The 72,089-nt window shown below is 38.6% G+C and overlaps 1 protein-coding gene across 2 annotated transcripts; it reads left to right on the plus strand.

Moving 5' to 3' along the window:
• The first annotated feature begins 11,713 nt into the window (after positions 1 to 11,713).
• Positions 11,714 to 53,134, plus strand: LOC148867012 (phytochrome E-like). 2 transcript variants are annotated; one of them, XM_088977050.1, is made up of 5 exons: positions 11,714 to 13,996; positions 14,447 to 15,248; positions 16,643 to 16,936; positions 52,425 to 52,647; positions 52,856 to 53,134. In XM_088977050.1, the coding sequence occupies exons 1-4, from the start codon at positions 11,962 to 11,964 to the stop codon at positions 52,630 to 52,632; spliced, it is 3,339 nt and encodes a 1,112-aa protein (XP_088833176.1). In that variant the 5' UTR covers positions 11,714 to 11,961; the 3' UTR covers positions 52,633 to 52,647; positions 52,856 to 53,134. The 2 variants fall into 2 exon arrangements, with proteins under 2 accessions (XP_088833176.1, XP_088833175.1); XM_088977049.1 differs by having other exon boundaries at positions 52,425 to 53,134.
• The last annotated feature ends 18,955 nt before the right edge of the window (positions 53,135 to 72,089 follow it).

Consider the following 72,089-nt stretch of genomic DNA (forward strand, 5'->3'; position numbering starts at 1 on the left):
TCTTAACTACCGTACACATGATAACATATAGTCCTTCTTAACTACCGTACACATGATAACATATAGTCCCAATGGCCAAATGCCCTTATAAGACATGTGCCTAATTAACAAACATGTCTAGGGCCCATGGAATGAAATTTTTGTATTTTCATTTTTCTGTAATTTATGGTTTTCTTTGTTTTTTTGTAATTTCTATTATTTTTCATCAATTTTTATGATTTTCTACATTTTTTGTAAGTTTTCTACCTATTTCTTTGTTTTTTGTAATTTATATTATTTCCTTCATTTTCTCTATTTTTTTCATAATGATTTTGCAATTTTTATTTTTTCTTTAATTTATGTTATTTTTTACATTTTCTATATATCTTTATTTTTATATTATGTATTTTTTATAGTTATATTTTCTAGAATTTATGTATTATGTGAAAAATTAATGGGTTGGGTAGGTTGGGTTCGGTTATGATGGGTTTGGGTTGAACCCGAAATGAGTCATTAGCGGGTTGATGGGTTAAGTGGGTTGGATTGAAACTCAACCCAAACCTAAGTACCTAACCCACCCAATGGCTGTTTAGAAAAGACAACAGATATATATATATATTTGCCAACAACTATCATGCACCCTCAAATAGAATTGGGATGTCAGAATAACCAAAAAACTAAGGGGTAGAATTAGTATGAAAAAATCAAGGTCTTTCGACCATACTAACTGAATCATTCTCATTTTTATATATGGTAGTAGATAATAAATTTTTATTTTATGGGAAAATTCTCAATCGGTACCTTGTACTTTGACTTGAGTGACAATTTGGTCCCCGAACTTTAAAATGTGACAATCCAATACCCAAACTTTCGAAACACGGCAATCTAGTACCTATCATTAACCAGTTGTTAAGCAGCATGTGAAAAGACACAAATACCCTTTAAGTGTCATAATTTTTTTTATCAACCATCTGCTAAAATCAAAACCAATTGTCAAAATTTTCATCCATTTTAATTTTTTCCTCTAAGAGATAATCAACCAAATAGCAAATTGAAAATTTCACACATCCATTTGGGTTTTGCAGAACAATAACATTATTTCTGGAGAAATTCTGATGGAGCTCAAAAACCTTCCCAAGCTTTAGACATTGGATCTATCCAATAATCGGTTTTCTGGCAACCCAGTAGTTTGCTATACCTGTGAGCTTTTTGAATAAACACAGAGAGCTATTCATCTCTTTCTTTGTTGAATTCATGCTTCTTTCTCATTAGTCCTCCGCATCTAATCTCTTCTTATTTTTTCTTTGTTTCCTTGTATCTAATCATGTAGGAGGTTGAACAATAACAACTTATCTGGAGCATTCCCAGTGTTCTTTACCAAAATCCCTCGACTTACTTTCTTGTGAGAATTATTTCTCTTTATTCAAACCTACACAATTTTTTATTGCATTCTATACAAGAAAATTGCTTCTTGTGGTTCTGACCCAGGAGCTTAACAACAACATTCAAGAGGGTGGTTGATCTCCATGCTAATATTTCGAGCTCCTTTACCAAATCAGTTGAAGCTTCATCCGATGAGGATTCAGGTGAGACATTGAAATTGGACAGGAAGCCAAGACACAAAAAAGAGTTAGGCCTGGATAGGAATTGGAACCTTGGGCACGCCGCATCTATACCAGGGATTTACTTGACATAGTTGTGAGCATTAGGAAATGGCTCACTTGAGTTGGAAATGGAGTCTCCACCCATCAAATTAGGAAGTGGAGTTGATGAGACCTCCGGGAATGGCATAAAAACTCATTTTTCAATAGTCTCCAAACGGCCCAAGGCATTGACAAAACCAGTCTGAGTAAGACTCGGATGGGAGAGGGAAGGGGTTCAGCACCCCTCTCCCAGGTCCAATAGGTGGGGTCCACATGGGAATATCAACCTTCAATATGAAATAGAAATAGCTAGCAATCTAACTTAAATAAATGATAACTAACTAATAATGGAAGGGTTGTTAAATGACAAAAGAGGATTCATCTAACCAAGTAGAAATGCATCACATGACAAGCATATGTGAATTTCCTCGTCTTAATTTTTTTTCTTTCTTTTTTTAGTCAAAGGCAAGCACTAATCAGTAGTAAGAAGACTATAAAAATAAAATAAATGAAACTAAAAGAAAAGGCAAGGAGAAGAAAAAGATTCTACTACTGATCATTCCACGGCTTAATCTTCAAAGAAAGAATACAAGGAAAGCAACCTGAAGTAGCTTACATCCATACAGAAACCAACAAATTAACCTCTAGAACAAGTAGATTAAAAATGAAAACCAGCAAATTAACCTCTAGAACAACCTAAACGGGGGTAGGTTGCTAATAGGATTAGCCAAATCAAGCAATCTTGAGTTCAAATTTCATGGGTATGTGTTTTGAGAGGTCCTGTATCTGATGGTTGTGTTTGATCTAATGGTTTAGGTGTAAGTAAGGGTCGATTGAGGCCATCAGATAGGTATTGGGTATGTTTAACGGTGGATTTGGGGGCTTTTGGGCTGAAAGCTGTGATTTTTTGGTGTTTTGGAAGGATTAGAAGGGTCTAATCGGGAATTTCGGGTAAAATGGCGTTTAGGTGGTGGACCGACCAAAAAATCGGGTGTTGACAGTTGCCCCTCTTTGTAGTGAGGTAAGAAATTATGAAAGAACAAAGACCAAAAGAAGCATACAGAGATGTTTACAAAGGGTAGGCTTGGAAAAGGGGCGAGATGAGGAAGGAGGAAGAAGGAGGGTTACGGAGAGGGAAGGGCGATAAAGAAGAATTCTCATGTAGCATTGAAATCAGTGTACATTGGCAAAGTGACCCTTCCTAGGTATCAAGAACCTTCGGAATCAATATACATTTGCTGTAAAGAAAAACCTAAAGCAACTCATAAGCTTACCTTGTAGAGTTAGTGAAAACTGGACACTTTTTGAAAAACAACCCCTCCTAGGTGAAAACCTTGTGGAGTCAGGGTAAATTTGTGAAAACTGAATACTTTTGAAAAGCATTCCCTCCTAGGTGAAACCCTTGCATAGTGAGGGTAAATTTGTGAAAACTGGATACTTTTGAAAAGTGACCCCTTATAGGTGAAAACCTTGCAGAATCAAGGTAAATTTGTGAAAACTGGATACTTTTGAAAAACGACCCCTCCTAGGTGAAAACCTTGCGAAGTCAAGGTAAATTTGCACAAGAAAAAATAAGTGACATAAAATGGATCAGTCATCAAGACTAGCAGGACAAAAGGATCAAATTTCTTACAAATAAACAATCACAAAACACCAACAAATATTCTTTAGTTTTCTTTTTGTTGTTTTTTTTTTCTTTTTTTTTTTTGAGAACATTTTGAAAGATTTTAATAACTTATTTCAAGTTTTAATAGAGGTCTTGAAGTTGATATACCATAAATATTTTTTGACATAACACAATGTAAAATAATTGTTACAGAGTTTCACACATTATTTCTCCCTCATTTCATTATTTTTTTTCTTTTTTTTTTCTTTTCTATTTTGTTTTTCTTTTCTTTCTCTTTTCTCTAATTTTTCTATTATTATTTATATCATCTCTATTTACTCAATTAAAATACTAGTGTCGATCAAAGAAATGAGACTTGGAAACGGGATTTCTAATGCAATTTAAAGCATAGAGGTTGATATGACCAATAGGATATTCTGACACGGGTCAAAGAAAAGAGGCAAACATGACCAATAGAATTTCTAACGTGGGTCAAAGCATAGAGGATAACATGACCAACGGAATTTTTTGACGTTGGTTAAAGCATAAAAGCTGACATGACCAATGGGTTTTCTGGCGTGGGTCAAAGCATAGGGGCTGACATGATCGACGGAATTTCTAACGTGGATCAAAGCATTGAGGTTGACATGGCCAACAGGATTTCTGATGTGGGTCAAAGCTTAGAGGTTGACAAGACCAACGAAATTTCTGACATGGGTCAAAGCATAAAGGTTGGCATGACCAACAGAATTTCTAACGTAGGTCAAAGCATAGAGGATGACATGATTAGCAGAAGACGGACACGAGTCAAGGCATAAAGGTTGATAAGACCAACGAGATTTCAGACGTGGAACAAAGCATAAATGCTAACATGACTGACAAAATTTCTCGTGTGGATTAAAACATAGAGGCTGACATGACCAATAAAATTTTTTGACATGGGTCAAAGCATAGAGTCTAACAAGAGACCAATGGAATTTTTTCACTTGAGTTAAAGTGTAGAGGCTAACATGACCAACAATTTCTTTGACCTAAGTCAAAGCATAGAAGCTGGCATGACCAACGGATTTTCTAGCGTGGGTCAAAGCATAGAGGTTGACACGACCAACAGAATTTCTCACATTGGTCAAAGCATAGAGGCTGACATGACCAACGGAATACATAAGTAAGCAAAAGGATATGATGTGATGCTAAAGCCAAGATAGAAGTTGGGTATGCATTGAAAAGGTCAAAACATCTCCTAAACTATGGTATATAAGTATTCAAATATTCGAGCAATGCACAAGGACATAAAATATGAGAATGGTAAGAAGGAAAAGCTTCAAATCTCAAGGGCAAAAATGCTTTCAATCTCAACTCTAAGAAAGTAATTATGTCCTAATGGGCTATATCTAGTTCGCATCAAATGAGATTGTGTATCCTCTCTTCAGGATCATCGTTTAAAACACATTGACTTCAAAAGCATCCGTAATAGATTTGTAAGGTGTTGAACAAAGAATTCACCATAGGAAATGCCTTTATTGCAGGGGGGTCTGCCCTAGCTTTACTTTTTTGTTTTCTTTCTCTTTTTTTTTGTTAACAAAAATGGTGGGCTACAAAGCTAATACTTTAATGGAGCGAATGACAACTATGATCCTTTGTCACCGGCCAAATAGGTCTGTCTAGTGCTGATTTGCCAATTTTTTTAAAGATCGAGGAGGTCTTGTTCATTAGGACAAAATGTGATATGGGATGGAGGTTATAAGGCTCAAATAACAATTAATATAAGTATCGGATGCTCGAATCGCCACCTTGGAAAATTTGATTTAGGTTTTGCTATCATCATCACGTTTTCATCCTTTTTTTCTTCTCTTTTTTATTTTATTTTTATCAAGGCTCTCTCTATAGCCAAATGGATGGAAATTGCTCTTCATATTATTCATCAATATGAATTGTGCCTTCTTATTGATCAAGGAGGACTTTATTTTGGACGAAATGTAAATGGGTAGGGAAAATCAAAATTAGCATGTAGGTGTTTTTGAGCATTGATTTTCTGATTGTTTCTTGATTCTTAATTTGCCAATTCACTTTTGCATTGATCTTCCTTGATAACTACCCCACTTTACTTAAGTATTTCATTCCTAGCAAATCTACCAAAAGTTCACCCCTTTTTGTTTTTTTTTTTGTCTTTGTTTTTGTTTTGTTTTTTAGCTCTTGCTTAATTGCTCTAATCACATTCTTCTTGTTTTGACACCCACTCATTGGAAAGTGTTTATTATGAAGAAAATGTTGACAAGAATGCTCAAAGGGCCAAATAGGGGATTTTACTACATATTATTAGGATTGAATGCACAAGGTCAAACAAGTGGCCAAGGATGGCCTCTCTTCATTTCATTATTGACTACATGTCATATATTGAAGAAGCATACGTTGAACAAAGCCCCCTTGGGCATTCTCCTTTTTCTTTTTCTCTCCCTTTTTTGTTATCCTTTTTCTTCTTTCTCTTTTTTTTTTTAGCCCCTCGATGACCCCTGAAGTGCATCCTATGGGTTTGGATAGTTTGCTGAAAAAAGGTCTAATGCATAAGCTCTTTGATTAATCGACAAAGCACTGGGTTAGGATGGTGCCTTTGTTCTATGATAGCTCAGGCAATATTCAAGGGGAATGTGCTATGCTTTGGCAGCTGCAATTCTACCCCAGTTTGGACAAAGATGATGGTTTTGTTACGGGTTAAGAGGTCAATAGGAAGTTCAACTATAGACCTCTTGATCAACAACTAACTTTCCTCAAGCATGCTTTTGGGATTCTGAGAGGAGGCAAACTCTACCTTCTTCTATGGGTAGACAACCCTGAATGGACTATTCACTCTCTTATAAGTAAGCATCTCAGTCAAGAGAAAGAGAAAATGGTGGGGGGGGGGGGAAATAATATTTTATTAATGGAAGTGACTAGACCCATGAGATGGGCTGCTCTACATACTCCTTTAAAAGTGATCAGGCCAAACATAGTTCAAAATTGGAACTAAAATCGATACCCTTGGCTCTATTAAGGAGGAAACAGTCAATTTTGCTAGCTGAGAAGTGATTGCAAGATTTTGGAAAGGATTTTGTGCCATGATTCGGTAACTGATCTGGTCACTATCTGATGAGGAATTGGTTGAAAACTCTTGATGGTGCTTTCTTGTCAAAATAACCCAATTAACAACTTCTTCTTTCTTTATTTTTCTCTCACTCTCTTTCTCTCTCTTCGAATTTTTTATTTTTTTGAAAATTTTGATTTTTTTTGAATTTTAATTTTAATTTTAATTTTTATACCTTGATATTTCCCTTCTTTTCTTCCTTTTTTTATTTTTTCTCTTTTCTTTCCTTTTTATTTGCCTTTTTTTTATTTTTAATTCCCCTTTTAATGTTTATATGTTTCACTTTTCTTCTTCTTGTTGTTGCTCTTTCTTTTCCTTCATTATTTTTTATTATTTTATTATTTTGGATTTTTTTTATTATTTAATTATTAATGATTTATTATCTCTTTTTTTATTTTTAATTCTCGATTGACTTAATATGATTTTTTTTATTTTTATTGGCTTTTGGATTTATGATTTTTTTTTTGATCTTTGATCAATTTGGTTGATTTCTTTTTTATTTTTTATATTTCTTGTTATAATTAGCTTTTCTTGTCTTTTAATTAATTAACCAAAAGAGATATAGTTAATCTTTCCCATTCAAATGATTTGGTTTCTTTTTCTTCAATTTTCTTCATTTTAATTTTTTAGATCTTTATTATTATACTTAATATATATTTTTATTTTTTATTAATTTGCACTATAGCTTTTTTGGATATTTGATTTTTACTTCTTTTATTTTTTAGGGTAAATTACAAAGACCCCCCTATACTATGGGGTTTGTGACAAAGACCCCCTTGTACTATCACCGTGAGACAAAGACCCCCCTTGACCATTAAGTCAGATGACGAAATGCTTTAAATTATCAAAATACCCACTAAATTTTTTCTATTTTCTTTTTTTCCCTTTTTCTCTTAAAACCTATTTAGCCTATTCACTGACTGATTTGATTCAGGCGACAAAGCCTATATACAGATTTTATATATATTGTTATTTCTGATTATAATCATTTCTCTCTATCCTATTTTGAGGAGTGTATCCCTGCTCTTTCTTTGATCCCATTTAGTATGCCTCTTCTGCATTGTAGTCTTGAAATGGTTAGTTTGATTTAGAAATAGAAGAAACCAGAATAGAACTTGAAAAGTTTGAATTTCTTTTATGTTATTTCTCTCTCTCTCTCTCTCTCTCTTTTATTCATCGTCATCATATTTGGGATCTCGCCCACACTCTATTCTAACAATTCCTTTTTTTTTGTTGGTATCAAAGTGGAGCAATGGAAATTTTCCACAAAACCAAGGTTGTTCATCTCCGGAGCCACCATGAGAAGTACCTCTTCGCCGAGGAAGACGAGGAATCAGTGTCCTAAGATCACAACGGTTCGTCTTGGAATGCCAAGTGGGGTGTTGAGTTCGTTGAAGGGGGGAACTATGTTCATCTCAAGAGCTGATATGGTAGATATCTCACTACCTCTAATGAGGTCTTCCTTCTTGGATGACCGGGAAGAAGGTTCTTCAGACTACACCCAAAAAGTTGGATTCCTCTGTCGAGGGTATCATTATCACTCCGATTTGGTTGAAACAAATAAGATTAGTAGTGATTCTTTGGTAATTCAAACAGATGGATTCGGGGGTATTAAATTGATAGAGGGAGAGAGGAAAGTAGAGAAAGAGATGGGAAAGTCGGGCAAACCGCTACTGCCGAGAGTTGTAGTGGTGATCTGGAAAAAGAAATAGACAAGGGAAGGAAATGATGAACATTAAAATGGGTTTGGAAGGTATTTGATCTGGAAAGAAGAAGAAGAAGAAGAAGAAGAAGAAGAAGAAGAAGAAGAAAAAAAGAAGAAGGGAGAGAGGGAGAGAACATGCGATGCAATTGGCATTGCCCGAAGTTGCAGTGGCGAGGAGTAACAGGGGAGGGTGAAACTAGAAAAGAAGAAGGAAAGAAGAAGAAGAAAGGGAGGAAGAGAGAAGATCGCGTTTGTGATAGAGAGCTTGGGCTCTATTTCATCTTCTTGAGGAAGAAGATGGTGAATAGTGTGTTTTAGTTCCAAGGGTAATTTTGGCATTTTCAAAATTTTTAAATCGCACATGATGTCGCGTGATATACATAAACGGTCCATTAACAGTAAGTACTAGATTGTCGCATTTTGAAAGTTCGTGTACTAGATTGCCACATTTTAAAGTTTAGGGACCAAATTGTCACTCGAGCCAATGTACAGGGTATTGATCGGGAACTTTCCCTTATTTTATTTTACAATTTTTGTTTATTTTTCTATAATTTATGGTTTTTCTTTTTTATGTTGTAATTTATGTTGATTTCTTCAATTTTTATGATTTTCTATATTTTTTTTGTAAATTTTCTCTATGTTTCTTTGTTTTTTGTAATTTATATTATGTTTTTCGTTTTATGTGTTTTTTCACAATTATTTTGCAATGACAATATATACAATGGGAAAAAAATAGAAACTTGAAGGTAAAGTTGGAAAGTATAATCGGGGCCTTTCGACCAAACCAACTACAACATTCTCCTTTTTTAGATGGTATAGATTGGTAATTTGTGTTATTTTCTTTAATTTTTATGATTTTCTATATTTTTTTGTAAAATTTCTATGTATTTCTTTGTTTTTTGTAATTTATATTATTTTCTTCATTTTATGTGTTTTTTTCATAATTATTTTGCAAGGCATATATACAATGGGAAAAAGTAGAAAGTTGAGGGTAAAGTTGGAAAGTAAATTTAGGGTGTTTTGACCAAACCAATTGCAACATTCTCATTTTTTAGTATGGTATATAAAATTTCTATGATTTTCTATATTTTTTTTTGTAAATTTTTTATGTATTTCTTTGTTTTTTTGTAATTTATATTATTTTCCTCATTTTATGTTTTTCATAATTATTTTGCAATGACAATATATACAATGGGATAAAAATAGAAAATTGAGGGTAAAGTTGGAAAGTAAAATCAAGGTGTTTTGACCAAACCAATTGCAACATTCTCATTTTTTTAGTAGTATGGCATAGAAATTTTTATGATTTCCTATATTTTTTTGTAAACTTTTTTGTGTATTTCTTTTTTTTTTTTTTGTAATTTATATTGTTTTCTTCATTTCGAGGATAAAGGTGTGTAGGATAAGAGAGACATCATTTCTACTTTGAATTAGGGGGAATGGATAAGATATACACTATATAGATAGGGGTTTAAAGGAGAGAACTGGGATTTTAGAATTTATGTCTCCACTTCATGTGTGAACGATGACATTTGGCCTTTTGCCTCTTGTCATTTTGGTCGTCAATGGTGGGGCCGTTATTTGTATATCTAATGGCTAATGGTTGGATATTGGTTGATCCTGATTTGTTTATATTTGGATTTGAATTGAACATCCATCCGATTTATATAGAAGAGTTCAGATCTCCTACCAACAAAATATATTCCAAACCCCTATGGCCTTACCAAGTATCAAACCCCTACAATATTACGTTGGTAGGGTGTCAGGCCTGGGCTCATGCTTTGAGCTTTATATAAGAGTCGAGCTTGGAATCAAGACCTAGGCCTAATGGTCTAACTAGGCTTTGGCTTAGGCCTGAATGTACTCTATTAATACAGAGACAAAGCTCGACATGAACCTCGACCTGACCCAACCCTTGAACAAGTCTAATTCCCCATTTGTATTGTTGGAAGAGAGCATGGACTACCATTGATGTATCATTGCAAATCAGTATCCAAAGCAAAAATACCATTCATCAGATCCCTAACCCCAAAACCACCCTTTTGTCCCCAACTGTACATAAGCATATTCTTGATCCCCAATGGTTGAAAGACTTTTTTGAGACAATACGACAAACTAATAATCTATTGAAGTTAATATCCACCAAATGGTCTTTTAGTTGACCTTAAACCTTGATATCCCCTGTTCTTTTGCCATCTCCATAGCGTGGCATATAGTTGGCCCCATATCACTCTCTCTTGCTACACCCTCCAAAACAAAACAAAGCGAGAAACAATAGAAATCAAATGGAGTAGGCCACACTATGAGCTTTCACAACACTAATTGATTGCTTATATATATATATTAGTTGAACCTTAAATTCAAATATCTAAAGCGTAAGAGCATTTCGATATTAACACAAAATTGAGGGGAGGTTTTGGTAAGTATTTGCAACCTCGAGGGGGTTTAAGTATTTATTCCTAAATACAAATGATATTACTAATTGTGGGCATTGGATTAGAAGAAGCAAATATTGAATTAAATGTGTCATACATGAACCAAGCCATGTCCAAGCCTGGCATAGGGGGTGGCAATTTTCCCCATCATTGCTAGGTACCATATATATATTCTTATATTGAATATATTTAAAATATTATTTATATTTTAAAACTTTCCTTTATTTTAAGTGAATTTATTTTTCAAAAATACTATTAAATAAAAAGTTTCAGGCTTCAGGTCCCTACAAGGAATCGTCTTTATTGAGAATCAAGAATGGAAGACAACTTTTATCCTTGGTGGGATTTAATTCAAATTTGGGGTCAGGGATGAGGAATATGATCCCTGCCATGTTGCTATTCCTAGCTTAGCACATAGATCGAGAGTTGAGTGTGACTATGTGAACTCGCCTTCTCCAAGTCAACTAGGGTAAGCCTAACTAGAGTTCTGGGAGGAATTTTGGGTAACAGGCATGCAAGGTGGGCCCTATAAATTATGTTTAGTGAAAATCCAAAAAATCCACGTCAATGTTCAGAGTTTTAGCTGAATAGGAATGACAAGGGGGTGGGGTGGGATGGGATCCGTCCCCATAGCTTAGAGATTTTATGATACCAATCATTTTATTTTTATTTTTATTTTTTATTTACATGCATACACATATAAATACACGTATATAAACTTGAATCCCCACAGGACAGAGATCAAAACTTCCCCGTAGGATGGAGAATACTCTCCTTATTCACGCCAATGGCGATGAAAACTTCCCCGTCCCCATGGGAAAAAATCAACCCATCCCTGCCCCATTTGGGGCGGGTTCCTCTAGAAAAGGGTAAATGGTGAAAATTGCCATTTCTATGAGCTGAGCGAATAAAACATTTACTTCTTCGGAACATGGATGATCAACAATCAACATTATCGGCCTTTACGTAACAGCTCAACCCAAACGTAGAACCCTCCCAAATGGGGCCTTATTTTATTTAGATTTAAAGGGACCAAATTGTTAACAAATAATAATTTAGCACTTTGAGTTCAAGTGATTCTATAGGGGGAATTTACAATGGAACTTTGTCGTCATGGGTAGGAGCGTAAATAGAGGAATCAAATGGGAAATTCTGTAATTCAGAACGGTAGAACGTTGGACAGTGGAGCCTGGAGCTACAAAAGCACACCTGAAACGAGAGATTAGAGGAGAAAAATACAAAATTAACTGTTAATAATTCAACGGATCAGAAACAAGCAAATTGGGAAGAGTGGCGGAGAGGGTAGAAACAGTAACCGATTGATTAACCCATCTGCGAATGAGAGAAAGAGAGAGGTGATGAGAAAGCTACGAAGCACACCACTTCATAAAGCGAGTACGGCAGAGTTAGAGCCCCTCCGATAAAACCCAGATGAGTTTGTAAGAAGAATCTTCCGGGGGACAAAGAGAAAAAGTATGGGAATGGGAAGCAGGGAAGGAACAAACCACACTACCCATTCGTCATCTGCTGCAAGCAACATGAGACCCAACAATTCTAGCAGCAACAAGAATAAAGCCATAGCTCAGTACAATGCAGATGCAAGCCTCCTGGCTGAGTTCGAGCAGTCTGGGGAGTCAGGTAAGTACTTTGACTACACCAAGTCAGTTAAATCTACACCTGATTCTATTCCTGAAGAACAGATTACTGCGTATCTCTCGAAAATCCAAAGGGGTGGACTCACCCAGCTCTTCGGTTGCATGCTCGCCATTGAAGAACCCAGTTTCAGGATCATAGCTTATAGTGAAAACACTATCGACATGTTGGGTCTTAGCGGCCTACTAGATTCAAAACAATTAAAGAGTCTGCTTGGCGTCGATGCTCGAAGCCTTTTCACCCCTGCTTCCGGGGCGTCTCTGGCTAAAGCTGCTGCCACCAGAGAAATTTCATTGTTGAATCCAATATGGGTCCATTCGAGAAGTAACCAGAAACCATTTTACGCCATACTCCACAGAATTGATGTGGGTATGGTCATTGACTTGGAGCCAGCTCGGCCGGGCGACGCTGCGTTATCTGTTGCAGGTGCAGTTCAATCGCAGAAACTCGCTGTTCGGGCAATTTCCCGGCTGCAGTCACTTCCTGGGGGTGATATCGGAATCTTATGCGATACAGTTGTGGAAGACGTTCAGGAGCTTACTGGATATGACAGAGTCATGGTTTATAAGTTCCATGAGGATGAGCATGGTGAAGTTGTTTCGGAGATCAGAAGGTCTGATTTGGTGCCTTATTTGGGTTTACATTATCCAGCAATAGATATACCCCAAGCTGCGCGTTTCCTGTTCAAGCAGAACCGAGTAAGGATGATCTGCGACTGTAGTGCTGCTCCCGTCAGGGTCATCCAGAGCGGAACTTTGACGCAGCCACTATGCTTGGTCAATTCAACCCTTCGAGCGCCTCATGGTTGTCACGCACAGTATATGACCAACATGGGATCCATTGCTTCGTTGGTGATGGCAATTATTATCAATAATAACGAATCCAAAAAGCTGTGGGGGTTGGTAGTCTGCCACCACACATCACCCCGTTATGTTCCATTTCCTCTTCGCTATGCCTGTGAATTCCTCATGCAGGCTTTTGGACTTCAGTTGAACATGGAGCTTCAATTGGCAACGCAGCTGGCAGACAAGAAGATGCTTAGGACACAGACCTTGTTGTGTGACATGCTCCTCAGGGACGCTCCATTTGGCATAGTGACTCAGTCCCCTAATATCATGGATCTTGTAAAGAGCAACGGGGCCGCAATGTTCTATGGTGGGATGTGTTGGTTGTTGGGTGTAACACCAACCGAGGCACAGATAAAGGATATAGCAGAGTGGCTTCTTACAACTCATGGGGATTCTACAGGGATGAGTACAGATAGTTTGGCTGATGCTGGCTATCCAGGTGCAGCTTTACTTGGAGATGCAGTCTGTGGTATGGCTGCTGCAAGGATTACTTCAAAGGACTTCCTTTTCTGGTTTAGGTCTCACACTGCAAAGGAAATCAAATGGGGAGGAGCTAAGCACCACCCTGAGGACAAAGATGATGGTGGAAAGATGCACCCAAGATCATCCTTTAAGGCTTTCCTTGAAGTAGTAAAAAGTAAGAGTTTGCCCTGGGAAGTTTCTGACTTGAATGCTATTCATTCACTACAGCTTATTATGCGAGGTGCATTTCAGGATATTGGTGACAGTAGTGCTAAGACAATGATCCGTGCACAACAGAATAATATGGAGATTGGGGGGATGGAGGAACTCGGTTCGGTGGCCTGTGAGATGGTCAGATTGATCGAGACAGCAACTGCCCCAATATTTGCTGTTGATTCGGCTGGGCTAATCAATGGATGGAATGCCAAGACTGCTGAATTGACAGGATTACCAGCTAGTGAAGCTAAGGGGAAGTCCCTTGTTAATGACCTTCTCCATGAGGAATCTCGTGAAGTTGTTGAATACCATCTATCTCGAGCTTTGAGAGGTATCGACTTTCTTATGTAACAATCACATGGCATATTCTTGGAGAGAACATCCGATTTGCTCCTATTGTCTAATATAGATATTCTTCTGTTCTATTTCTACATTTTTCTTTGTCATTTCTGTATATTAGTGGTTTACATTCTACTCTTAGCTATCTATACAATGATGCGATGTGCTGCCAAAATGATATTGTGGAAATTAAAGATTATAGGTTTTTGCTCTACAATTTTTGAGGTAAATGAAAAGCATTCTTAAAGAGATTGCAAAGAAATCATATTTGTCCATAGAAAGCCCTATAACTTTTCCTTTTCTCTTTCGGTGTTCTATCATTTTGAGTGTTTTCAGAGTCTGCATGCAAAAAATATAGGAGCTAAGCTTAAAACCCAGTGTACATTTTCTAACTTTTGTTTTTTGCAGACAATATAACTTTTAAATGATTTGTGTTCTCCAGGTGAGGAGGACAAAAACATTGAGTTAAAATTGAAGACTTTTGGGCTAGAGCAACAAAACCCAGCTGTGTTTATCATGGCCAATGCCTGCTCCAGTAGGGATTACACAAATACTGTTGTTGGCGTGTGCTTTGTGGGTCAAGATGTCACAGGAGAGAAACTGATAATGGACAAATTTATCCGCTTGCAAGGGGATTACAAGGCTATTATTCAGAATGTCAATCCATTGATCCCACCTATATTTGCATCAGATGAGAACGCTTGCTGCTCTGAGTGGAATGCAGCAATGGAAAATCTATCTGGTTGGAAAAAGGAGGAGGTTTTTGGAAAAATGCTTATTGGGGAAATCTTCGGGGGTTTGTGTCGACTGAAAGGTCAAGATCCACTTACTAAATTTATGATTCTCTTGCACCGAGCACTTGGTGGCCAGGATACTGAGAAGTTCCAATTTGGTTTCTTTGATAGGAAAGGAAAATATGTGGATGTTCTGTTAACAGCAAACAAGCGGGCTACCATGAATGGGGATAGAATTGGCTGTTTCTGCTTCCTGCAGAAGGTTGTTCCTGAACTGACACAGGCCTTAGAAGTGCAAAATCAACAGAAGAAGTGCTTTACAAGACTCAAGGAATTGGCCTACATTCAGCAAGAGGTGAAAAATCCTTTGAATGGTATACGGTTTACCCACCAACTCTTGGAGGCAACTGCTTCTGATGATCAGAAGCGGTTTCTTGAGACAAGTGATGCATGTGAAAGACAGATGATGACAATCATAGAGGACATGGATCTAGGAAGATTAGAGGAGGGGTAAGTCTTTTTCAGTTTCAGTTAATGACTCTACAAGCTTGCATATTTTCTCAGCCTATGGGATTTTATATCACATGCTTTAGCTTTATTAACATTATTGTATATACTCACAAAAATGTCTGTTGTAATTCATGTTCTTTATTTCTTTCCTCCAAGATCCTCTAATTTTTATTGGCAACAATCACAATTTTGTCGTTTTATGCTGATGGAATTAGTTATTATGCCAACCCTCTTTTTTTTTATATAATAAAAGAAAATATTTCATTAATGATTCATTGAAAAGCTCTACCACTCGCTGTTTGGCCTCTTGCAATGAGAAAAAGATTGCATAGACGTTCAACCCGAGCCACCCACTCTTCAACCTTCAAGGTATTGAAAGAACTAGAGTAAAAGCTCCTGACCAGACATTTGTGAAGAAAAGCCTCCCTCAATGAAACTCCTTCCACCTTCATTCTGTTAAAAGTCTCAACCACCAATGCAGAAGCCCATTCTCCATGGTTCCCAAAGTTACAGTGTCCATCTTTTCATCCCTGCCATCCATTCGTGGTTCTAGCAAGACCTATTGGCGGTTTGAGGTTGTTGTTGCTCCACATTGATATGGATTCAACTGCTCCTTAGAATCTCTGACATCGAGCGATGTATTTGCTTCTTTGAGCTTTTTCTTTTTAAAGTGACAAGAAAACCCTTGGAATCGTTGAAGGAGAATCTGGAAATCATTTCATTTATCCAAGCTATTTGTTCAGGTAGATTCTCCTTGCATATAATGTTATTTTATGGATGAGTTATGGATTTATAGGCATAATGAGTTGTTTGGTATTCTACATGATATTATCTTAACTCATTCTCATATTTACTCACATTTGCGTTCAAAAGAAAATTTTAGCATACAAGAGGTAGGTAAAAGAGAGATTGAGAATCCAAGGAAAGAGTATTGGAAGAGCTTACAGGTGTAGATCCTCCTGATAACTAAAACTTACATAGCATTCAGCTGATAACTAAACCCCAAAATCCAGCAATCCCTCCTCATTAAAGGAAGAGTATTACACCTTTATGATAACAAAAGAAACCAGCCAAGAACATTTCATCCATGTCAATTGAAGAACAGACATGAAACATTCAAAAATACATGACTTATAGAAATACCCTTTCCCTTGGATTCTTTACTTCATATATATATATATATATGTGTTATTTAGTTGTCAGTGCAGCTCATATTTGCCAACAAGAGTAGTTACCGGTGGTCAAATTGTTTAAAATTTCAAAGGCTGGTGCCAAATCATCATAATGATATGAGTTCCACTGATACATTATTGATATAGAATATATCTTTGCATCAGCAAAACTCGTTACCTTTACCCCTGGTCATCTGATTGTGAGGTACCTTGTTCTAACAGATGTATGGAGCTAAACATGACAGAGTTTCTATTGGGAAGTCTTGTAGATGCTGTTGTTAGTCAAGTAATGATTTTGTTAAAAGACAAGAATTTACAGCTGTTTCATGAGATACCAGAGGAAATGAAAACTCTATCCCTTTATGGTGATAAAATTAGACTACAGCAAGTCCTGTCAGATTTTTTGCTGAATATAGTGCATCATACACCATCTCCAGATGGTTGGGTAGAAATCAAGGTTACACCCTGTTTAAAGCTGGTACAAGATGGGGTTGAACTTTTACATTTGCAGTTCAGGTATTGTTAAGTTCATTAATATGCTTTATTCATCATTTAGAAGAAAGAAAAGAGGAATATGTTCTTTATCTTTATATACCACTTTTAAGCTGTATAATAACATACATCTAGTATATTTCAACACTTGTTGCTATTTCTTCTTTAATTGCATATTAAAAGTATCTGAACTACTTCTTGCATTATTATTATTATTATTGTTATTATTATTATTTATCCATTCCTTTTTATTTATTGATTGACTCATCCTTGGTGTTCGTATGAATGAGGAGGGTTGTCATCAGCACTTTTAGAGAACACTATTTAATGTACGTGTGTTGCACCTAACAATTTCAGATGATGATGATGATGATCATAATAATAGTTTGATTGGGAAGAGAAGAAAAGAGAAAACAGAGAAAAGACGAAGGTTTGAGAAGGTTCTAAGTGGTGTGGTGGCGCCCACCTAGCTATTATATAGTAGGGTATCATAAAGATGGATAAGAAGACAAGTATACCCTTGGGTACACTTAAGTTACATAATACAGCATTAGACACAAATTTACAACACTCCCTCTCAAGTTGGGTCATACATATGATTCTTTCCCAACTTTTTTCAAAGATCAGTGAGCTGAATGCTTGTTACACCCTTAGTAAATGCGTCGTCTATTTGAGCCTACATAATGACTACAAATCTCTCTCCTTTCCAATCTCTCTTGATAAAGTGTTTATTAACCTCAAGCTTCATGCTCTCATGTAACACTAAATTGTGAGTTATGCTTCCTACTCCTCCAGGTCACTGGATTTTCTCCAACAAAGGTATAGTAACCTGTAATGGATCTTCTATCATCAATTTCCCCAGACCAGTTTGCATTTGTGTATCTCTCCTCTTAATTATCCATGCTTAGAGAAAAGAATACCCCTCCCAAGATGTTTTCTCAATTATCTAAGAACTCATTTTTCTACAACAAGATGCATATACCACTACAACAAGATGAGTGGAGTTATTGAGTCTTCTTTGAATTGAAGTAGGATATGACAGCTTAGTTTGAGTCCTACTAAGATTATTGAGTCTAGCAGTTTGACTCCTAAGATTATGTTGAGTCTAACAGTTTGACTCCTAGGACTATTATGAGTTTAGAGTCTATAAGTATGTATGGACGTTTTACACAAAGGCAATGAAATATATTGAGTTTACTTCAGTTTATGCTAACTATGGTGAGTGATTCCCATGCCCTAGAGTGATTCTAGGCACCTTGTGAGTGATTCCAGGTATTTTTTCTCTTCTTTGTATCTCTATTTTCTCTCTTATTTCTTCAAGAAGTCATTACAGCCATCAACAGCCATAAAATTCTGATCAAGAAAACCATTCAACATTCTCTAAGGACTAGAACTGAGCTGGTCCTACATCAGTTTGGTATCAGAACTAATGGTTTATTCACTATGTTCTCACAAAGTGACCAATTCTATAGGCTTAGGGTATCTTTTAAACAAATCTTATAGGTCTAGAATCAATGATGATTGGGTTTCTGAACCATATGAAGGGTCTTTGGTTGACTTATTTGAGAAGATGGTGGAAGAAAACAGATCTAATAATGTTGACTACGGGAGTAAGGTTTTCAAACATGTTAGAGGAGAAAGGGAAATACCAGATTTCAAAGGAGATGATGATCCACAAGCAATTTTTTTGATTGGGCTGCTGAATTAGAAGAACATTTTGATTGACATGATATGTTTGACAAACAAAGGATTAGATTTGCACACATGAAATTGATGGCTCATGATAAAGTATGGTGGAGAACTCTTGAGCTACGATTAGAAAATAGAGGTGATGATCCTATTAGTACATAGGCAAAGATGAAGAGGTGTTTGCAAGAAAAGTACAGCCCATTGGACTTCCATTATGATCTATATATGGAGTTGACTAATTTCAAGTAAGAGAAGAAGCATCAGGTTACAACATAGAACTTGAAGTCAATGAGAATAAGGTACAGAGTTGAAAAGAAAGTAGATGATTCATTGCATGTTGATGCCTATCCTGGAGCTGAAGTTGAGGTGAAGCTAAAGTAGAAGAATTTCAAGCTGTAGAAGTTGTAGATATTAAAATTCAAGAAGGTGTAGGACAAGAAAAAATAGAAATTGCTGGAATTTCCAACACCCACGATCAGCTTGAGGTTAATGATCAAGAAGAAATAGGAGTGGAGCAAGTTAAAGAAATTCAGGTGCAAGATACAAATATGCTGAGTGTAGTAGGTCCTAGTAAGGAAGTATGTGACTTTACCTTACAAGTTCAATTGTTCAATTAGAACTAATTCAAGAATTACGACCTAACATGGCACAAGTTCCACCGACATCAACAATGGAAGAAGTCGTAGAGTTTACTGAAAAACCAAGGGTAGCAAAACACATAGAGATGGTGATTCCTAAGCTAGAGATTGAAGGAAAAGTTCAAATGTTGTAGTTGAGATTTTGGATAAACGAGGGGAAGATTCATCACAATGGAAGGTTGATGATTTAAGTGTTCAAGAAGCCAATGTTATTGATAATTTAACAAAGATGGTTATGGAACGTAGTGTTTCAGAAATGCATTTCTTTCAAGATCCTTTTCTAGTTCTGTGTGTGGCCACTACTCTACAGTCCAAGCACGTAGCTGTGGGAAGTCCTACTTTTGTCATTGGGGCATACCAACTTTTCATCCTCAAGTTCTTCAAAACTCGAGGATGAGTTTTTTTGAACCAGGGGAGTATGACACAGGAGTTGAAGAGTCAAAATTGGAATTTTATGTATTTCTGTATTTTTGGACAATAGGGGTATTTTTGTCATTATGAAATTTTCTGTGGGGTCCAATGATAGGGTTTAATTTGTCTAGTTATAGTTTGTTTATGCCTAAAAGTTCAGAGTCATTGCATAAGTAGGATTAGAGTTATTGAGTCTTCTTTGAATTGAAGTAGGATATGACAGCTTAGTTTGACTCTGAGACCATGTTGAGTCTAACAGTTTGACTCCTAGGATTATTATGAGTTTAGAGTCTATAAGTATGTAGGAACGTTTTACACAAAGGCAGTGAAATATATTGAGTTTTCTACAGCTTATGCTAACTATGGTGAGTGATTCCCATGCCCTAGAGTGATTCTAGGCACCCTGTGAGTGATTCCAGGTATTTTCTCTCTTCTTTCTATCCCTATTTTCTCTCTTATTCCTTCAAGAAGCCATTACAGCCATCAACAACCATAAAATTCTGATCAAGAAAACTATGCAACATTCTGTAAGGACTAGAACTGAGCTGGTCCTACATCAATAGGCAATGTCTGTTCTAGTCATAGGCTTGCCAATAAGTCTCTAGAACTACTTAGCATCAGGAAGAATTTCATCCTCATTCTCCCCAGGTATGTGATTAGCCTTGATTGAGGTGTCAGCTAGTTTGGTCTCCAGCTTTCCAAAGACCTAGGATGTACTTCCTTTGGGAGATAAAGATGCCTTTATCTAAACTAGCAATTTCAATCCCAAGAAAATATTAAGTGGACCTAGATCCTTTGAATTATGATCCCAAAAACTCTTTTAGGTTCTAAATTTTAAATTCCTAGTTGTTGGTGAGGACACTATTATCAACATAAACAATTAAGATATCTATCATATTTTTGTCTCTCTTAACAAAAAGAGTGTGATGAAACTAGCATCGCTTAAACCCCACTTGTTGTACCACACCATTAAACTGATCAAACCAAGCCCTAGATGATTACTTTAACTCATACAAGGGCTTCTTGAGACCTTCTCCTTATTTTCTTTAGTGTGGAATATTGGAGGCTGGATCATATACACCTCTTCTTCTAAGTCCCCATTTAGAAAGAAAAAGCATTCTTTATGTCCAATTGATGTAGGTGTCAACCACAATTAGCAACAAGAGAGAAGATTCATTTGAGTCTTTCTTATTTGGTGATAGATTATAAAAAATAATTGATATTTTTTAAATTTGTTTTGTAGTTTGGTGGTGTCTTAGCATAGGGTTGTCTTTAAGGGTCATAGTAGCACAAAAGGCATGGTAGAAATATTTTAGAATTTTGAAAGCTTGAAGATGCAATCACATCATTTTTGTTTAGCCTATTTTTTTTAGGGTCAAAACTTGTCTATTTTGTTTGATCTTGATGTCATGAGATAGGTTATTGAGTTGTCTATCCAATGGGACAAATGCTTGTAAATCCAGTATGTTTAGAGTGAGTCATGGCTATTTTACCAATAAGGTGTTAGTTTGTTACAGGATTTGGGTCTAGTTTTTTAGTTTACTCATTGGTTTGTTTTGGTTCATTTAATTTTAGTAGAATTAGTAATAAGTTATTATGGTTGTTTTCATAGTTCAAAGTATTGATATGATACACCCCATATCATTCTGGAGGGTCACCAAAACGCCTACTTTTAGGCTTTTGGAAGTTTTGATGTTTTTAATTTTTAAAGATAGGTATTATAAGCCCCCTGTAAAAATATGAAACTAAAAAATAAAAAAAAAAGTGTATTAGTCACCCGAAATGCCCCAGATACATGTTTGAACATATTTTGGCTGTATCAATACTTTGAACCATGATTTTTTTAGGGGTTAGAGTCCATATTTTAGTGTATTTATGGGTTACCTATGAGCTTGTCTTGGTCCTAAAGCAATTAAGGGTTTTTTTTTCACAGAAAAAATGATTAGGAGTTGCTGTTTTGAAGTCACCTGCAAGTAAGAATGTAATCTTCTTCTTCTTTTTTGAGGGAAGGTAAAGTATTATATTAAACTGATCAAAAACATGTACAAAGCCCTGCACAATAAGATACTGAGCAGGGGCCAATATCCTCTCTGTACAGCAACTATTCTGTGTGCATAGATACAAAAAGATTAATAAGATAAAAAAAAGAAATGTAAGATGTACTCTTGAAATATGTATGTACTGCTACCCAAGAGTATATTTTTCCCCACAATCCTTTCATTACTGTATCCTCTGCATTATATTTATTATCAAGAATCTCCTATTTCTCTGTGTCTATATTGACCAAATAACTGCTGTTGACACCACTCCCCGTATGATCTTCCCTTTTTTGGACAAACCTTTCTGCTGCCAACCCCATAACAACACCTTCTAACCCTTTGGAAAGCATAGCTGTACCTCAAAAAGCCCCAATGATTTTACGCATAGCTTCTTTGCAAACTTGCAATGGATAAATAAATGATCTGCCTCTTCAGTGGCCTCTCCACACCTTAACATCTGCTTGGTTCCACCATCATACCTCTGCTAGCAAGGGTATCTGCTGTTAGACACTTTCCCAATGTGGCTGTCCATACTAATAAAGCTACTTTAAGGGGAGCAAAAGTTTTCCATGCTCTGCACCAGTTAGAAGAAGTGATTTATTACAAGTGAAAGGGGCTGGAAGGGCAATGGGTACAACAAAAAGGACACGGATAAAAGTAGTAATAACTGATTTAAGCACTAATAATAACAGTGGATATGGAATTAAATAGAACAGATTGGAGTTTTGCTCCAACAGATTGGAATTAAGTAGAACATCTAAAGTCGTTTGACTTCAACAGGGCAGTGGGTTTCGCTCCTTTTGAGGAGTTGGTTTCAGCGTGGTCTAAGCTAGGATCGTTGACCATATATGGAAAACAGGTATCTGTAGAGAGACTGGGCCGAATGGGCCCTAGCCCATTAGTGTCTTTCTTATTAGTTCTTTCATGTTATGTTTTCTTATCGGGCCTTTTCTTTATGGGCCTTTAGTTATTGTTTATGTTTTCTAAGTATATTGCTGATGTGGACGCATACTTAAGGGCAGTCTTGTAAATTATGTAACTTAAGCAAGTTTAATAAAAGATTAGTGGGGGAAAAGAGGAGATTATCGAACTCCTCCTTTCTTTCTCCTTTCTTCTCCATTCTTCCTCCTTCTTGCTGTCTTTTAAGTGCTTAACTGACCCTAGTTAGGTCTATAAAGGTTGAAAACATTGTTTTTTGATTTTCGTTTGATTGATGGAGCAATCTAGAAGTGAAATGAAGCAGATCCCAATGTCGGGGGTTAGTCCCGTAGATTCTATTCTGATAGGAGTGACTACAATTAAACTTGACGGAACAAATTACCTTGTTTGGGCACAATCTATTAAGATCCATGTCTGTAGTTGAGGTAAAGTAGGGTTTCTCATGGGTAGTAAGATGATACTAGAAGAGATTGATCCTGCATATGAGAAATGGATGCAGAATAACTACACAGTCATTGGGTGGTTGGTAAATTCTATGCAGCCCCACATAAGTCAACACTATCTTTGGATGACTTTAGCTAAGGAGATTTGGGATAGTGTTACAAAAACATACTCTCAGAAATTAAATGTTACAAGGGCCTACAAATTGAAGAATGATGTGAAAATTTTAAAACAGGGGGAGAAGAGTGTGGTTGTCTACTATTTGATGTTGAAGTTACTATGGCAGGAGATAGATGTTATGGAAGTAGTTGTATGGGAAAGCACCAAGGATGCAGAAACTTTTAGGAAATTTGTGAAAAGGAATATAGTGTTTGAATTCCTTATAGGACTCAATCCTAAATTTGATATTACAAGGCAGAATATTCTGGTCAAGGATGAAGTATCACTTTCTCGGGCATACTCTACGGTGAGCAGTGAAGAGAGCAGGTGACAGGTACAACTATGGACTCCACCTCCCCCAGAACATTTTGCACATATTGAAATAAAACCAAAAGGGGTAAATGAAAAAAAAGGGAGGTGATATGTGAATATTGCAAAAAGGAGAAACATACGAAGGATTCTTGTTGGAAACTTCATCCAGATCTCCTCCTAGAGAGGTTTCGGAACAACTTTAAGAAGGGTGCTTAGTCTGGAAAGCCCAAGAATGCAAATGTTGCTACAGTATTTGAAGGTGAAGAAAAATCTGTTGTGGAATAGATGGCAGTAGTGAAGGCAAAGTTTGAGAGATATGGGAAGTTGATAAATCAACTTCTCTACATCCGCTTTTGCCCATTCAGGTATTTGTGCTTCTACAAATCATGCTACAACCTCAGGTAATCGTAGAATTCCTTGAATCATAGAGGTCTCCTGTCGATGGTCTCTTGCTCCCATCTCTGGCAAGGGGGGATATTAGAGCCTCTAACTCACTTTTATTGTCCTTTGTCCTTCATGTTCCTAAACTTAGCACTAACCTTTTAACTGTTAGTAGTTTAACAAAATCAATGAACTGCAACATAACCTTCTTTCCTATTTATTGTGTTTTTCAGGACCTGAAATCTCAGAGGACGATTGGGAGTGGCCATGAGGCGAATGGGATATATTTGCTGGATGTCTCTGATCAAAGTCCTAGATTACCTAGTAGAGTAGCTTTGGAGTCTGTTTCATCAGAGTTAGTTGATAGAGTCATGATGTGTCATTTGTCTTTTTCAGCTTTGAGTCATTTGTTTCTAGAAATGTTTAAGGGAATATCCCTATCGAGTCTTCATTGTGAGTCATGTGAACATGCAAAACATTGTAGACGATCTATTTTAGTGAGTAATAAAAGATTTGCTTCTCCTTTCCATATTGTGCACTTTGATGTGTGGGGGCCATATCATTTACTTGTTATGGGGGTGTTACCAATATTTCATCCTTTTCATTAATGATTTCTCTCGTTATACCTGGATTTACCTTATGAAATCCCGGGATGAAGTACCAAATATTGTACAAAAATTTCAAAACTTATACTTACCCAGTTTAACACTCGAATCAAAATATTCCGATCTGATAATGCAAAGGAGTATTTTGAGAAGAGCCTTTCTTCCTACTTTGATAACTTTGGAGTTATTCATTAGAGTTCTTGTTCCTATACTCCTCAACAAAATGGAGTGGCAAAAAGGAAGAACAGACATGTGGTTGAGGTTGCGAGGAGCCTCCTTTTTGCTTCCCATGTTCTTGTTAAATTTTGGAGGGATGCTGTCCTTACAGCTACATACTTGATAAACTGCATGCCTTCCCGGGTTCTGGGTTTTAAAACTTCCTTTAGCATGCTTTTTCCAAATGATGATCTTTTCTCTCTTCCTCTCAGAGTGTTTGGGTGCATTTTCTATGTTCATGTTCGCAGTCTTCAAAGACATAAGTTTGATCCTAAAGTACACAAGTGTGAATTTTTGGGATATGCCTCCACACAAAAGGGATATTGCTGTTTTGATCCAGTTTGTGGCACTCGTTTTGTTTCCAGAGATGTCACATTTGTAGAATCTGTTCCTTTCTTTGGTTCTTTTCCTGAGGGGGAACATTCAGAGGAGTTGTTTCAGTTGTCACCATCTATTCCTCTTCCAATTCCCATTGAATCTTCTATTGAGTCTCCTCCAACCGAGTCCTCTATTGGCTCCTTCTCATGTTCCTGCTCCCCGTCCTCATCCTCCCACATTTCCTTCCCATCCTATTATCCAAAGGTGGTACTGGAGACAAAAACTCAAAGACATGCAAGTTGTTTCCACACCTTTAGTTGAGCCACTTGCTCCTCCCATCACTACTGAGGTAACAGGTCAGCCTTCTTCTACCAGTTCGGATACCTTCCTTGACCTTGATCTCCCTATTGCCCTTGGCAAAGGCAAACGGAAATGTACAGCTCATTGCATTTCCAAACACCTGTCCTACAACCTTCTTTTCCTTTCCTACTATTCCTTCCTTGCCTTTGTTTCTACACATGTGACTCCAAGATTTGTCCTAGAAGCCTTGTCCAAGCTAGAATGGAGGGATGCTATTATGACTGAACTAGATGCTTTGCATAAGAAAAATACCTAGAAAATTTTGGATTTGCTTGAGGGAAAGGAACCGATTAGCTGTAAGTGGGTGTTCACTATTAAGTATCATTCAGATGGTACTATTGAGAAATATAAGACCCGTTTGGTTGCTAAAGGATACACTCAGATGTATGGTATTGATTATCTGGAAACTTTTGCTCCAGTAACCAAGATGACTTCAGTTCAAGTTTTAGTATCTTTAGCTACTTCTTTTGATTGGCCTCTTCATCAGTTTGATGTAAAGAATGCTTTATTGAATGGGGACCTATATGAAGAGGTCTATATGTCTTTACCTCCAGGGGTGTATGGGACGGAGATGCAAGGAAATGTCTGTAAATTGAAGAAGTCGCTTTATGGCTGTAATCATTCACGGAGAGAGAGAGAGAGACGAGAGAGAGAAAGAGAAGAAGAGGAAGATATGATTGAGAGACAAAAAAACCAACTACTTCTGGTTGCCGCTAGTTTAGTTATTTATATTAACAATGTAAAAGGAATGGGAGATTACAAGTATACCCCTGGTGGCACTCCCTAGAAACAATCTAATAAGAAAGAAAGAAACTAACTGACTGACAGCATCTTAAGCTGACAACCCACAACAACTATAAAATAACAATTAAATAATCCTCACAACACTCCCCCTCAAGTTGGGTTGAATATGTCTATCATGCCCAGCTTGTCATATAACTCATTGTGCCGCGAGTATGGAAGCCCTTTTGTGAAGACATCAGCGAGTTGTTCCTTGGAGTTGACATAAGGGATGCAAATTTCCCTTTTTTCCAATTTTTCCCTTATGAAGTGTTTGTCCACCTCAATGTGCTTGGTCCTCTCATGTAGGACAGGGTTGCTGGTGATGTTTATGGCTGCCTTGTTGTCACAGTAAAGAGACATAGGATTATGAACAACAACTCCAAGCTCCCCTAGAAGATTGTTTAGCCAAAGGACCTTAGCTACCCCATGTGCCATAGCTCTATTTTAGCTTCAGCACTTGACCTTGCTACCACACTTTGTTTCTTGCTTTTCCAGGTCACTAGGTTTCCTCCCACAAATGTGCAATACCCACTCGTGAACTTTCTATCATCCACAACACCTACCTAATCAACATCTGTAAAGACTTCCACCTTTAGGTGATTATGTTTACTGAATAGTAGATCTGTTCTAGGATACTTTTTTAAGTATCTAAGAACTCTCTCTGCTGCTTCCATGTGTGATTTCTTAGGCATGAATTGGCTTAGAACCCCAATTGAATAGGCAATGTTTGGACGGGTCATGGCCAAATAAATCAGCTTTCCCACTAACCTTTGGAACTGTTTCACATCTTTCAGAGGTTCACCATCACAGTCACCCAACTTGTGATCAACATCCATGGGAGTATCTGTTGGCTTTGCACCTAATTTGCCTGTGTCTTGTAATAGGTCAAGGGTGTATTTCCTTTGAGAAATGAAGATACCCCTTTCTGAGCAGGCGACTTCAATTCCAAGGAAATACTTCAGGGGACCTAAATCTTTCACTTCAAATTTAGATGCAAGGAATTGTTTCAATTTTTGTATTTCTGAACTCCATTTTCCTGTAATGATGATATCATCCACATACACTATCAATACAACAACCTATTCCTGACATCTCTTCACAAAGAGTGTATGACCAGTCTAACATTATTTGAAGCCTACCTGCTGAGCTGCCATGTGAAACTTTCTGAACCAAGCTTTGGGAGATTCTTTTAAACCGTAAAGAGACTTTCTCAACTTGCACACCTTATTTTCACTTCCCTTGGCACAAAATCCAGGGGGTTGAACCATGTATACTTCCTCCTCTAGGTCCATTTAAAAAATCATTCTTTATGTCCAGTTGATGCAATTCCCAGTCAAGGTTAGCAGTTAATGACAGGAGAACCCTAATTGAGTTCATCTTAGCTACTGGAGCAAAAGTCTCATCATAGTCAATCCCGTACACTTGAGTGTACCCTTTGGCTACTAATCTTGCTTTGTACCTTTCAACAGTCCTGTCTGCCTTGTGTTTAACTGTAAACACCGACTTACACCTCACGGGGTCTTTCCCCCTTGGAAGATTCACCAATTCCTAAGTTTGATTTTTATGAAGAGCATTAATCTCCTCCTTCATGGCATCTGTCCATTCGGGGCATTTTAAGGCTTCTGCAACATTTCTGGGAATAGGGATGCAATCAACTACGGATAGAAAGGCTTGGTATGAGGGGGAAGTGTGATCGTAGAAGACATATTGGGTAATGGGGTGTTTGGTAGTGCATGACCCGACTCCCCCGACTCCCTTTCTTTGAGCAATAGGAATGTCAAGGTCATCCATAGTAGGAGTAGGGGTATTAGTAGGTGCAACAGGGATTGGACTTACCTCCTAGGAGTTTAACAATGTCAGTTGCTCAATGTTTGGCTGCTCCACATCTCTATCACATTGCTGATCTCTACGGCGTGTACGTTGGAAGACACGAAAGGGAGCAAGGTCTGGAATAGAAGGAAGAGAGACTTGGCGGACCTGAACTTGCTTCTCCTCTTCCACATTACTACTCTCCCCCTGAGGAGAAGCAGGGAAGAATGGTTCAGACTCAAAGAAGGACACATCCATAGACACAAAAAACTTATGACTAATGGGATCAAAACATCGATACCCTTTTTGAGAGGAGGGATACCCCAGAAAGATACAAGGAATGAACCGAGGGTCTAACTTACCTCGAGGCAGAGACAAATCATGGACAAAGGCATGACAACCAAAAACTCTCATGGGAATGGAAAATAAAGGGGACTGAGGGAACAACAATTGATGAGGGGCCATGTAGTTCAACACTCTGGAGGGCATGCGATTGATGACATAAACAACTGCAAGTATAGCATCCATCCAAAACCTTTTTGGAACATTCGTGTGTAACATCATCCCGCAAGCTACCTCAAGGAGGTGTCTGTTTTTTCTTTCTGCAACACCATTTTATTGTGGTGTTCTTGCGCATGAGCTCACCATGGAAATATTCTTTTGCATTGTCAGATTGGAAGATTTGTATTTCAACATGGAATTGCATAAATACCATCCTCTGGAAGTCTTTCACAATCTTTGGAACTTCGTCTCTACTACGCATAGGGAATACCCATGTATGGCGAGAGTAGTCATCGATCAATGTGATAAAGTACTTATATCCGCCCTCAGAGATTATAGTGGTAGGCCCCCATACATCAGAATACACAACATGAAAATGAACACTTGATCTTTTATTATTTGAGTGAAAAGTTGTTCTACATTGTTTGCACAACTAACACGTTTGACACTGGAACTCTAACATTGAACATGACTTAAATAAAACCGGAAACAAAGACTTTACTATTTCAAAAGAAACATGACCTAACCGACTATGCCACAAAAAAATTGACTCTTATTTGATTGACTATGTAACTCTGAGGATGACACCGAGAGACCAGCTTTATTGTCGAGAATGTAGAGACCATCCACTAGGCTCCCTCTACCAATCATCCTCCCAGAAGTTAGATCCTGAAAAACACATGAACCAGGAAGAAAGGTTACACTATAGTTTAAAGAGCTTGTGATACTACTAATTGAAAGCAAGTTTATAGGAAGTTGAGGGACATGCAATACACAATTCAAGTTAAGGCCATGGGGAAGAGATATTGATCCTTGGCCTGCAATGGAGGAGAATGATCCATCTGCAAGCCTCACTTTATCCCTTCCTGACAAAAGGCTATAAGTCTAAAACAAGTTCGGCTTACCGGTCATGTGGTTAGAGGCCCTTGAGTCAATGATCCAAGGGGAACCAATGGTAGTGACATGGAATGCAGAGGCCGCATTATCTGATGTAGATGCAAATGAAGTGGAAGGAGTACCAGTGACTGAACTGTCCATCTGTCACAAAGCCCTACCATATGACTCCAAGTGGTCTCTGAAGGACTTCATTATATCTTCCTTGGGGTCAGAATTAGTAAGATGGTCCCGGGTATTACCGGCAACCTGAGTATCTTGGGTTGCCACATGTGCTACATTATGTGATGTGTTCATCTTCTTCTGACCTTGCCCTTTACCCTGTTCTTGGTTCTTCACTGCCCACTTGGGTTTCTTGTGAATGTCCCAACATGTGTCACGTGTATGCCGTGAGCGCCGACAGTGGGTACAAAACAACTTGTCTTTATCATCAGCCTTCTTGGTGTCACTTTTCTTCCCAAAGAGTTGTTATTACTCATTGCGGCCAAAGCAACTTGTTGCTCCCCCTCGGTTGTAACCATCACACTCCGCCTACTTTCTTCCGATTGAACAAGGGCATATACCTCGTGAACCAACGAAAACTCATTGCTTCCTAAGATCTGAACTCTCAAGAGTTCATAGGCAGGGTTCAGTCCCAACAAGAAGGCAAACACACGCTACTAAGAAACCAGCTTCCTGTAGGCCTTAGCATCGTCATCATGTTTCCACTCTATAGCCACCTGATAATGATCCAATTCTTTCCATACGGAAGTAAGGGTTGAATAATAGGAAGACAAATTACGATTTCCCTGTTTACAGGTTGAGGATTCAGCTTGCAACTGGTAAACCTTGGCATAATGCCTTTGCTCAGAATAGGTAGTTTTGGCCTGTTCCCAAATCTCACTAGCGGTGTCTGCCCACATAAAGTTCTTCTTCACATCAGGTTCCATGGCTGCAAGGAGCCAAGACATCACCATACTGTTTTCTTGGTCCCACCTATCATGTTCAGATGTCTCACTCTTGGGTTCTTTCACCCTTCCATTTATGTAACCATCTTTTTCCCTTGTCGTTACATAAAGTTTTACACTTTTAACCCACTCCAGGTAGTTTAGACCATTTAAAGGGGTAATGGGCATGTGAAGCATCATGTTTTCACTTCCCATACCAGTTGTGTTGCGGGTCGATGTAACTCCCGATGAAGTTGAATCATAGTTTGCCATAGAGTACTGCTGAATCAGACCAAATCCCACACAACTACACAACAACCACAATCAGAATACCAACCCTCAAGGAATTTACTTCTGGAATGTGGAAAAGCAACAACAAAAAAAAAAAAAAAAAAAAAAAAAGAAACTGCTGAAATCAACTCAGTAATGGTTCAGTCATTAAAACAGCCCAATAATCAGTCCAACACTAGCTGTTAGAATAGTATACTAGCAGTCCGACTACTGACCATGCAATCTAACAATCCAGCATCCAAACGAAGGTATAAAACCAAGAAATAAGGCCTTCACACCATTGGCCATAAAAATAAAAAAACAAGAACACATACCCTGTCCAGCACCTGTACGAAGATGCCAACCAGAAACTAACTTCATAACATTGAACAGATAAGAAAGGGAGTCTTTTTCTACATCGCCCTTCTTCTACTAGGGTCTCCTTGATATTACGACCAAGGAAGAACCCAAAGGAAGAGCCGCAAGTAGTCTGCTAGGGTTTCTCTGTCTTCCACGTCCAAGAAATCAAAGAAGAAAAGAGGACGAAGCAGGTTCAAATGGGAGAAACCGATTTTTTTTATTATTTTTTTATTTTTTATAGCTCAGAACCTTGCTCTGATACCATGTAATCATTCATGGAGAGAGAGAGACGATAGAGAAGAGAAGAAGAGGAAGATATGATTGAGAGACAAAAAAACAAACTACTTCTGGATGCCGCCAGTTTAGTTATTTATATTAATTTAATATAAAAGGAATGGGAGATTACAAGTATGCCCCTGGTGGCACTCCCTAGAAACAAACTAATAAGAAAGAAAGAAACTAACTGACTGACAACATCTTAAGCTGACAACCCACTAACAGCAACTATAAAATAACAATTAAATAATCCTCACAACAATGGCCTTAAGCAATCTCCTAGAGCCTGGTTTGATAGATTTCGGGCTACACACAGACCCAGTTGGATCATACCTTGTTGTTAAGAGGAGAGATTCTTTAGTGACTCTTTTGATTGTCTATGTTGATGATATTGTGGTTACTGGTAATGATACTCGAGAAATTGTTCATCTCAAAAGTTTTCTTAACACAGAGTTTGAAATTAAAGACTTGGGAGGACTTAGATATTTCTTGGGAATTGAAGTTACCAGATCTAAGGATGGTATCTTCATTTTTCAATGGAAGTATGTTCTTGATCTCCTTGTAGAGACTGGCAAATTGGGTGCTCGACCTGCCTCTACTCCTATAGACCTAAATAATAAGTTGTCAGCTATTGATGGTGAACTATTGACTGATAAGGGAGTGTTCCAGAGACTGGTTGGGAAGTTATTATTACCTTTGCATGAATCGACCAGATATTTCTTATGTAATTAGTGTAATTAGCCAGTTCATGCATTATCCCAAAGATACACATTTAGTAGTTGCTAAGTGGGTTTTGTGCTATCTAAAAGAGACTCCAGGAAAGTGTATTTTGTTTGCTAAGCATTGACACATGAAGCTGGAAGCATACACTGAAGCAGAGTACAGGGCAATGGTAGCAGGGAACATTATATCATGGAGGAGTAAGAAACAGTCCGTAGTGGCTAGATCCTCAGCTGAAGCAAAGTACAGGGCAATGGCACATGGAGTTTTTGAACTTTTGTGGTTGAGATTACTTTTAGAAGAATTGGGTATAGACTGTGAGAAGCCAATGATGTTACATTGTGACAACTAGGCTGCTATCAACATTGCACATAATCCTGTTCAACATGACATAACTAAACACATTGAAGTTGACATGCATTTTATACGAGAGAGAGAGTTGCCTCAGGAGAAATCTGTCTACCATTTGTTGCCTTTGAAGAACAGTTGGCGGATGTTTTGGCAAAAGGTGTTCCTAAAGGAAAGCTGGTTCACTATATAAGCAAGGTGGGCATGATTGATATCTATGCTCAACTTGAGGGGGAGTGTAGAGAGACTGGGTCGAATGGGCCCTAGCCCATTAGTGTCTTTTTTATTAGTTCTTTCTTGTTATGTTTTCTTATTGGGCCTTTTCTTTATGGGCCTTTAGCTCTTGTTTATGTTTCTGCTGATGTGGACGCCTATTTAAGGGCAGTCTTGTAAATTATGTAACTTAAGCAAGTTTAATAAAAGATTAGTGGGGGAAAAGAGGAGATTATCGAACTCCTCCTTTCTTTCTCCATTCTTCTTCCTTTTTCTTGTTGTCTTCCTTTTCTTCTCTACTTTTTTTGCTTTTTAATCTTAATTTTTTCTGCTAATTTTATTGGTCTGAATCACATCTGTATTAATCATGCGATGGTGGCCAACAGCGAACGCAGTCCCAGACAACCTAAACTTCAACAACTAGGTGACGGTTCATGGTCTCCCTTTCCACCTTTGGACTGAAGAAATCTTTTCTTTGGTAGGTAATCTTTGCAGAGGCCTTGTGGAAGTAGACCCAAACATGAAGCTTCTCTAGGAGTTGCGATTCACTAGAATTAAAGTAAAAAGTAAAAGAATCCACTCCATCCCTCGTTCAATACCAATTTTAGACAGAAATGCCTGGTTCTTTGTGGCAGTCAAAGTGGAGAAGAAGACCGAGTCTTCCGAGTCAAAACTGCTAGCTGCAGAGCATGCTCCTTTGCGTGAGAAGCAAGTCTCAAAAGAGGAGGCACACGAAATTTCCTCTTTAAGGCCTATTCACCTAAACTCAAACTCTCTCCCGAAACCAGTAGAGAGAGCTGAAGGCACAACCACCCCTTGGAACCGACTAGGTGAACTTGCCTCTCATTGCTTCACATACCCAGTCAAAGATCTTGGGCCGACTGAAGATTAAAGCCCATATTACCCAATTGCATGCAGAGGTCGACACTCATAGCCCTTCTGCAACTCCTTGGTTTGAAGACAACAACTTTCCTGATACCCCTCTTAGCATGGAAGTTGCTCCTAAAGAGGTGAATCACCCCCCCTACCCCTTCATCCTCATCAACTTCTGATTCATTCTCTAGCGAAGAAGAGGAAGTTTCTTCACAGGCCTCAAGCCTTTATGTCTTCGAGAAGGAATCCGCTTTCCAAGAAGAAGCCTTCAGAAGATCCAGGCTTTGTTCGACGGCAAAGAATTTTGGGGAAGTGTTTGCTGGTTTGGCTGTCTTAATATGTTTATTTATCTCTATTGGGTCTTTAGTCTTTTGTTATTGGGCCTTAGTTATTGGGCCTAATCTTAGTGTTTTTTTTATTTGTCTAGGTGTCCCATCACTAATCAGGGGCATTCTAGTATATTTGTGTAACATTATGTAATACACTTATTAATAATAGAATAGGGCCGACTAAGAGATTATAGCTGCCATTCTCAACTCTCCTTCTTCTTCTTCTTCTCTTCTCCTTCGGCAGCTTCATTCCTGCAAACATGGTATCAGAGCTCTAATCTTTCACCTGGTTACAGTTGCCGCTTCATCTTCTACTCATATCCAACTCTCTTTCTTCCTCTTTTCTATCTTGGTTGCTGCAAAGAAACCCTAGGGTTGGTCGTAGAACACAACAGGACCTACATCTAGGGTTTCCCTTGGTTGTAGGGCCCAAGGGGAGTTAGTCCCAGAAGCTGATGCCCTAATAGACTCAGTACAGCAGATTGTAGCCATTCGGCTAAGAGAGATCTATGTGGAACAGATCTAGGTGGGAGGATTGATCTCGGCAGTCCTAGAACTGGTCGTAGTAGAGATTACAGGCTGCGGAAGCAGTGATTAGAGCATAGCATAAGTTTGGACTGATTACAGTCTGCGATAGTAGTAATTAGAGCACAGTGCAGCAGTGTGGTGCTCGTGGTTTCAGCTCTGTTACGGGTTCTCTGGACAGAGTTTGCAGTGCAGCAAGCTCTGTAAGTCTGAAACATTTCTTTGTATATTGTGTTTACAGTTTTGATCTTTGCAAGTAGGAGAAGATGTTTTCTATATTGAAAGGGATGGTAGAATCCATCGTATGGACGCCAAAACAGATGCGGAATGGGTGGGCGAATTTCAAAATTTTTCTACCTACCTTTCAACTGGGAATCACATACCCTAATTTTAGAATCAAGATTCAATGATCCTACTTGAACTAGAACCGAACCAGATCTGAACCAAAAGGAAAAGGGAGTAATTATACCTGATCCAGAGAAATAATATCTTCCAAAGTTGGTGTTCACGCCCAAAGAAGGCACCAAGATCTGCTCCTGCTGAAGATGACACAGCAACTGTGGAACAGAACCAACAGGGTGCGTCCTACACATTGAATCCTTCACAAGAATTCTTTGGATGACAATGAGCACCAAAATCGAATCGGCCTTTCAACAAAGACTGATATCAAGAACTTTTCTTGATCTTTCTCTGACAGAGAAAAACGAACTGTGACAGATGGATGGCGACTGCAACTGGAGGGAGCTAGAGAAATAGATGGCGAACTGCTTTTCTTTTCTCTAGGGTTTCTGAGATCCTATCTCACAAAACTGCAGGGTGTGTTCTTTGCAAATCCCCTAGGGTTCGAATTCTTGTAATTCGATTAAGGTTTCCTCCAGTTGCTTAATGATTAAGAAAGGATTTCCTAATCATATTAGGAGTTGCCCTTATCCAAATCTGTATTTGGATTAGGACTCTTCTTAATCCTATCTGCAGATAAAAAGATCAAGCAATTCCGTTCAGACAATGCAACCGAATACTTTGAAAGATCTCTGAACTCATTCATGGAAGATGCAGGCATGTTACATCAATCATCATGTGCTTACACCCCTCAGTAAAATGGGGTTGTTGAGCACAAGAACAGGCACCTATTGGAAACAGCTCGAGCCCTTCTTTTCTAGCACAATGTGCCCACCCAAGCAATATTGGTCTCAAGTTGTTCTCACTGCATCATACCTGATAAATCGGATGCTATCTAAGGTACTGGGTATGAAGACCCCTTTCTCTGTTTTGTGTCCCATTCTTCTAGAATTTCCTCTTCCCCCACGGGTTTTTGGCTGTACATGCTTCATACATGTGAAGGATCCAAAGAAAACCAAGCTGGATCCTAAGGCTACAAAGGGAATATTTTTTGGGTACTCGCAAAAGGGGTATAAGTGTTATGATCCTGTCTCCAAGAAAAAATATGTCACCAGAGATGTAGTCTTTTTTGAGTCTTAACCGTATTTCCAGTCTTCTTAGACTCCTCTTCAGGGGGAGAGTAGTGGGTTGGAAGAGGATTCTCATTCTCCCTTCTTTTTTGTTCCCATTTCATCACCTTCCACTACTACTAGTTGTAACATTCCGGGTCAACCTAGTGAGACTCCCACTGTGCCAGTTACTTCTCCAGATTCGGCTGATGCTTCTGAAGCTTCTAGTAAACAAGAGAAAGAGATACTTACATACAGTAGAAGGAAGAAGGGCCCTCAACCTCATGATTGCAACCAGTTGAACTCAGATCAATCTGTCTCTGCAATCCAAGGTAATTCTGACTCACTCAATTCAGATTTGGATCTTCCTATTGCTCTCCGTAAGCCTATTCGTTCTTGTACCACTCGGCATCCCATAGCTGATTATGTTTCTTACTCACACTTGTCCCCTGCCTATCATTCCTTTGTGTCTGCTCTTTCCTCTATATGTGTCCCTTCTAGGTATTCAGAGGCGACATCTGATCCAAGGTGGAAAGAAGCCATGAATGAGGAGATGAAAGCCCTAATGAAAGCAAGAACGTGGGAATTGGTGAACCTGCTAGAGGGGAAAGGCACTGTTGGGTGCAAGTGGGTATTCACAGTAAAGCACAGGGAAGATGGGTCAATTGAGAGGTACAAGGCCAAACTTGTGGCAAAGGGATTTACACAAAAGGAAGGAGTTGATTACAAGGAAACCTTTGCCCCAGTATCAAAGCTTAACACAATCAGAGTTCTACTGTCACTAGTAGCAAAGTTCTCTTGGGAACTTCATCAGTTGGATGTGAAGAATGCCTTCCTAAATGGTTATCTTCATGAAGAGGTATTCATGGAACCCCCACCTGGATATGATGTGGGAAAGAAGGTATGTAAACTACGGAAAGCATTATATGGTTTGAAGCAATCTCCCCGGGCATTGTTTGAGAGACTTTGTTTGGCCATGAAGAAAGTAGGGTACACTCAGAGCAGTGCAGATCGTACATTGTTTACAAGGAGACAGGATGACAAACTTACAACACTCATTGTGTATGTGGATGATATGGTGATTACTGAAAATGATGTGAAAGAGATGAAGAGGCCGAAGGAGTTCTTAGCTTCAGAATTTGAGATCAAAGACCTGGGAAATCTGAGATACTTTCTTGGGATTGAAGTTGCTAGATCAAGAGAAGGAATTTACATATGTCAAAGAAAGTATGTGCTAGATCTCCTAGAGGAAACAGGCATGATGGGGTGCAGGCCAGCAGACACTCCAATAGAACCAAGCCATGGATTACAAGAATCAATGGGTGAGGAATACTATGATAAGGAAAGGTACCAAAAATTGGTAGGAAAACTGATATACTTATCCCTTACTCGGCCAGACATTACCTATGTAGTGCATGTTGTCAGTCAATTCATGCACTCACCAAAGACCCCTCATATGAGAGCAGTGAAAAGAATTCTCAAATATTTGAAGACTTGCCCAGGGAAAGGAATTCTATTCAGGAAAAACAGCAGACTTGAAATTGAAGCCTACACTGATGCTGATTGGGCTGGGTTTGTTGGAGACAGAAAATCAACCTCAGGTTACTATACATTCTTGGGAGGAAACCTAGTCACATGGCGTAGTAAGAAGCAAAATGTTGTGGCTAGATCAAGTGCAGAAGCAGAATACTGGGCTATGGCACACGGGGTTGCTGAACTCTTATGGCTCAAAACTCTCCTTAATGAGCTTGGTATCAAGACTGAGGGTCCTCTCAAGCTGTATTGTGATAATAAAGCTGCTATCAACATTGCCAACAATCCCGTGCAGCATGACAGGACGAAACATATTGAAATTGATCGACACTTTGTTAGAGAGAGAATTATTTCAGGAGAGCTTTGTGTGTCTTATACTCCATCAGAGATGCAGATTGCAGATGTATTAACAAAAGGGCTGGCAACAACAAAGTTCAGGGACATACTTGGCAAGCTAAACATGATTGATATCCATGCTTAGCTTGAGGGGGAGTGTTAGAATGTTAGAGTGATGTTCGGCTGATAAGAGTTCTTATTAGCCCATTCTTATGTTTAACTTATCTTGTAACTGGGCCTGTGTTAATGAGCCTAATCCTGTTTAATGATTTAAGTCATCTGGGTGTCCCATCACTAATCAGGGGCATCCCAGTAATTTCTTGTACCTTGTACTACATTCATCTATAAATAAAAGACTGGTCGATTGGCTAGTACAGTTCGACATTCTCTTCAGTTCTGTGGTTCTCTTCTCTTCTTTGCTACTTCGAGTATAGCTCCTCAGATTACAGTGCTCTAATACCAACTTGAATAAATTAGAACTGCTGCTGTGTAATCTGAGAAGAGACACACAGGTTCGAAGAAAAAGAGAGAGAGAAGAAGAATGGAAGGAAGAGAAGAGAGGAAGAAAGAAGGGGTTCGGTTGTTGTTGTCTTCTGCCCCATACACTTTATTATTTATAGCCTTTAGTTCCTTACAAGAATAGGAGAGAAAAACATAAAGTCCTAGCCCTAGTAAAACAAAACATAATAAGGCCAGCCGGCCCAATCTTAAAAGAAAATAAAAAATAACTAGGAAATAAAAAAGGTGTGGGTATGGAACCACACATACTAGAGCCTGAGTGTAGGTATGGAACCCCACACTCGTGACTTAGTAACTATTTCTTCATTCTTCAAAGACTGGTAGTTTGAGCCATTCAGCCAGATATGCAGATGGTACCTTCACGTTGAAGCCACTGATGGGATCATATGTAGGTTCTCATTTCCTAGGTTTTTCCATTTAAGTTTTTTTTATTAGTTTGGTACCATTTCAGAACATTTGTTAACGCCGGCTAGGGTAAAAGGCCTTCATTTGGAGGCAGACCTTTCTTTATGAGCAATAAAAACATGAATCTTATTCAATTAAGGGAAGGTGGAGCAGTACAAAGACTGATAAGGCCTTTCTCTTGATCCTTAACATAAGGGACCATTACCCAATGATAGTACCAGCTATCCGGGGCCTTGGAGGGGTGAACTAGATATGAACTTGATCTTTGGCTCTTTTGCACAAAGTGACCCTCCTCAGACTGGACCCTGCATTTTGAGTTCAGGGATTCCATATATTAAAAAATATATATATATATATATATATAGGAAGCAAAAGGGAGGTGAAAATAAAAAAGGACTAGAGAGAGGGAGAGAAAACTTCCAATGCATTTGGTTTGACTAAAAATGTATGAAACAATAAATATCCAGTTCAATTGACATTTGAAACATGCTAAATAATTGAATGCTATGGTTGTCTGGCTGTCACTGGCTGAATGAACTGTTTCTGTTTTTGTTTTTTTTTTTTCCTTATTAGTAACTGTGGGAATTTTATTAATTAGGTAAAAGAATGAATATGTACAGAATGCCAAACATTCCCAAGAAGCAAAGTGACAAGCACTTTATTGAAACATTTTCCCCACCTTACAGTTAGTTTCTTACAACAAATTGCCCTGGGACATTTGTACCCTGTTCACCCCTTGCCTAGCCATTGCTTTGGCTAGCACATTTTCTGATTTGTAAGGTCAAGTGTTTCTGATTAATATAGAGTTCCAAGATTATCCTGAAACATAAAACTTCCTGGTGGATGGTACTTGGATTGACATTATAAGAGAGTTGTATGCAAGCATATGAGATAGGGCCATTGATCCTTCCATTGGAAATTATTTAAAGAGATTAAAGTACAAAAATGCCCCAGTAACTCAATATATCAATTATTCATGCCTACTCAACATTCCCCTCAAGCTAAGCATAGGTATTAAACATGCCCATCTTGTTTGAATTGTCCACAAGATTTGATTTGATGGCATCTTTGGTAAGTATATCAATTAGTTAATCTTCAGATTTCAGGAATAGGTAGACAAATTTCACCATTAACTCTCTCTTTATTAAAGTCATAGTCCACTTCAAGGTATTTGGTCTTATCATGTATCAGATTATGAGGAATCCTGATAGTCACCTGATTGCCCTAGTAAACCTCTATTGAACCATCACATAATATTTTCACCTCTCCTAAAGAAGTTTTCAACCATAAAAACTCTGAAGTTCCATGTGTCATAGTCCTATATTCAACACTTGATCTTGCTACCATGGAAATTGCCAAGAACAAAAGTATGGTACTCTGAAGTAAAATGCCTATCATCAATAGAACCAAATCAACTAACCCAATCAACGTATGTATAGGCTTCATGTCAGAGACTCACAGGTGACCATGGTTGGAATTAAGAATTCTTTAAACATGACATCTGCTTTGCTGCCTTCATCTGTAATGCTGGAGAATAGGCTTAGCTGGCCTCTCTGTGTCTGAAAGTTGGAATGGTGAGTGGGAAGATCCTCGAGAATCTCCCCTGGGGCTGAGATCTGAAAAACTCCCGTCTCCCTGAAACTGACAAAGAGAAAATTAGTGGTCTGTCATTCTCTCTTTTTCTTACCTTGTCCCTTCTCTATCGGGTCAATTGTAGAAACACAAGGGAACTTTCTGGAGATTCCCACATCTGCCTTTACTTCATTCTTTTCTGAGCTATAGCGCGTGCACATTCTTCGTGGTACATAGCTCTCTTTTCCCATGACCATACATCACTACAACTCCCTTGCCTTCTTATATCTTAAATTACTTAAGTGCGTCAGACTACCATCAGCTCATTTTCTCTTAGAATTCACAAGGTAGCTACTGAGTTTGCAAGTCTATTGTCTCAGAATTACGGAATGCACACTGTTTAATGATCACTATAGCACTATAGACTTTCACAATTCTCTGTTCTTACAATAGTGTCAAAGATTGTGTGCATACTAACACTGATAACATAGCAATATTAGACTAAGTCAAGCACAAATACAACAGCCTACCAACTGGACATTGAAAAAATACCCTTATCAGGAAACTCTTCATCTTGATCACCACTATGTTTATGATTGGGATCAATACGAGTTTTTGTTGGCTTAGCTCCTAGTTTTCTAGTGTCTTACAAAAAAAAAAAAGGCTTTTTTCTGGGAGGTGTTTCACCAAAAAATTGACACCTGATCTTTTGTGAGAAAGAAGACCTTTCTGGTGCTTGTTCCCACATGTTTGCTCTCTTTTTTGGGCAAGTGGTGAGTCTCCCTGTCACCCACTAATCTCCTGTTGTTTTGCTACATGGATTTGGGAAAGACTCTTATCTTTGTTTGGTTGCACATGGTCAATTCCCACTGATTTGGATGCTCTTTGTTTTTTATAGTTGAAAGATAATTTCATTAATCAAAGAAGATAAGCTGTTACATGCATTCCTTGGAGAGGCACGAGGTGCAGCCTCTCCTAAACATTACAGTGAAACAAGAAAAACAAGAAAAAAGTTACAAACTTGCCCAACATAGCTCTTCCCTAGATACCCCTTGTTTGGCAAGAAAGTCGGCAAAAGCATTTGCTGACCTACCCACCCATTGGACTCTATTTGTCATGTGTCTTGTCAACCATTTAATTTTTTTCATAAGATCCCTATAGCTCCAAGTGACTGAATCTGGATTCAGCAACCAACCCACAATCACCTTAGAGTCCCCTTCAATCAGTAATTTCTCTACCCCAAGTTGGTTGGCAATTTGAATTCCTTGTACAGCAGCCAGCAGCTCAGCCCTTATAGAATCACCTACTCCCACAGGGCCTGAAAACAGTGATAAGATATTGCTCTCCTCAGTTCTCAAGACTCCTCCAATCCCTGAAAATCCCGGATTGCCTTGACTGCTCTTGTCAAAATTCGGTTCATAAAACCCTCCAGAGGAGGTGCCCAAACAGCTGCAGATTTATTTTTCTTAGAGGACATGTTAGCTATTACAGCCCAGCTTCTCCAAAAATCAGCAAAGGAAAAGGGAGTAAAGGAGTCAAGGATTCTCAGCCAGTGTATAGATCTAGTTATCCTTCACTATTGAAAGTGTTCTCTCCTTGTCAAGAAAGATTCTAGAATTCTTTTTTTCCCAAATAGTCCACAGCGTGGCTGCTCTGAGGCATCTCCACATGCATCTCCCTTTTTTGTTGGCCAAACAAAGGTAATCGAGCTAAACAACAATTTTTACTTTTGATGGCAGAACCCACCTGCATCCAAATAAATCAGACATCCAATCCCGCAGAGCTGCAGCAAAGAGGCAGGAAATCAATAAGTGGTAGCAGTCTTCACTATGGGTTTTGCACAAAATACACCAGTTTGGGGATAGACACGAAAAAGGTCTTTTCTTTTGCAAGTTTTCCAAAGCATTAATCTTACCATGGTACACCTCCCAGCAAAAGACAACTATTTTGGGGAGAAGAGGCTTGGTCCAAACTTCTCACATAGGGAAAGACCCAAGCACATCACTAGAACACAGGGATTTGAAAAAAGAAGCACAAGTCAAAGAGCCTTGGGAAGCAGGGATCCACACTCTCTTATCAAAAGAAGAAGGGTCTAAACAAGCATTGCCAAGAGAAGAAAGCAACTCAATGACACAAAGAAGTTCAGCTTCACGCAAGCCTCTACGAATTCCAAAATCCCAAAGAAAGAGGGAGGATTGGAGGGGAAAGGAAAGAAGAAATAAGCTCTTTTTTATAAAGGGAAAGAGAGTAAAGAGAGGGGAAAAGATCTTTAAGAGGAAAATTACCTACCAAGGTATCTTCCCAAAAAAGAACTAGATTGTCTGAACCAAGGTTTAAAGTATCGGAAACGCAAGGTGTATTGAAAAGACAGCTTTAAGAGACGTATCAGGATACTTTTTGGATACGCATGGATACGAACGAAAAATCAAGATACGCATAAGTATGATAGAAAACTCAATAAATCCTAAAATATATATTAATAACAATAGTTACAAGTTTTATATGATTGTAAATAAGGTAATTAAAACTAAAAAAAAAAAAAAAACTGCAATTTAATGGTTTATATAAAGTTTGAGATATCGGGACACACTTAGCAACTGTTGACAAAAGATGGAATAACTAAAATGTGAAAAAAGCAAACAAAAAACTAAAACGTATATGGATATAATTTATCTTAATATTTATTAATATATAAATTTATATAATTAATTCTAACATTTATTGAGAAGCATACACTAAGAAAAAGAGTGCTTTTACTTAAAAATAAAAATGTGTAAATCTATAGCAAGCAAATGAGTGTGGCTTAGTGGTGAACCTCTAGTCATTAAAACCTAATTGCCAAGGTTTGAGTCTTGCTATTGCTAAGCTTTGTAGCTTTATATTAACATAACGAATTTAATGAGAGAGAATGCCAATTAGGCGCTAAAATTGAAATTCAAATTTAATTATAGGAGTAATTAACTAATTAATGAGAGAGAGAGAGAGAAATTACACTTAAATGTAAGAGTAAATACAAAATTAATGAGAGACAATTCGGCCTTAAATATAGTTTAATGAAATTAATGAGAGAGAAGGGGACTTAATTGTATGTATCGGACTGTTTTGGGTTTGTATCGGCCGATATGGACCCGAAACAGTCTGATATAGGCCCATATCTGTTTGATGCATACGATAAGGAATGCTACAAATGATTTCTATATGTTCCATGTATTGGACTTGTGCCAAAACAATAGTTTCGGCCGATACAGTTCGATATGATGCGAAATTTTGAACCTTGGCCCAAAGAAACATTATACCTTACATATTGGAGAAATTTGGGAAGAATGCCATGTATTGCCTTCAGTAGAAGATCAAGACTGTAATCAGTCTTGAATCCTAAAAGGTTTTAGGTTTGCAAACAGATGAGAAAGTGAGAGAAAGGAGAGAGAATAGAAGAGAAACAAGAGAACACAAGTTGTTGAAAGGAGGGACAGATTCTTGCTAATCTACGGCCTCCACTCTCTTAATATTTATAGGTTATGTTTAGTACATAATGGAAAGGACACATCTGCCCTTGGTACTTACATAATAAATAAAGTAAATAAAAACTGAAATAAATAACAACTGAATTAACAAACTGACTCAAACTAAGATTACTATAACTGAAACAAATAACTACACCGCTGTCCTACGAACATAGTGGGGACCACTGCAGTGGGGCCCACATCAGTGTTCTCTACACTCCCCCTCAAGTTGGGAGTAGATATCTATCATGCCCAACTTGGATAGGCTTGTCTCTAACTTCTTCCTTGGTACAACCTTGGTGAGAATATCCGCGAGCTGCATATTAGATGTGATGTACGGAAGACACACTTCTTGTGATGTAACCCTTTCTCGCACAAAATGTCGATCAACTTCGATATGTTTAGTTCTGTCATGCTGCACTGGGTTGTGGGCTATATTAATAGCTGCATGATTATCACAATACAGCATTAAGGGCTTTTCATAGTCAATACCCAACTTTTCAAGTAGTGACATCAGCCATAAGATTTCAGCCACTCCATTAGCCATTGACCTGTATTCCGCTTCAGCACTAGAGCGGGAAACTACACTCTGCTTCTTACTCCTCCAAGAGACAAGGTTACCTCCCACCAGGGCACAATATCCAGAGGTAGACCTTCTGTCATCAACACTTCCAGCCCAATCGGCATCTGTATAGACTTCCACCCTCATGTGATTATTGTTCTTGAGCAATATACCTCTACCCAGGCATCTCTTCAAGTATGCTAATATTCTCTCTGCCGCAAGAAGATGAGAAGTTCTAGGGGAGTGCATTTACTGGCTAACAACACTAGCTGCATAGCTGATATCTGGCCAAGTGAGGCAGAGATATAGAAGCTTTCCAACCAACCGTTGGAACATAACTTTGTCTTCAAGAGGCTCCCCACCCTCTGCACTAATCTTGTGATTTTGTTCGATGGGTGTATCGGTCGGCTTAACACCCAACTTTCCAGTTTCTGCCAACAGATCTAGAACATATTTTCTCTGAGAGATAAAAATCCCCTGCTTGGATCTAGCAACCTCAATACCCAAAAAGTACCATAGTGCACTGAGATCTTTCACCTCAAACTCTTGATGAAGGAGCTATTTGAGGGACTCAATCTCATGACTGTCATTTCTTGTCACCACAATATCATCAACATATACTGCTAGTAGTGTCAGAGAGGACTCCACCCTCTTGATGAATAGTGTATGATCCGACTGGGCCTGTACATAACCAAACCTTCCAAGGGATAATCTGAACCTATCAAACCAGGCTCTAGGTGACTGCTTCAAACCATACAATGCCTTGTTCAGTCGGCAAACCTTCTTACCTATCTCTGTATCATAGAATCCAGGAGGCAACTGCATGTAAACCTCTTCTTGTAAGTCTCCATTCAGAAAGGCATTTTTAACATCCATCTGAAACAGGGGCCAAGAATGATTTGCTGCAAGGGATAACAAAACTCGAATGGTGGTCATCTTGGCTACTGGGGCAAAGGTCTCCAAGTAGTCTATACCATAAGTCTGAGTGAACCCCTTTGCAATCAGTCGGGCTTTGTACCTTTCAATAGAGCCATCAGCATTATGCTTCACAGTGAACACCCATTTGCATCCCACCGGTTTCTTTCCTTTTGGTGGGTCAACCAGTGCCCAAGTATTATTCTTCAACAGGGCATCCATTTCGACTTGCATTGCATCTTTCCATTCTGGAACTGATAAGGCTTCTTGCACTATTCTTGGAATAGGGACATCGGCAATGGAAGTGAGATAGGACCGGTAAGATGGTGATAGACGATCATAGGATAAGAGCTGTGAGATGCTGTGAGCTGTAGAAGTGGTGCAATGTCGTTTCCCTTTGCGAATGGCAATAGGGAGATCAAGGTCATCCACAGGAGGGGAAGTGGCAACAGTGAGAGGTATCTCAGTAGGCTCTGGATCTGGAGGCGTAGAAGGAACTGGAGCTGGCCGGGACTACCGAAGACTAGGATCAACCTGCCTGCATCGCTTGTGATAGACTCTCAACTCCGGCTCCCTCTGACCACCCTCACCACTACAACCTTCATTACCCAGTGGGATAGGTAAAGGAACAGCCCCACTTCTACCAGCCCCACTTCCACTCTCACTGCTCTCCCCCTAAGGAAAGAAACTCAAAACAACCTCACTCTCACTACTCTCCCCCTGAGGAGAAACCCTAGGATAATAGGGTGTCTCCTCAAAGAAGGTGACATCCATGGAGACAAACCGTTTCCCTGAAACCGGATCATAGCAGCAATAACCCTTTTGAGTTTGTGCATAACCAAGGAAAATGCATTGGGAGGCCTTAGGTTCAAACTTAGAATGATGAGGCCCGAGAAGCTGAACGAAACAGGTACAACCAAAGGTTTTAAGGGGAACAATGAGCAACTCCTTGTCTGGGTATAGAAGGGAAAAGGGGGTTCTCATATCAAGGACTCAGAAAGGAACTCGATTAATGAGATAAACTGCCGTGAGGATAGCATCACCCCAGAAGCAAATAGGTACATTGGAGGTAAACATAATGCTTCTAGCCACCTCCAAGATATGCCCATTCTTCCTTTCGGCAACGCCGTTCTGCTGTGGTGTATAAGGGCAAGTGCTCTGGTGAATAACTCCATGGCTAAGAAGGTAGGAGGTCAATGGCTGAGCAAAGTATTCCTTTGCATTATCAGATCTAAGGACTTTGATTTTGGTCCCAAACTGAGTGAGAACCATCTGATGGAAGTTTTGGGTCAGAGCAGGAACCTCATCCCGAGAACGCATAAGATAGACCCAAGAAAACCAGGTATGGTCATCAACAAACAGTAGAAAATATCTGTACCCACCCATAGAAGAGATATGATATGGCCCCCAAACATCAGTATGCACAATATCAAAAGAGGAATTACTCCTTTTATTACTTAAAGAATAAGAGGTTCTACAATGTTTGGCAAACTCACAACTCTCACATCTCAACTTTGATAACTCAACAGACTCAAATAAAGCAGGAAACAGACTCTTCAAAGACTTAAAAGACAAATGACATAATCGGTTATGCCAAAGCATAACCGAACTCACAGACTGGGAAACAAAAGACTTCTTATCCACTGACTCCTCCCGATGAGAAATCTCTCCAAGCAGATAGATCTCGTTCGTCTCACGGCCAGTCCCAATCTCCTTCCTCGTCTCCAAATCTTGAAAAACACATCGGTCAGGGAAAAAGGTTACTGAACAGTTCATGTGTTTAGTAATACTACTAACTGAAAGCAGGTTAATATCAAGATTAGGAACATGCAGGACAGAAGATAAAGAGATAATATCTGATAGCTTGATGTCCCCCTTGCCCGAAATGGGAACAAGAGAGCCATCAACAATGGATACTCTATCTCGGCCAGAGGACAAGTGATAAGAAGTGAACAAAGATGGCAAGCTAGTCATATGGTCAGATGCACCTGAATCTATTACCCAGCAGTGATCAGTATTTCCTGGAGCTGAAGCATGGTAAGCTGAGGCTCGAGTACCTGAATGTGCAAATGCAGATGTGGCAGGAGCTGATGGTGACTGAGATGGCTGAGATGAACTCCCAACTTCCTTTTCCAACTGTATGAGGGCAGCCCGAACAACAGCTAAAGTCTTCAGGGATGTGCCTGATGAGGATGTTGAATCAGTGTTCACTGCCATATGAGCATTACCCTTATTATTTCTTAGTTTTACTGGGACCAAGTGAGGATGTAGCTTCCAACAAGTATCTTTTGTGTGCTTGGGTTTCTTGCAATGTTCACATACCAGTTCCTGTTTATCTTCCTTCTTCCGGTCCCTTTCTGAGTCACCCCCTGGCTTGGGTTTAATAGCTATCAAGGCTTGGAAAGAGGGCTGAGGCTGCATCATGACTTTCCTCCTGGTCTCTTTACTATGCACCAGGGAGTATGCTTGAGAAAGGGTCACACTATCTCTTGTCAATATCTGTTGTCGCATAATGTCATATTATGAATTCAAATCAGCCAGAAACTCAAATACCCTATTCGTCTCAACTTGCTTTCTGTGAGTCTGTGCATCTTTGGGACTCTCCCACTCAAGGGTCTCTAGATGGTTAATCTCATGCCACAAGGATTTCAAGGTAGAGAAGTAGACAGAAACTGGCTTCTCTCCTTGTTTAAGGTTGTTCACCTCACACTTCAGTTCATAGGCTCCGGCAACATTAAGGGGTTGGGAATAGGTTTCTTTCACAACATCCCATAACTCTTTGGCTGTCTTTGCCCACAAGTAATTTCGGCTGATATGTGGCTGCATAGAATTACACAACCATGCCATAACTAAATAGTTCTCTTGAACCCACTTGGTGTATGTTGGGTCCTCCTTGGAAGGTTCTTTCACATCTCCCAAGAGGGGACCTAGTTTTCCCCTTCCTCCAATAGCCATCATGGCTGATTGCGCCCACCCCAAATAATTTGACCCATCAAATCTCATAGTTGTAATCTGAAACCCAGTTTCAGATACACTACCATAACTGTGGTTTCCAAAACTACTTTCTCCCTGACCCTTAAACTCCATCTTTGATCAAGATTCAGTGGCTACAAACTATTAGAACAATTATACCAGAAAACAGAGTCAAACAAGTAAGTCTGAAATCTGATCCGAAACTAACACAAATTTGATCTGATCTGAAATCTGATCTGATCCGATCTAAAACCAACCCAAATCTGATCTGAAATCAATCGCTTATCACAGTATATGCAAGAAATCAACTCAAATCTGATTTGAAATCAATCGGCATGCATAGTACCAGGCAGCCTATCAATCTAAGATGCTATTTTCTGAAATCACTACTATGGGGCCCACTGCTGCGAGAGCAAAAGTAGGGTTTCAACTGTAGGTCTGAAGTAAGTGCTCAGCTGCACTCTCCAAGCAGTCCACACAAGTGGGACTTGTCGTAGGGCAATATGAAACCCTAAAAACTAATCACCTTTGAAGAGGGGGGTTCGGCCCAACAGTCAAACCCTAGAAACAAACTTAAACATAGTTCGGCAAGCCAAACCCTAGAACAAACTTGAACACAGTTCGGCCCCTCTTTGTAGATAGGTCCAACCTATCTCGACTGATTGCAGTCTCTGAAACTCAGTAAAAAAAAAACTTACTTATGTACTTTGGTTTACTGTCTTCTAGGGTTACCTGAACCCTAACCTTCGCTACCTCTTCCTGATTACCAACCCTCTGCAAGCCGCGGCAAGTCTTCAACTGCTGCGAACCTCTCTTGGTAATCTCCAAGATTCAGCCACCGAAAAACTTCTTCAAAGCTTCCAGCCCTGGCTAGTCCTCATGTGGTCGGCTGGACTAGACATACATGAGAAGCCCTAGATAGGCTCTGATACCAAGTAGAAGATCAAGACTGTAATCAGTCTTGAATACTAAAAGGTTTTAGGTTTGCAAACAGAAGAGAAAGTGAGAGAAAGGAGAGAGAATAGAAGAGAAACAAGAGAACACAAGTTGTTTAAAGGAGGGACAGATTCTTGCTAATCTGCCGCCGCCACTCTCTTAATATTTATAGGTTATGTTTAGTACATAATGGAAAGGACACATCTGCCCTTGGTACTTACATAATAAATAAAGTAAATAAAAACTGAAATAAATAACAACTGAATTAACAAACTGACACTACTATAACTGAAACAAATAACTACACTGCTGTCCTGCGAACACAGTGGGGACCACTACAGCGGGGCCCACATCAGTGTTCTCTACAACTTCCAAGGAGTTGACGGGGTAGCCCAACGAGATGCTCTGGCATCCCAACCTGAATCAGAATAGCCATGAATGCTAACCACCACCCTATGCCACAAACTTTCTCTCTCTCTCTCTCCACCAGCTATCTCCACAGCCACTTCCCCAACAAGGCTTCATTTTTAAAAACAAAATTCCCTAAACCTATCCCCCTTCTCTCTTTGCTACAACTAACTATCTCTCAACTTATTAAATGGTCCTTTTTTGGCCTCTTGGTTCCCATAGAAAATCCCTCATCAACTTTTCCAATTTTTAGCTTCCCTAAAAGGGATCCTGAAAATAGAAAGGAAGTACACCGGAAGATTGGTAAGCATGGCCCTGATCACAGCTAGCCTTCCCCAAGGATGTAGTTCTTTTTCCATGTTGCCAGTCTTTTTTCAAGTTTCTCTACAACTGAATTTTAAAAACTACTTTCCTTAGGATTCCCACCCAAAAGTAGACCCAAATAAGTCATGGGCCAAGAGGCAACAGAGCGTTCCAAGCAAGCATCAATAGATTCAACCTCACTATCCTCCAAATTGACACCTACCACACAACTCTTTTCAAAGTTGACTTTAAGGTTGGAGACATTCTCAAAACCAATTATTAGATCCTTAAAGCTGCTCACTGACCTCAAATCACTTTACTCACAAAATATTATAATATCGTCCGCAAATTGAAGGTGGGTCACTAAAACACTATTTCAACCGATCTTACAACCATTTAATACCTTCTCCTTATCTTCTTTGGAAATCCATTTAATAAGCACATCCATCACCAAAGTAAAATGGAAAGGAGAGAGTGGACCACCTTGTCTTAAACCCTTACAAGTTGGAAAGAAGTCTCTTACCACTCCATTGACTAGCATAGAATAATGAACCGAAGTGAGACATCTAGAGATCCAGTTACACCATTCTTTCCTGAAGCCATAGATCCCAAGTACCTATAAGAGAAAGCTCCAATCCACCAAATCTAATGCCTTCTCAAGGTCCGATTTACAAGCAAAGCCTCAACTCCGAGATCTCCTCATATCTTCTACATACTCATCCGCTATCAGTATTTGATTAGTAATTTTCCTGCCTTGTACAAAAGCTCCTTCAGCGTGGATAATGAGAGAGGATAAGACCCTTTTGATCCTTAAAGATAGCACCTTTGCCTGAATTTTGTATATGTTAGTCACCAAACTGATGGGCCTATAGTTTTTAGGTTGCTTAGCATCAATCTTTTTAGGAATAAGGGCTAAGAAAGTGTCATTAACTCTAGGGCTGATTATATGTCTCCCTTCAAATTCCTTGAATACTGCAAGTAAGTCCTCAACCATTTCCAAACAATCCTGATAAAAAGCCATGGTGAAGCCATTTGGTCCTAGGTCTTTTTATTTATCCATAGAAAAGACCGCTTGTTTTATTTCCTCTTCCTCAAAATCCCTTTCCAGCCATCTCAAGCAATTCTCCTCCAGCCGAGACCAATCTAAATCTCCCAATCTCTCTTGGGACAACAGAGGTCTTCTCAAAATTGACTTGAAATGGTCCACAAAAATCCTTGCTATCTCTTCTTGAGAATGAATCACTTGTCCATCTATCTATAATTTAGCGACAAATTCTCCTCCACCCATTAGCTACTACATGAAAATATTTGATGTTTCCATCACCTTCCTTAATCCACTTATGCATAGAGGACTTCTTTCAACTTCTTCAGCTTCCACCTCAACCCACTCTCCTACTCATTCATGGTTGTTTGGGATTCCTACTCGTCTAATTTCTCAATGTGGGAACCCACTTTCTTTTCCCCTTCAAGAAAGAGAGGTAGAAGTTTATGGAGGTGCACTAGAGCAATTACAGTTTGGTCCATTTGGGAGGAGAGGAATTCTAGGATCTTCTTGGATAAGTCAAGGCATAAAGAGGAGGTTTTGGAGAACATCTTGGTGAAATAATGTCACTAGGCTCAGATTATAAAACTATTTGAATCCTTTTTCATGGAGGATGGGGCACTACAATGGTACCCACCTCACTTTGATGGCAACAAACTAAACTCCCACATCCCAATAAGCAAACCAATAACAACCTGCAAATCTCCTATCATCTCAACTCTCACATCCCAATAAGCACATCAGGCTCAAATCCCAACGAAGAGCCAAGATCCCAGCCCTATCATAGTGTCAACCAAACCAAAAAAGACAACCAGAACCTCACCTCTACTCTCTAAAAGCACTTCTTACCTAGGGGTGCAAGTCAGGCTGGGTTGAGATCAACACGAACTTTTTCAGGTTGGCCCAACTTTTTCTACTTACTTTTTCCAAATATTCTTATTTCCTAGAGTCAAGGATTGAGGTCAATTCAGTTTTAATATTATTATAAAGAACATAGTTATCATGCTTTAGAAAAAATTTTCCTTTTAAGCTTAAAATTGTTTACATACATACATACATATATACACAAGTACTTCTTGCATAATAAATACATAAGGGCAGTCCAGTGCATAAGGCTCCTGCCAATGCCGAGTCTGGGAAGGGTCAAATGTACACAGCCTTACCCCTGCACATATAGAGAGGCTTTTCCAACCATACATAAATATAATATTTATACATAAAAATATGAAGTCCGGTTTGGGTTGGCCAAGGTCTCAACCCTAGCCCAACCCAAAGTTAAATCAGGTTCATATTTTTCAACCATTACATTTTGGGTCGTGTTCAAGGCTAACCCGGCCCAAGTTGCAGCCCTATGCTTATGGCTTACCTGATGGTCCTAGATTCTGATTCCAACAAGTGCACCATTGCTCCAGAGGGGGTGAACAATATTGTGGAAAGTCTTTTTGTACAGCCCTTTGTAAGTTTCTCAGTATACTTGGGTTGACATATATCTTGGAAAGTATATTTCAATACAATGAAGTACTTTACTTTCTTTGGGGAAAAAAAGTCGGTGTGAATAGAATATAAAACAAACTGGAACACAAAGAATTACTACAACTGTGCCAGTGGTTAACCAATTATGATTTTTTTTCTTCAGACAAGTATCAAATTTACTGCATCAACTTAAATTAAAAAAATGCTCTTAATTTTAAGGTGATTGATTTTCTTCCTTTGTTCATGCAGAATGACTCATCCTGGTCAAGGTCTTCCTTCAGTGCTTGTCCAAGATATGTTTGAAGGAGGAACTCAGTGGTCTTCACTGGAAGGCCTTGGGTTAAGCATGTCTAGGAAGCTTCTCAAGTTGATGAATGGTCATGTCCATTATGTTAGGGAGCCTAGAAAAAGTTACTTCCTCATTGATACTGAATTTCAAACCAAAAAGAGATCCTAGGCGTTGCAGTTAAATGTGAGCAGGCTGACCTTTTTTTTCCCTCCAAAACAGTTTTTCCTACATGAATGAATTCAACCTGATTAACTTTTGCATATCACATCTATTTGATCCATCATTTCAAAGGGCCTGACCATAGCTCCATGCAGTCTTACCAGTGTTCAGTTACTTGTTACCAAATATTTCCATTATATTCATTTTCCTCAATGAAACTATTATTGTTCAGGTTCTTGCTGTCGATAGTTGCATCATGTAGAGGCTTTCCCTTGCCACCTCACCAGGTCCTGATTGTGTACTTCGAGCATTGTTGTCACTTTGTAAAGGGACAAAATATTGGATTCATTGAGTGAAGATATTCGTTGCTAATGGCCTTGTAATTTTCAATGAGTTCACTTGTAAACCTATTGTATCTTTTCACTCGTAATTTTCAGTGAGTTTGACTTGTAAAATTTATTGTATCCTTTCACCATGTTTATAGAGAAGCCAAATTATAATGTTGTATTAATGCTTCTTGGTAGAAACTATGAGCTTCAGGTTTGATGCCACTGAAAAACTACTGAGGATGCCGTGAAAAAATTAGTAACTATGGTAACAGGACAGAGTTAATACTTGATACAGGAAGAAATGCTTTCAGTAAACGGTAACAGAGACTGTGTGCCAATGTCCAGCTCAAAACATACTGTCATACTCTTTTCCACCAACTTAATTTGGTGTCTAAATAAAAAAAGTGAGACAATGGCACACATTTCTAAGATCAACATTCTTTTTTTTTTTCATAAAATCTCAATGGCCTAGGTATGGCATGCCACATGAATGGGGTGATGGAAATTTAGATGCCGAGTATTTGAAAGTGTAGGCTGAGAATTTATCTTGGTACATCAGCTGAGGGTCTGCAGCATCAACCTAGATGAATAGTTGTTATATGCTGAAACACTACTAAATGGCCTATGGGGCTATACCCAAGGTTAAGCCTTGGTATGTCACTTGGGCAGCCTAGATCAAGTATTAGATTTCAATACATCAATTAGACGGTTGAGATCAAAAGTTGCATTTGGCACACTTATGAGTCAGGTCACTAACTGAAACATTGGTAGGACACTTAGCTTGATAAAAAACTGAAGAAAATGGTTGTTGATGATGAACTTTACAACTTGAAGTGATTTGTTAGAAGGATGGCTTCTACTAGCTCGATAGTATTTCCACTAGGTTTACCAAAGAACTCATCTGCATTTACTTACCCAACAAGGTCTCAGGAAGGGGAGTTCTTTCTGATGCTGTCATGGAGATGGATGTATATGAAGTTGAACCGAATTTCTTCCAACTACGGCCCGTGGTGGTGAGGAGATGAAGGAACACTACTATTTCTGGTACAGGTCAAGGAAATCAAATAATGGATTACGATGGAATCAGATACTGAAAAGTCCACAAGGCCAAGGAGGGTATTGGAAGGCAACCATGGGAAATCAAAAGATTTACAAGAATGGAAGGTTGGTGGGACTAATGAAGGCGTTTGTGTTCTATTGATACAACATTGAGAAAAAAACAGCAGATATGTAACTAAGATGGACATGAACATGCATGAATAATGCCTTGTCAATGGTTGCCAAACATCAATATTTGAATATTGGGTGCTATGTGGAATCACCAAACACACAAATCACCCTGAGAAAGCAGATGCTGAAGTCCAAGATGGTTATCAGAGTTCCTTGGAAATCCATGACAAACAGACCGATCTGTTTCAATTTATTAATATATTAATATAATATAATGCACGCTTATTACGAGCCTATTATCACCCCTAGTGGGAAGACTTTCAGACTTGAACAATCTATCCAAACCTGACCAATTCCACATAAGCCCATCCTAAATTGTGTTGGGTTAAGCTTAGGTAGGGTTTAAGTTGGCAAGCTTGGGCTTTTGACTGCTATTTTTCATTTGGCCCAAGGACCATGTCCAAGGTTGGAGTTGGTATTTAATGAGAAATGAGAGGAGTCTCTCTCTCTCTCTCTCTCTTATATTATCAAAAAAAAATTCTATGCATATTATTTCATAATTATAGGTTTGTCTAAGCAATTTCTATATAAACTATCTTCAGCACAGAGTTTTAAATATTGGTTGCAATGATTTAGGCTCTATGTTTAGATAAGCTTTGCTTTAGAGAATAAACAAGAATATGACACGTGTTTCTTTCAATTTCAAAAACATAACCTAAAGCCCAATTGCCCAAAATAAACAAAGTCTAGCATTGGGTTTGGTGCTTTGGGGGGCTTTAAAAACACAAATACAGAAGCTTATGCAAACGAATCCTTACTTCCCATAAGCTGTAATTGAGCTTTGGAATTTGTAATATTTTGTAAGTTCCCTACCAACCGTATCCATGTGTATTTTAATATTGTACCATTTCTCAGCATTTCCCAAAAATTGTCTTTCCAATAATGTACTAGAAATTTGTGCCTTTCTCTTTAATAAAGGTGATCATATATGCATACACTACAATTGACGAAGGTGATCAGTTTTGGTTCAATTTCGGTTATCAGTTCTTCAAAACTGGTCGTCCAGTTTGGAAATAGGCTCACGGTTCAGTCTATAAGCACCCCTACTCACAACATAATGAAATCTTTTTCAGGTTATTTCTGATTATTTGTGAGAGAACAACCCAAAAAATCTTTATAGAAGAACCCCAAAAAAACTTAAAGCATTTGGAGATGTTAATTTAATAGTTCACACTTCACAGTTCACCCAATTGATTAATTTCTAATGAGAAGCTCTTAACCTAAAAACACCCTGGAAGTAGGTACAATTAGGAGTAGCGAGTTACCCATCTCATTCTGCAACCTGTAATCATTTCCAAATTTTGGTCTAGGAATAGATTTAATTTAAATGTTTAAATCTCCTCTATGATGCTTCAAACGAAACCATTTTTATGATATCATTGTGAAGGTAAAGATCGACTCTTTGCTACACGAATACGCCCAAAAAACAAAACATTTAAAATTGTGGTTAGTGGTATGATGCAAAGGGATGATGCGGGGCAAAATTGGGTTTTTAAAAATATTTCATCCATACATGATGTTATATACAAAGTTACAAATCGATTTTGCCAATGATGTTAACCAATAATGGATGGATTAGTCCATTTTGAAAAGAGAAGGGACGTTTAGTATTTAGGAGAGAAATCAAGAGAGGATTAAGGGTCCATATGGTTCACAGTCTGAATCGGAATGGGAATCGGAATTGTTTATTCCTACAGTCTGTTTGGTTTAGGGATGGGAATTTGAATCAACAAGAATAAGATTTTATTTCCAATGGAGGGGTAGGGAATGACCATTTTCTCAAATGGAGGGATGTCATTTGAGCAGGAATGGAAACGGGACTCCTATTCCATCCAACCAAACAGTTGGAATCAGAAAAATCCATTCCGATACCGATTCTAGACCCCTATTCCCACGAACCAAATGGGGCTTAAGTCTTCCACCTTTAATAACATTTGCTGATGTGGTAATTGCTTTTACTTTAAAAACAAAATTAAATTTATTAAGCAAACAGCCCCTTAATTTAGAGTTTAGCTATGGTGTATTTTCCCTATATATTATCTGGTTTTTTAACACTTTTTCTTAGGACCATTTGAAAGAATATTGCTATATGATTTTCTCCTAATACTATAATCGTATCCTAGCTCATTATCTCCCGGGTTTCTCTTATACCGACATGCTGCTTCGTCTTTAGACACCAAATTCTTTAATATTTTATACCTGGAATATTTCTAGGTTTAATTGTTAAAAGCCATTATTGATGCTGGCTTAGTTGGGGATTCCAGCACCCAGATCACATATTTGATATCAAAGAATATTTTTCATTAAATTTTTATTTGATTAATCATTTATTAAAACACCTCATATAGTTTTATGTATTTACTAAAACCTACCTTTGCGTTTTATTAAAACACCCTCTATATTTATTTTCCCATAGAAAGAAGCGAAAAATAATGGTTTTAACTCTAATGACTATTCGGATAAATTTAATAAAAAAGAACATAAAAAAGTGACAAAGAGACATCACAATGAAGTTACAATTCTAATTGATGTAAGCCAATTGTGGACTGTCAACATGGATCATGAAAAAAAGAAAATTTTAATTAATTTAGGGTGCACGTTATTACGCTCTAAATCTATTATTGTTGTTGTCACATCTTCTCCAATCAAGTTTTATTGCGGGGGGGGGGGGGGGGGAGGGCATTCTTTTTAAAAGCTCAATATAAGGTGTTAGAAATGCTTTTGGAATAAACAATCACGGGCTCATGTCTTTAAACATTTTCCACTTGATTTAGATGTCCACATGATCTCTCCACACAACAATCCAAACAGTTCTTAACAAATAAATCAGTTACAAACCATAAGGGATGTTTTAGTCAAGGTTCAAAGTATCGTTGTGTATCGACCGATACGTATCATTCCGGGACCCTTTTGATACGTTCCTACAATGGGTGTATCGGAGGTCTGACCGGTTCAGGGAATGGAGGGGTCCTAGACCGACTCCCTTGAACCAGTTTTGAAAAATAAAATAAAACAATAAGTATCAAAATGCCCGATACGCCCCTATAGTGGATATACCGGGAGTCTGACCGGCGTATCGAACGTATCAATATTTTGAACCTTGATTTGATTTTAGTAAATGAACTTTGATTTTACCGCACTCATTCCCTTTTTATAAACTATGAATATCTGTCGTTAATTTATTGTAATATTGATGTAATGCTCAAGAAATCTAGCCTTAACAGACTTTCTGAACATGTAGTGGGGATCAAAGGGAATCCATCTTGGGGAAGTTGGGAGAAAAGTTCAAAGTATCTATACATCCCAATGTGGTGGATGGGATATATCGATACTTTGCACCTTATTTTATTTATATATCAACTGATACGGAACTGGAAATATGATAAATTTGACTAAAATTTTTGCTTGATGTTATAAGAGAACAAGCAGAAGAAGAAAGGTCAACGAAGTTGGCTGTCCAATCTGATCAATGCCTTAAAAGTTCAAATCTTCTCGCACTCTGCCTGGTCGGATTGATTAAAGAATGGTTCTAATACCGGAAAGGAGAATGACTTACTGCGTTAAAGGAACTGAAGAGGAAGGATGAAATTAACCAAATCTAATCCAATCCAGTATGATCCGTTGTTGTACGTGGTCAAGTGTGATATGATCGATCCACGTCAATCCTTTGTCATCCAATTAATCCAGTGAAATAACAGTTTCATGTTTCAAACATGTAAACGGTGGCTTTAATGCCAATCCAAGCTAACTCCTTCCACACGTTACCTTTCACGTGGAGAGAGAGAGAGGTAGGTTAGTATGTACTAGATTGGGATCTTTGAAAGTTCATCCAAAATTAGAGGTGCAATTGCTCCGATTCGAATTCTATCTATTTATAATCGATTCAAAATATTAATCTAATTCTATTCTTATATGATAAAATCCGATTTGGTTCAATTAATTTATATCATATATAGGAATAAACTATGATGCAATAAAGATATGGTATAAGAAAAGTTTTGACCAATTAAAATCCATTCATAAATTTTGATAAATAACATCTGATTGGTTATCACGTTTATAATTCCAGTTTATTGGGCAGAAGTTTTTCAGATATCATATATTTTCTATATCATAGTTGAACTCATCATATATATTAACAAAGTTGGTGTAAATGTTATGTTTTTCAGTGCATTTTGTCTATGAAATACCAAGGTTTTAAAAATTTACGCATAAATGGTATCCTTTTAACCACTGGTTTTGGGGTCAAATGGTTTGACCATCTAATAATCCAAAAAGATTAGCCTATGATGCATTTTAAATTTAAAAAATAAAATAAATAATAATAATATATAATATCAAAGTTATTTTTAGTTCACTTTACTAATAATATATAATATTATTAATGTTTTTAGTTTAATTTATTAATACTATTTAATAAATAATATCCGATTATAATCGGAAACCTCATTAGAATAATAGAATTCGATATAAATCTGATGGATAAAATCCGATCCGAATTTGAATACAAACCTGGGCCGACCGTTTGAGTTAGAACTTCGACAACCAATGAGTAATAGTGGGTCCCACTTTATCTGTAGGGCGCGGAAATCTAAAAATTGTATGAAGGGAAAATCGTTGTCTTCTTCATTTTCTTCGATACACCCAAAACACTCCAGTTTCCCAAACAATTAAAAAAAAACATTTAAGGGTGATAGTTACGATGTCTGGCAGAATGATAAAGCGTGGCGTGGACCATCGGATTCGGAGAGGATGATGCTGTGTAGGTGGATTTACAATAAAAAAAATATGGCAGCAATTAGATTTTAGACATGGGAGGAGGAACTACGGGTTATTCGTTCATGCCCCGCGCGGCACTCGAATGGGATAAGTAAGCCAAATCAACAAATAACACAAGAAAATGTAATAAAATGGCACACGAATTAGTTAAAAAGCTATTTGTATTGTATTAATGGATGGCAAGCACTAACACAGTTTAGTATTAAGGGAATCTTGTGCTTAACCTTTACATGCTATTACCTACCTCCCCTCAAAGACTATGTTAAGTTTTTGGGGGGAATGACAAAAGGAAACATCAAAATGGTAGAAAATCGTACTAAATAATTACAATAATGCCATTGGCAATTCCCCCTTACAAGATACATGCATAGCCCACCCATGACACACATGATAACACCATGAAGGCACGTTGATGGCACGGTGAAGGAATCACTTGTGACAGTCTCCCTCACTCAATTCGATCTACGTCCTCGGAGATCGACTTCTACTGTTCCCTTAGAGTTGTTGATGTGGAAGGAAGGTTCTTCAACAATTCCATGAACCGGTTGTCGTCCAAGGCCGAGGTGTATATTTGGGTAATATGGTTGGGATGGCTTGTTCTATTGGGGGTTCCCATGGCTAAGTCCTTTCTTGGCACCCTCAAGATATGATATTGGCTGGTTCAGTTTGGTAGTAGGGAAGGTTTGGGCCAGGTGATGGTCAAAATGATGGTTCGGATTGCTAGGGTGTTGGTTCCCATGCATTTTTTCCCAATGATGGTAGCTCACCGTGCTACTATGTGGTTTAACTTGAGGAATGATGAGAATGTGGTCCCTATATGGTTTGGGTGGCACTCACTCTCCCCAATGATTGAGGTAGTAGGTGTGGCTACAATTGAAGTTAGCCTTCGATTTTCTCTTGGACCCATCAATTGCGGGCGCATGTGGCTTCTGCTGCGAAAGTGGCTTCCATTGATGTTTTCTCTTGGGCCCAACTCGTTCTAGTGCTGATGTGAGATGTTGGAGTGGGGGTCTTCCTTGTTGGCATGACACTGGCTTTGTGGTTGCTTGTTTCTTGGTACAATTGCAGGGTTGAAAGTTGCTTCCCATGTACTTGGAGGGCTAATGTCACTGGGATCATGCATGGAGAATGCTCGTTCAAGATGAGTAAATGGTCAAGGTGTGGCATGAGGGCTGCTTCTGCCTGTGTCAAACTCCACTCCAAGGACAACTTGAAAATCGTCAAAGGGAACCACAGATAAGTTGACTTTGCCTTTCCATGGTACCACTTGTAGGTCTACTCCACGGGCCATGCCTTCTACTACCTTGGCCCTCGAGTTGACGGCCTTGATCCACCATGTTTGTTTGGTAGTGGTTAAGCCTAGTCGCTTTGCCTCCACAAGCAATATGAAGTTGTGGGTGGCCCTAGCGTCCACTAATGCTTGGGTCATCCTCCCGCCGAGGGTGATGTTTACATATTTCAGCCCCTTGTGGTATTTGGTGGGTCGCTTGGATGTGGCCTCTATCTTTACCATGGCATTTATAAGTTGGAGGAAACCTACTATCGGTGCCAGTGTGGGTTTCTCCTCATCACTCTCTTCATCATCACTGAGTTTGACAATGAGGGAATTGATTTTCTTTTGCACGGGATAGTCGCTAGTGTAGTGCTTTTCATTGCAAATGTAACAAGGTGAGGGAGGAACCGTAGGTCTCTTAGTGTACCGGTGGCCTTAATAGCTTTGGGCTCCTTGTGGCTTCATCCCTTGTTGATAATTGTTAGGCTTGTCAGTGTGCACTAGCTTATCTTGTGTAGAGGTTGCTTGTTGATCTCTCCAACTCAAACTCATGGTACGTGAGCTAGATGGCTTTTGGTTTTCTTCATCAGGTGCCCTTAGATCAACGAGCTGCTCAGCTACGGCCATGGTTGTGGCAAGGTCTTTCACACTGGACCGTTGGAGTTCAAGCTCGGCCCATGGCTTGAGATCGTCCATAAAATTGAACAAGAGGTCCTTATCTGACATGTTGGAGATCTCAAGTGTCAAGGCTGAAAATTCTTTGACGTAGTGATGTAGCGATTCTTGATGTCTAAGGTTCTTCATTCTTCTACGCGCCAAGTACTCCTAAGTTCTCAAGGTAGAACTGACGCTTGATCTCATGCTTGAATCCAGCCCAGGTGCCAATGGTGCGGGTGCCATGCTCAATGTCTTAACAACACCTACGCCACCATAACTTGCAATATCATTCAAATGCATAGTGGTTATACATACTTGAGTTTGGTTGTCATTAATGCTAGTGGCAATGAAATATTGTTCCATTTGCCACAAGAAATTGTCAAGCTCCCTAGCATCTTGAGCGCTCGAGTAGGGTGTTGGTTCACAAATCTTGATGAGCATGGGAGTTAGGGTGGCTGAAGTGTTGGTAGAGTTGGCCACCGCCCTTTTTAGGAGAGTCATCTCATCTCTCATCTCGTCTAATTGTGTGTGAAATTTGTCTAGCATGTACTGTAGGCTACTTTGGGAATGCCCCGCTCCCGAGCATTGTAAGGTGGTTTGCATCTCTTTGAAGGCGCCATTGGATCGCCCTTCTAGTTCCACCACCGTATTCTCAACAATGTCTAGGTTGTGGTGGAGTTCATCGACCCGACCTCTAGTTTCACCTACTGTCGCCTCGCAATGTAAGATGCACATGTCCATGCTAGCTAGTTGGTTGATTGATTTGTCACGCTTGCTATTTTTGGTTGTGTGGCCCTTCGGGGCTTGTGTCTTGGCAAGTTCGTCGAGTGGAGCCTCATCGGTGTCATGGGCTAAGTGCAGCCCATGTAGTATGTCATCGACAATGTCACGATTGCTCTTCATTATGCTGAATATGGGGTGATTGACAGGGTCCAGAGTGCATGTAGGAGCTCCTGCTCTGATACCAACTGTCACGGGACTAGTCGTTTAGGCCCCGTGCGACACTCGAATGTGATGAGTAAGCCTAAGCAATAAGCAACAACACAAGAAAAGGCAACAAGATGACACACGAATTAGTCAAAAGGCTATTTGTATTGCATTAATGGATGGCAAGTACAAGCACGCAGTTTAGTGTAGAAGGGATCTCGTGTTTAACCTTTACACGTTACTGATTCACTCAACTACCTACCTCCCCTCAAATAATACACTAAGCTTTTAAGGGAGTAATGAAAAGAAACATCAAAATGATAAAAAATCATACTAAATAATTACAATAATGTCATTAACAATCTCCCCTTATAAGATACATACATAACACACATCATGACACTACGAATGCACTTTATAGAAGTTGCTTGATAGCGTTGCAAAGGAGTCACTTGTGACAATATGGTCAAATGTAGGATTCAACACTCATCCATCGAAATAAAAAACCAACTTTAATGCACACAAAACGACAAATTACGATCTAATTCCTTATGTTATCCGTGGGACGTGCAGGTTACCATCAATCCGAGTCATTTGAAATCGGAGTAGTGGGGTCCAGTGTTAAGAGACGGCTTGGGTTGAAATTCATTCATCTTGAAGCGAATTTACTTCCCCATGCGGGCCATGCCTAACCGAGTACGTAGTTAATACTATTGAGCGTATGCATGAAATAATTAATGAGAAAGAGAGAGAGGGGAACTAATAACAATTAAGGCAATAATTCCATTCGATTCTTTCAAAATTTTTAAATGTAGGCTAAAATGAATAAATGATATTTACCAATGGAATACCTAAACGTCCTAGGTTCCGTTTGATATTACTAGATTAACAACATCAGAAATCCTCTCCATAGAGAATGGAACGGGTTGGATCTACCGATCTGTACTTGATCCAGTTCCAGACAAATCTAAATTCCCAATTTCACATCTAAATGGGGAAATAGAGCCATAGAGGCTATCATTGGTGTCTGATCTTTCACAATATATCCATATGTCATCCATTTTATGCATTTGGGTTGGGAGCAATCTGGATTTTTCAAAAATACAAAACTAATAGGTTCAATTTTTTGAGTCTGGTTCGTTTTTCAATTATTTTATGAGCAACCCAAGTGTAAGCTCCATGATATGGTGATGGAAATCGATATGAAATGAAACTCAGATTTTCTATTCACTTTTTCTACCCACTGTCGTAAATTATATCCACATATCTTTTGATTCATAATAGAGATGTGTGGCTTCAATTCACGATACGGATAGAGAGTGGATAGGAAAAGTTAGTAGAAAATCCCGATTGCCTTAATTCTATCATTAATAGAATCCAAAGACCAATTTAAGAATTCCCCATTTCCATTTCTTTTATTTTTTGAAGGAAAATTCATTCATCAAGCAATAGACATTTTACGGATGTATATAGAAAATATGACATATTAAAAATATATATAAATATATACAATATATCGGTCGATTTGGTTAACCGTTGGTTTTTTTGTAGATTAATTAAAAACAGAATTAATCTTTCATTTTTTAAAAATACCAAACCAAAACTGAATCGATCAATAGTTAATGGCATTTTTCGATTTGATTTTTCAGTTTGGTTCGATTTTTCATGGACACCCATAACAAGCATGCATGCTTGTAATGGAATGGCCCTAAATAACCCAAATGGTTTTAGATAATAAAACTAGCACCTGAAGCGGATGTGCCAGTAGCACCATCAACATTTAATTTCACCCAAGTGGGTGGAGGAGACATCCACCAGACAGTAGAGATGGGTGTGTTAGGATGAGGAGCAACATCAGTATTAGCCAAATAGCGGGCAGCCTGGCCGTAGTCCCCTAGTAGGTGAAAATGATCTACCTAGACAATCATTTACTAGAATACAAGGTTTTTAAAATTGAATCGGACAATGAACCGATCAGGGGTCTAGTTCTTGGATCAAACAATTTGACTGTTTGAACCGAACAAACAGCCCGTTTTGACAAAAAAATTAAAAACAGCCAAAACCATTGGACATTTTGAATGGTTCGATTGCCCGAGTCAATAGTTGACCAAATCAATGGTTTTTGGCAAAATAATGGTTATGGTAAAACTTGGTTTTTTCGGTCTGATCGTCCAATCCAATCTAGTTTTGAAAACCATGTTAGAATAGACATGCTAGTAGTAGAAATGCAACAATAAATTAAATAGCAAAAAAAAAAATCCAAGAGGTGAAAGCACTTGCATAAAAAAAGACCATTCAATCCAGTCATATGCTTTTCAAAGATCTAATTTCAGAGCAAAATATGAAAAGCTTTGCCTTCTTACTCATAGACTAATGGAAGATTTCTTGTGTGACCATTGCATTATCAATGATATGACAGCTTAGTATAAAAGATTAAAAGCATTCTAGAAAGTCCCCATTTCCATTCAGCCCCGCATTTCGGTAAGTTATTTACCTAGGTAGGTAAGTGCATTTACCCATGTTCTTTTATTTCCCATGTAAATAAGGCAATGCCCATTTTATCCATAAAAATCCATTATTACAAGGGACATTTTTATCCCTTTCAAGTATTGGCAACTTTCCCCCAAGGTGGGAAAGTTATTTACCCACCTAAGAGATGGGGATCACTTACCCGAGTAAGTGATACCCAGGAAAATAAACTTTCCCTGGTCCCCACATAAACCTGAAAAAAGAACATGGGATTTTTTGTCAATGGGAATCAAAATCCCATTCACTAACTTCCCCCTCTCAAAATCCATAAAAAGAATGCCTCCTCAGAGTGTCCACCAGGCAACCACATTCTTCGCTTATGAAATAATTTGAATTGAATTCCACTTTTGAATACTATTCATATTTTATATTTATTAAGTAGAGAGGTTGCTAAAACCTTCCATGCCACATCAACCAAGGTGGTTAGTTGTTAGTCACTATAATTTTCTCTTAGCCCTTGTTCGTTTAGAAAGAGGCCATTTACCCGAGTAAGTGTTTCCTAAGAAACATTTACCCAGGTAAGTGTATTTACCCATGTTCTTTTTTGTTAAATTTACTTGGGTAAATGAGACATTTCAACTTCCCCATGTTCTTTTGCCTCACCCACTTTTCCAATTAAGTGGTTAATTATTCTATGTTTTGTCATTTTTACCCTTGGGTCTAGGTCCATGCTTTTTTAATTATATTTTTTAATAGGCATTTTTGACATATTATATTTTGAGCATTTACTCTCCAAAGTAGGAGAAGGGTAACACTTTCTTGGGTAAGTGATACCCAAGGGAAAGGCATATACCGTGGGTTCCACCTAAATCTTGAAAAGGAACATGGGAGAGTTGGTCAATGGAAATCAAACTCCCATTGATCGACTTCCCCCCTTCCAAAATCCGTGAAACGAACGAGGCCTTAAACTATTATATTTTGCTCTGAATTACTAGAGGTGTAATGTGGGCACAACACAACTCACTTTTGCAAGACATTCGCATTGTAGTGGATTGTGTTGTGCCATGTTGGCACGTAGGCCTTGGTCGACCATGCCTACTCAGCACAAATCCCCCAAGAAGAAAGCCCAACATGGCCTAAGTCCCGGGCCCTAGTGGGCTCATGTCGTGCCAAGCCAGCCTACAGGCCTACTTTTTTCACTTTTTGCCTTTTCCTTGCTAAGTAAAAAATTATAGAAAAAATATTAACAAAAAACACAAATTCTTAACAAATTAGACACCAAATTAAAAAGAAAAATGTAAAAAAAATTATGTCACTTGATTTAAATGTATACAATTGATTTGATCATATATGAAATAATAAAATTAAATTGAAAAAAAAAGATACAATGGAATTTAAAAAGAAAATAAAAATTTACAATGGAAAATTGAAAATAAAAGTGTGCAATGGGATTTGAAAAGATCATAAATAACTTTCAAATAAATTGAAAATAAAAATTTACAATAATGTTAAAAATATTGTACATTTATTGAATATTAAAAACAAGGCTTTCATATTTTATTTAAGTTCCACCTCCATATCCTTAATCATCATTAGGTGAATCATCAAGTATAGTGTCATGTTCTCCTTGATCTTACAATTTGTTTTCTTCATCTAGCCAATCTTAAGCAGATGCACACTTCTACACTTTCATCACTCATACAACTTCACTTCTCATCCAATACCTCGGTACCTGCACTAAAACATTACTCTAATGGAACTATGAACATCAGAGGGGCTAGCAGATCATGTGTCATAATGGTAAGAAATCCCTGAACGGACTAAACATGACACTATAAAAACATGCAAGGATGAAAGTAGAAGTAGATAAAAACATAACAAGACCAAGACTAAATGAAAAGACAAATAGAAATATAAAACTTTTTACCTCAACAAATAGAGGAGGAGGAGGCTGAAAGGCAAATGTAATGGATATGAGTCGGTCAGGGATAAAGGAAGAGGCAAGAAGAAGAGTAAAAAAAGGAGAAGGAAGAAAAGAAAATCAAGGCAATGATTACTGAGTGCACATGCCCATAGACCTGCTTCTACATTGTGTATTGGGTATTTTGTTATCCAAAAAAATTTTCCATTACAGTTGGTGATGGAGTTTGTCATCCAAACTCCCACACCTAAGCTTTGGAAGTTCAAATATAATAATAGGTGAAACTCTATAATTAAGATTTGATAGAGTACAAAGATTTTCCATTACAATTGGAAAGATTTGGAAAACTACTTAGATTTTCCTTTCCCTCAATTTCTTCTATAGAAAAGGTTTTCCAAACGTTGCTAGTCTTTCTCTTACCATACTAAGAGTGGTTTCATTAGTAGCACTACCACTAGCACCAACGTTAGTGCTATTGTAATGTGACTAGACCTCATCAAAATTGTAGGGAAAGGGAGTTTGATAAGAACAAACCATTTTAATGAATTTGAAAATTAAAAACCTAAAATTTTAAAAATAAAAATTAATTACCACTTACCTAGTCCATCGGTCCGATATCCCAACTTGATTTCAACAAATGAAGCTTCTTAGCCTCTCAAATTACTAACTTGAGACACTTGACCAATCTTTCTTCTTGTTGAAAGTTGAATAAAGTTAGTATGAGAGAGAGACCGAGAAGGTATGAGAAAGTATATGAGTATATAAGAGTATGTGAATTGGTGTGGTGGGAATGAGGGAGGGTAAAAGCATTTGTAGGGTTTGGAAATTATTTAATTGACCAAAATACTCTCATAAACTAGTCCTTTTATAGTTGTTGGGAGGGGTGTTTCGATCTTTCACAAAGTTAATACAAGAACACCCCAAACTAGATATTTATAATTATTAGGGGAATTTTTGTAAAAAACCTAAAAATGTGAAAATAACTGTTGGGAGGTCCCTAATAACTATATATATATTTTTTTTGGGGGGGGGGGGTTAGGTGTGTGCTATGTCATGTTGACACAATCCAATTATTTGGGTTGTGTTGTGCTGGCTTGCGCAATCTAACGCTCCTTGTTGGAGAGAAGCTTGGATGTTAGATTGAGTAGGTTGCCTGGTCGAGCTGCAAGAAGAAAGAGATTAGAGTGTTCGGGATGCTTTCTCGGTGTGCACACTCCGATGTTTAAGTCAGTGATGAGTGTATTGAGAGCTAGAAAGCGAGAGAGCTAAAGCATTGTGAGAGCTAAATCATGCATACCTTTTCTAAGGAAGGGGATGTCTTTATATAGCCAAGCTGTTGTGAGGCTCACAAAGTGCGTTCAAGATCTCTGGCCGATCTAGTTCGGAGGTGGTTTCACGCCTAGAAGTGGACTCCACGTAAGCAGGTAGTGCTTATCCAGTTGCGCCCGAAATGGGAGGGGTGATAACCGGCTCTTCTGACATGGCATCATGATCCCGAGGAGGTCAGAGACGATAACCCACTTAAGGAGAAGGTCGCCCAGTGTGTTAGGCAGGTCGCTAACTAGGTCCTAGTTAGGTCGAAAGGATCTTGGTGGAGGTCACCCCTAATGTCGAGGTCCCTACCTCGGTTGTGATGAAGTCATCACATGAGTCTTCGTTCAGGTTGGTGGAGGTAGATTGCTTCTTTTTCCGACCTAGTCCTATCGAGTTCTTACATCGTCAAGTTGGCGAAGGTAGATTGACAATTGAGTCTTTGTCAGGTCGGCGGAGGTAGGTCGCCAACTAAGTCTCCATCAGGTCGGCGGAGGTAGGTCGCTAGCTAGGTCTCTGTTAGGTCGGAAAAGGTAGGTCTCCACCTGGGTCTCTGTCAGGTCAATAGAGGTAGGTTGCCACTTGAGTCTTTGTTAGGTCGGTGAAGGTAGGTTGCCTCTTCTACTGACCTATTCCTATCGAGATCTTATGTCATCAGGGTAATGGAGGTAGGCCGCCAGGTAGGTCTCTACCAAGTCGGCGGAGGTAGGTCGCCAACTAGGTCTCTACCAAGTTGACGGAAGTGTAGGCAAGTTGCTACCTGGACATTAGTCTAGTTGGTGAGACCTCAACAGGAGGTCTCCCTTTGTGTCGAGGTTTCAAGCTCGATTCTAAGGTAGTCATCCCGATCCTGACGAGGTGTCTATAGGTCGGCCATGATGAGGTAGTGATGAAGCACTCTCAAGGTGTGCAAGGCACATCCGACGTGATTCCAAGTAGGTCTTCGTCATTTTGGCTTACGCAAGTTGTGAGATGAGGGTAAGGCTCGGTTGAGGAGTGGTCTCTTTAAAAGATGAAGAAAATCCTCTAAGGGGAGGGGAGGTCTTTTGGTAAAAGGAGTTGAGAGGTGAGAGGGTTGTGAGAGCTCGAGAGTATCAGTAACAAATGCTTGGGATCCAATGATGTCTAACATGAGGAGGACCCCCTATTTATGAAGAAGGCCTCGAGATCCTAAAAGGTAGGAGATGAGGATATTCGCTCCGTATCGGGAAGGGAATATTTTGTTTGCTAGCGATCATTGGATGCGCTACTGGGGTATCGCCACATGTCTTATGAAGATCTTCTCAAGAACTGGTTTTTCTTATCCTTAAGATTCCTCATTACTCACATGTGCTACAACCTTTTTGCACAATATGACAAGTCCTATGTGGCAACGATGATGTCATTATTTGGAGGGCGGTATTTCGTCAATGCTTTGTGGCGATTCGCAAAGTGCTTTGCTTCCGTGGGTTCGCATGTGCCTGGGCACACGCAGCCTGTTGTCCTCCCTAACCATTTATCCAGAGCGGGTTCGTAGGTTGTGGGTTTATCGCATGTCATGATGGGTATGACTTCACCGCACACTTAAGTGTGTTTGAATCTTTTGGACGAGTCTTTCTGAGGCTTGTTTCGGTTTGGGCGTTGACTGGACTTGGTGGGCCGTGGGTTTATTGCGATTTTTCTCAACATGTTGTGGGTTCATCACGAAGTTTGGCGATGAACCGTAAGTTCATCGCAACATGGGGGTGATTGTAAACTACTCGTAAGTGCTTCTGTGGTGTTACTCTTGGTATCTGGGTGTTCTTTGAGGGTCTGAGGGTCTGAGTGAGCTATACATACCTACACAAGTCATCACCTACGTGGTGTTGGGGTGTCATGCGACAGTTTTGGGATTGCCACATGGCACGCTGTCATTAGAGTGCAAAATCTACCCTCATCAGTATGGGACCACATGATCCTACTCCATAGCAATTTTTCAAAATCCGGACTAGGACATGTGCTATACATGTATGCAAGTAACTCTTAATCATGTATGATATATGATATTTGGATTTAACTTTTATTACCTATAGAGGATCCAAGGCAAGTATTTTTTACATAGTATAGATTAAAAAATAATGTATATATATATATATTTATTTATTTATATCTATATCTTTTTTTGGTAAGGAGGAAAAGTATTTATATCTCTAGGTCTATATCTATCTCACTACATATATGTAGATATATGCATATATGTATGCATGTATGTATAATATAAAGGTGGGAATAAGGTATTAGAGCTTTGGACATTTATATTGATTGAAATACACCTTTATTTGAATTTAGTCCTCTATAATGTGAGAGTAGAAAATTTAATTCTGAATATTATTTTTTCACTTCATTTAATTAATTCTCGTTGTTCACATGGAAAAATCCTTCTCAAGTCCCAAATTTAAGGTATTAACTCCCCTCTATCTTATTCTCTTCTCTTTTTCTCCTTTTTCTACCTTCTTATTTTCTTTTATGTTGCAAATACTACCGAATGAGTGTAGGAGGCCATATTTCTTTCATATTTCTCTCTCCTTTCCTCTTCTTCCTATCTTCCCTTCTATATTTTTTTTCTCCCTTCCACCCTATTTAAGGCCACAACAAAATTTTCCCTTCAAATGGTGTGTTCATTTTATTTTCATAAAACCACTAAAAAAATTCTTCTCTTAGCTTAGTGTGGCCCTTGTAAAAATTAACCAAAATTGATTGTTCCCTATTTCTTACTCATATTCTTGCAAATCCCTATCATTTCTTTCACTCTTAGAAAGGGGATAAGGAAACAACAAGGTGGAAAAAGAAGAAGAAGGAAGAGGGGGAGGAGGAGGGAGGGAGAGAGAGAGAGAGAGCTACTACCTCCCCAATTTGTTCCATTGGGAGATTTAAGAGGAGAGGAAGGAGAGAAGAGTAAAAAATAGGACTATATATATGTGTGTGTGTGTGTGTGAAAGAGTCATTTACTAAAACAGCCCTTGTAGTTTCACAAATTTATTTCAATCTACCCTATAGTTTACGTTTTACTATATCCCCTATAGTTTGCAATCAATTAACTTAATAGACCTTCTATTAAGAATCCTTTGTCTAAAAATGATAATGTGACCATATAAATAGAGTGGAGAATGTTTAAGGCATGAGTCCATGTTTTTTTATTCCAAAAATACCCCTAAAAAGAAATAAGGTTTGATTATCAGATCTATCAAAATGGCATCCTGAGTTCTTTGTTAGCAAATGGTTTGTCTTCACTCTTCAAACAAATAAATTTACCAAATAGAGTTGTTTCCTATGTTTTACTAAGGACAAGAATGACATTTTCAAGTTTGCTTTTAGTAGATTAAATTTGTTTGAAGGGATTAGGTTAAAACTATCATTTTCCATAGCCATCTAATGGAAGGTCAAACCTAGCCTAGAATCTGGAAAATCGATCCATATAAATATCAGGGTTCGTTAGCAAAATGAAACCCTAGAAAGTAATGCTTCCTCTCACAAAAGAGAGAGCAGTTTATCTTGCACTATATTCAACCTTCTCCTTCTCCGGAGACAGTGATGAAATGGCGTCTACAATGAAGAATACCCCCTTCCTCTATGACAACGGTGGGTGAAAACTTCCCCTTCGGGAACAAACACACTAGCATCAAATATTGCTTTACCCTTCAGCTATATTGGCTATTTCCCTGTGAGGTTTGCCAAGAAGTCCTACAGAGAATAGTTCGTGGTGAGAACACGGGTTTTCACAAGGTTTTGTCCGGAAGGTGAATATTTTAGACACATTTGGTTTTGGGGGTGAGAAGGTCAGTTTTGTCCTTTTGAATTATTGCACATGCACCTAATGACTTAGCGGGGGTATTCTGGTAAAATTTCACCTTCCGCTATCATGGCTAAAGGAAGGGGCTTCTTTGTCTAACAACCAAAAGGTCTTTGTCGCAAATTAAAGTTTAAGGGTATCTATCACTAAAGAGGGTCTGTGTAATTTAACTTTATATGATGATGATAATGATGATGAAAAACTCATGTACGTATTTAATCGTAATGTACACAATAAAAATAAACCGAACAAATCAATGATTTAACCATGTAGATTGATGGGCCATTGACCGAATCAGTGATTCCTCTAGCATTTTCCACTAGAGGTTGACCCAAAACTATGACCGGATCACTAACCCGATTGGCCAGATCAACAATGGACAAACTGAGGCCCCTTATTTGGAAGAGTATCCAAATAACATCCAACCACACACACCATTGTCCAGCTAATTGACTAATTCATACATTTTAGGCTATTTATTTCCTTGTCTAGTAGTTGTAGTAGAACTTCTATCCGCCGTCCAAATGTACAACCAAAAACATTCTCTTGCTTCTGTGTTTCTACTTGACTCATTAGCTTGGTTAATATAGCCAGGTGGGAACCCATATCATATAGACCGTTGATCCTCTGTCCCACGGGGCCCATATTCTTAGATATTATATGTAATGGCCCACTGACATTTTGGCTAACAACTTTTTGGTTTGACGAAAAGGACATGGAAGGCTAATTCACTCGTTCTGTCCTTCATAGTTTATGCTAAAA

Source organism: Nelumbo lutea, chromosome 3 (assembly GCF_056320005.1).
Source record: "Nelumbo lutea isolate HS-2025 chromosome 3, American lotus-T2T, whole genome shotgun sequence".
Taxonomy (NCBI): Eukaryota; Viridiplantae; Streptophyta; class Magnoliopsida; order Proteales; family Nelumbonaceae; genus Nelumbo; species Nelumbo lutea.

Coding starts and splice junctions, on each gene's coding strand:
- LOC148867012 (XM_088977049.1), top strand. CDS start 11,962: ATGGGAATGGGAAGCAGGGAAGGAACAAACCACACTACCCATTCGTCA. Junction 13,997..14,446: donor TCTATCTCGAGCTTTGAGAG/GTATCGACTTTC, acceptor TGTGTTCTCCAG/GTGAGGAGGACAAAAACATT. Junction 15,249..16,642: donor CTAGGAAGATTAGAGGAGGG/GTAAGTCTTTTT, acceptor TTGTTCTAACAG/ATGTATGGAGCTAAACATGA.